At 40.0% G+C, this 72089-nt stretch overlaps 1 protein-coding gene across 6 annotated transcripts; it reads left to right on the top strand.

The window, feature by feature from the left end:
• The first annotated feature begins 13106 nt into the window (after positions 1-13106).
• Positions 13107-42324, top strand: FAS (Fas cell surface death receptor). 6 transcript variants are annotated; one of them, XR_009053919.1, is made up of 10 exons: positions 13107-13327; positions 28093-28255; positions 33938-34075; positions 35149-35257; positions 37038-37096; positions 37252-37323; positions 38416-38477; positions 39837-39861; positions 40594-41253; positions 41622-42324. XR_009053919.1 is itself a non-coding variant. In XM_057736447.1 (10 exons), the coding sequence occupies exons 3-10, from the start codon at positions 28141-28143 to the stop codon at positions 40923-40925; spliced, it is 912 nt and encodes a 303-aa protein (XP_057592430.1). In that variant the 5' UTR covers positions 13107-13327; positions 21155-21312; positions 28093-28140; the 3' UTR covers positions 40926-42324. The 6 variants fall into 6 exon arrangements, 5 of the variants coding, with proteins under 5 accessions (XP_057592430.1, XP_057592427.1, XP_057592431.1 ...); XM_057736447.1 differs by adding an exon at positions 21155-21312 and having other exon boundaries at positions 40594-42324; XM_057736444.1 differs by having other exon boundaries at positions 40594-42324.
• Positions 42325-72089: the final 29765 nt, after the last annotated feature.

Genomic DNA, 72089 nt, shown 5'->3' with positions numbered 1-72089 from the left:
TTTGGGTACAGAATTGCAAGTAAAAAAGTTTTCTTCATATACCTTCAGAATTATAAAAGAAGTGAAAGCCAAACCGTGGTTGATTGTCAGGGTAATCTAGAAAGTTCCTCATCTCCCTCACCCTGTATAATAAATGATATCTGTTTTCGTTTGGCTGCCCCACTGTATACCCAGAATTCTACTATCTTCCATAAGACAACAGCAGAGCAAGACCCTTTAATACAAGGGAGCCTTTGAAGGCAGCTGAGTATGGGAAAATGTGGTTTGTATGGACAAAAGTTTCAGTCTTAAGAGGATGCCGGCACCCAAAAGTCTCCCACAGCAGACCTGAGGGCACAGCATTTTCCCTGTCCTCATGTACATCCACATGAAGCCAGTTGTCCTTCTGTCTCTTCTGCTTATTGGAGGAAAAAGGACGATGACCAGAAGCAGAGAAGGATAAAATGTGCGTCAAAAAAATGGGCACGAGTGAGACAAAAAAAAAAAAACATGCTATTTTATGTTTAGGAACATGGTCCACTGTCTGAAACACTGGAAAACAGAAAAACAAGCACAATTCAAAGCATAGATTCTTTAGCTGCTATTAAGCCAGTGCTAATGGTCTGCCCTGGTGGGGGAGACAGAGAGGGAAGGGAGAGCTGAGATAAAGGGAAGAAAAAATGGGGTCAGTGAGTTTCCAGGCACTGCAGCAGGGAGGTTTGGCAGCCCCAGCCGCTAAGGAAGCCAGGCCTTGTGATTCATCACAGACCAGATTCCTGCTGACTTCAAAGAGAGAGATTCATGAGAAGATGCCAGCATCCAGGAGGGAGGAAAGTCTGGCCAAGTAATTGTCATGAACCCTTAAAGTGTAGGCTATTCATCTTGAGATGATATGAAACTCTGGTTAGGGTAGTAGCCATAACCCTAGCAAAGAATGGGAAAGAGAACGTGATGGTCTTAAGCTGAGGCATCTCCCTCCTTCTCTCCTTGTCTCTCTGCTTTTCTATTGTTGATGATGACATTGTTTATCTTAACATGTCTGCAAACTCTGAGTTTTGGGGAAGGACAGCATGGATGTAATTAGTTTGATATTTTTGTCAAAAATCAGGACATAATTAAAACCTCAGTCAATCAGAAAAGGTTAAATGTGCTTGACCTTATAATTTGCTAGCCATCTGGTCCTGACTCCACAATCAAATGCCAGGTGAGTCCCTACAGAAACAGCAAAAGCCTCTTCAAGTGTCTTTGTCCTCATCACACACCTCCTCATACAATAGAAAGTGCCTGGGAGACTTTGGGGTAGATCCTGACAACACAAAATAGTAAAAATTACACTTCTTACTTTTAAAGAGCTTCCAGTCTAGTTATGGAGGTTGACAGACACAGAAGCAGCAAAGCACAGTTGCAAAGTCTTGTGGGTTCTGAAGGTAGACAGATGGGCCCAAAGACTAGAGTGGGCTTCTTTCCACTTGAAATTTTATTTTATTTTATTATTTTGTTCGTTGCTTCCCATTTCCTCACCCTTACGGTTTAGATGAAAATTGCAGAGCTCGGCTTTAGATACATGAAGAGTTAGAGAGTGATGAGTGAAAGATGAGAAGGAATTAAAGTAGTGCACTGAGAACATAAACCTAAGACAGAGCCTGAGGTAGAGATTTGAAAGTCATCTGGAAGGAGGTGATGGTCAAAGCTTTAGGGCATCTTTGAGAAAGTAAGGGGAACAGAGGGCTGAGGAAAGCACCTATGCAAGCAGGAGGAGGCCAAGCATAACCAATGTGAAGACAGCAGGGAAGGGAGAGGACCAGAACAGTGGTGTCTGGTGAACCAAAGGAGATAAGCATGTTTCAGGCAAGGGGAGGTCAGGGCTGGCTATTATAATCATTCTGTAAAATCCGTGAGGGCAGGGACCTCGCCTGTCTGGCTCACTGCTATGCCCAGGGCCTAGTACAGTCCATGCCCACAAAGTGGATACTCATAGATATTCACTTAATTAAGGAGATTGTTGGGATCCAGTCTTAAGCTCAAAGTCTCCAATCAAAGACAGTAAAAAAGGATGCCCTTCTCTCAAGCAACTTGTTTTCTGATTAGCTGTGTCTGGTGGTGTCAGATAAAGTCAAGTCCATTTATAAGGCAAAGATAAGTAAGACTGGGGTAGTTCAGTTCCAGGTTGATATGGATTTATCCAAAGTTTTAATGCGATAATTTTCACAGACTCCAAATATGAAACTCAGTCTCACTCACTCTTCCAAAGTGCTGAGAAAATTCTATGTTTGGAAAGGTCGCAATGGGGTGAAGCAAGTCGGGGAAGGCTATGAGTTTTCAGTTTTGCCTTATGTGAGAAATGAAGAGAGGAATTGTCAAAGTGAAGGGAGAAAGTCCTTCCAAAGGGGCAGTTTGGACGACTGGGTGGGGACAGGACGTGGGGAGGCTGACTGCCAGGAAGTCAGCATAAGCAAAGGGCAAAGACAATACACCATCAAAGAGCAAGTGGGGTCCGTTGACAGAGGGGTAGATTAGGAGCCGGAGAGTGGAGTTCCAACCCAGCTCTACCATGTACTGGTGAGTGTAACTCAGGCAAGTTACTTAAATTCACCATGCCTAAGGTTCTTAATCTGTAAAATGAGGATAATCTTTTTTTTTTAAGCACTTTTATTGAGATACATTTAACATACAATAAACTGCGTATATTTAAAGTGTACAATTTGGTATCCCAATCTCCCAATTCATTTCCCCCCCAACCGTCCCTGCTTTTCCCACTTGGTGTCCATATGTTTGTTCAAATGAGGATAATCTTAAATATTAAGATAATGTTGGGATCAAATGAGATGGTGCATAACGCACTTTCTAGTGCAGTTAAACTCTTGATAAATGTTAGTAATGTGTTAATCATTGGGCTGAGAGGGGAAATGCTTTTTTTGAAGAAATTGGCCAATGCTTTATCCTTCGTCATTGTGGTTTTATGAACTTTCGCTATATTCAAAACATGAAAAGAAGATAGGAAATTCTACTTTGCATGAGGGCTAGACTAGCAACTAAGGGAAAAAAAGCAAAACGAAGAGATGCAATCCCAGGAAGCCCCAAGGGAAGGCAAGGGAGGGACATTTTCCAATTCCATCCAGTGTTTATTAATAAGGCCACAAAGAGGGAAATGGACAGGGATGGGAGACGTGAGGTCATCGGAAGAGGGGACTGTGAGAAAGGTAGGGAAGGCCAAGTGGGGAAAAGGGTGGACGAAAGTTAGGCAAGGTATTTTAGACCCTTTCAGAAAAAGCGCCCAAAGCAGATAATATATGTTCTAGTCTGTGCTCTGGTATATGCAAAGTTTTCGGATTGGCCCTATATTTAAAACAAACAAACAAAGAAACAAAAACCAAGAGGCAAACTCTCATTCACCAAAAAGATGATAGATATCAAGATATTATGCAAAGAACCCAGGCTTTAGAGTCAGACAGAGCTGGGTCCCTTACTTCCCTTGAGAATTTGGTCAAGGTACCTTCTTATGTGAATACGAAAAGAATGAACATATGTATATGTATAACTGAGTCCCTTTGCTGCACACCTGAAACGAACACAACACTGTAAATACTCCAATAAAATAAAAATAAAAATAAATAATTTTTTTTTTTAAAGTTAGTTTTTCCTCGAAGATGTGGGTAGGAGAATTAAATGAGATAATATGTATAGTGAATGCTCAGTTAACGAGTATGTTCTGGCTCAGGAGGAGGGCAGTGCACTGTTAAATGCAAGAAGCAATTGTTTGGTTCATATCCCAGCTCCACAACTTACTCACTGTGTAACAAGTGCAAGATCCTTAACCACTTGGGGCCTCACCTTATTGCATCTATGTAATGGGTATAAGAAGACCTATCTCTCAGTATTTTTACAAGCATTAAATAACATAATATTTATAAAGCCCTTAGAATAGTACCTGGCTCATATTAAATGCTCTAAATGTGTTAGATATTATCATTAAAAGGTAATCAAAGATTGCATGTGTGCTAAGTTTAACATGAAAAAGTTTTTACATGGGAGATCCACTGTGGGTTTTGTGGGTTTATTTTATTTTATTTTATTTTGAGAAGGGGAAAGTACGACATAAAAGGCAGAGTATGTGGCACAGAACTGTAAGATACATGTCCCCACAGCAGAAATAAAGACAACAGAGATTCACCGAGGGGGGAATTTATGGACATTTATGGTCACATTATTCTGATTGGCTGAGGGGATCAGCAGGCTTCTGGCCAGTTTTCTTTCTGTTCGCGGAAATAAAAGCTCAGTGTGTTTGAAAATGAACTAAGTTTTTTTTTCCTCCTTCTTTTTCTTGTAGGAAGGATTTATTTATGTAGTCAAGGCAAACTTGTTTCTGCTAAGTGAAAATTTGGCCTAAGGAATATAATAATAAGCTAAATGGAAACTGGATAAAAATATGTTTATTATGACATTATTTGGCTTGTTGACTTCCCTACATTCCCTACCTAATACCATAAAAGAAATCCTCAAATAATAATACAGCTGGTCAAACTGTTAAAAGTGGAGTCTGCTTGTTTGTATGAGATCAGACAACTGGACTGATGGCTGATTTCCCTGAGCTGGTTACCTCGCCAACCCAAGGGTGCTCTCCAGATGTCCCATCCACATCACGTGGGAGCTTGTGAGAAATGCAGAATCTCATGCTCCTCTTCAGACTTACTACATCAGAATATGAATTTTAATAAAATCACCGGGTATATTACCTCCATATTAAGGTTTGGAAAGCATTGAGTTAGCGTGTGGAATTAGGGCCATGCAATCTTAATCATTCCAGTCCTCATTTCAATCCAATTAACATGGACAAGACCTATGATTCTTAGAAGGGGTGAATGGATATAAACACAGCAAAGTTTCTCACTTGATAGAACTGCTCAGCCCAATAAAGAGTTCCCTTAGCTCATGAAATCTTAGGAAATAAAGCCTGAAATTTAAGAAAATAAAATGATAAAAATATGACATTTCATCAATGGGAAACCTTGTGTTCAACAGAACAACAAAACAATCGGGTTCTGCACTTCCTTAGAGACTTTATGTCTTGATCATAAGGCCATTGTTGTAACTTGTTCAAAGAGGAAGTAGATACTGCAAGGACTTCAGAACTTCACCTTGGCCACCTCATAACCACGTGACTTCGGGTATGTTGCTACAACAAGTTTCTTATCTATGAAATGGGATGGTAACAGGACCTACTTCATGGGGTAGTTGTGAGGCTTAGATGAGTTAATAGCAATGCAAAGAATACACAAATGTCTGTGTCAAGGTTAGTTATTAAGCATTAGACATTATTATTAATATCCAATTAATATTATTGGATATTATTATGAATAATACCTTAGTTTTGCTGGATTTCACAATTCCTTTCCCCTTAAACAATTCTTCCCAAATATTTTCCTAGTTTAAATAAAAATAAATTTGAAGAAAAATTTTAAAGAATACTGATAATCCCCTTGGATGACTTGGAAATTCCAAGATTTCAAAGGCAGGTGAGTGGGGGTGCCTGCTTCATGTCTTTGCTCAGTCCCTGCCTCTCCAAACCTGGCAGACTCATACCCACTACAACACTTGGAAGAGTCTCGTAGAAGGTGGTGTGTATGTGGGAGGAGACGATGCTTAGAAAGTTAAAACAATTTTAAATCATATATCCATGACACCCTCCTTTTTTGGGCACTTCTCATTATAGGTTTGAACAACTTTATAATAATAATTGAGGCACATCACGAAGCAAGTTATTAAGATCTTTGTTCTTTGTCAATATCCATTTGGTGGACTTGAACCAGCAAATGAACCACAGACATAACACAAACTGAGCATGCAATTTGCATTTACTTCTTCCTGAAACCTCTGGGCCTGTCTAAACGGTCCAGTCACGTATGAAGAGAGAGACCTGATCAGAGTCAACAGATCATCACGGGAACAAAGAGCCTGAGCCAAGGAGTTCTTTTTAGTTCTTTTCCAGAAAGTTTAAAATATACTGTTTCCTTTTTGGAGAAGCCACGATGAGGGGCTGCAACCAAGGCTTATGCTCTCTAACCTGGTGAGGAAGGAAAAGCAGTACAGGTAATTAAAAGGGCACCGATGTTGGTAACTTTGGGCTGAGCCCACATAAGTTGTCACTTATAAAAGGCACTGGTGATCCACGTAGTCTTGAGGGGACATTTGCACCCTGCAAAATGTAAAATAAAATTTCAAACTACAAGACCAACTCCCAGGAAATCATTATCACTGAAAGCACTTGGGTTTGCCAGGTAAGAAAATTGAGGCTGAACAAGGTTAACTATCATGCAAAGCTTCTCACAGCTAGTGAAGTAACTAAACTAGGATTTTAAATCCACGGGTCTATCCTTCGCACTCTTCTGTAGTAGTTGACTAAGGCCATCTTCTGCAGAAAATCATCTACTTCTTCCTTCTCTCCATGTGCTCTGTGCTCTAAATTAGCCTCCTGTTCCCCTCCCTCTCACCTCTAACCTCCTACTCTTCATTCCCTCTCTGGCTTTACAGGACTCACTGTACCCTCCCCCCTCTTCCCCATCCACCATCTCCCTTGGGCTGTCATTCAGCCTGTTCTAGTAGGGAAAGCCTTGTGCCTTGGTGGAAGGTTCTCCCCAATCACACTCCTCCAGCACTAGATGGGGCTTAACAGGCAATGACTGTCCCTAACCCCATGCTGCTCTGACATCTCTTGCTGTTGACATCATCTAGAGATGGGCCCGAGGCCCAGGTTTGCTGGTCTTTTTTCTGGCGGTCATTTTGGAGGCAGAGAGGAAGGATAAAGCAGAGATTTTCATGCCTTAAGTCAGCCTTTCCAAAAGTGCAGTACCCTTACCACTGGTGGTTTGGGAAACATTTGTAGTGGTATGCAGGCAAATATTTTGTTTCAATAGTTGTGTATTTTTATAGATACCTCCTATCTTTGGTAAGGAATGTTGATTTTCCGTCTATGGTTACAATGTAATGCTTTATTTAAAAAATAAATTACTTAAGAAACAAAGCAGCTGAGGTGAGGGGGGAATGAATTGGGAGAGTGGGATTGCCATATATACATTACTAATAAGAAAAAAATGAAATTTTACACTTTAAATATATGCAGTTTATTGTATGTCAAGTGTATCTCAATAAAAGTTCTTAAAAAAAAAACAAAGCAAGTTGACTTAAAGATACATATTAGTTAAATGAAAGTACAAGTGGACCACAGAAATGGCAAAAGGTAGACTGAGGCTTAAGAAATATCACCTGAAGATAAGCCTTAAATCTCATCTGCCCTACATTAGCACGTCTTGAAAAGTGGTCCCTATCTTTTCACCGTGCTGGTTCTGAACACCTTGGGTGGGCCCACTTTTCGTGTGTGGATTCATGGAAAATCTGTGCTTTCAGGGCACTCATTCATGGGAGGAGTGCCCAACTGGTTTACAAAACCAGGGCCAACTACTTGCTGCTCAGAGTGCGCTCTGAGTCCTAGCCACTACAGTCTAAATACTCTTTAATCCACTGTCTTTTTCAGGTTCTTGTTCAAAAGATGTGTTACTATACCAGTTTTCATGGTAGAAGACATCGGGAGATTGAATAACTTGCTCCACATCCCAGTGGCCAAGCTTTCCAGCCTCTGTCAGCCAGGTTCCGAGCACTTTTCCTTGGGCTGTACCTTCAGGCCCGTAAACACACCCATACAGGAAACAGTACAGGAAAGTGGTTATAAACTACTAAACTTGTCTTTCCACCTGAACTGTGACCCCAATTAGCAACCTCTCCTGTGAAGGCACCTCACTCAGGAAGAGCAGTGCCATAGCAGTAAGCAGCATTTATTGAGTGTGCTAAGTGCTTTGCAGACATCATTTCTTTAACCCTGAGAGAAATAAGATGTTCTCAGGGAGATGCAAATGTCTATATAATCAGGTTCACAGATTACCTATCCAAATCAAAGCCCTCCCTCTTCTTTCTTCCATTTCCCAAGAACTCAGATACATTTCTGTTGGTGGATGGAAACAGTATTTCATTTTCTTCGTCCCTTGGCTGATGTGATATCTGGTGCCCTCTCATGGTAGAAAAACTCTTTGGTAGAAGTGATGTCCCTAGATCTTCAGCCATCTCTAAAAGCTTGTTTAGGCCTTTATCCTTACTTGAGCCTGAAACTGTAACAGTCCGCTTGAAACAACTAATTTTTATAACACAGAATTTCTTATGCTGATTATAAGCTCTGCTGACATGTTAGTTAAGATTCTTTTAGCTGTAAGAATCTGGTTTAAGCAAACATTGAGAAGGTATTGAGCTGGGTAACTGCAGTTAGTCTACGTTTCGATTTCAGGCCTAAATCAATCCAGGACTCAGGCGACACGACTAGGCTCGGCCTCTCAAAGTGGTTTCCTCTCAGTGTGGGTTGACTCTGCCTTAAGCTCTGGCAGGAACAACCTCACCAGTTCCACACTTCAGATATTCCCACTTCCACTGCAGTGGAGAGAAAAAAAAAGTTTATGTCCCACCATTTCCAGGAAAGCTTACAGCAGAATGTGATATGCTGGTTGCCTTAACCAAGTGGGATTCCCTGTCCTCCTCTCCCCCCACTACATACACACACAGGCCCTGGGAATGGTGTCAATGCCACTGCAATGGTTAATCCTATGTGTCACTTTGACTAGGCCACAGTATCCAAACATTTGGTACTATTCGAGGTGTTTCTAGGTGTATTTCTTGAATGGGATTAAATTTAAATCAGTAGAACTTGAGTAAAGCAGCTCTACAGTGTGGGTGGGCCTCATCCAATCAGTTGAAGGTCTTAAGAAAAGGACTGATGTCTCTTGAGGGAGAGGGAATTCTGCCAGCAGAGGGTCTTTGGATGAGAATTGCAATTCTTCCCTGGGTCTCCAGCCCGCTAGCTTACCCTGCACATTATGGACTTGCCAACCTACATAATCACATAAAACAATCCCTTACAATACATCTTTCTCTCTCTCTCTATAGAGGTCTTTCTGTCTATCTATCTACAGGTAGATAGATAGATCTAGCTATACAGATCTCGATATCTATGGCTATATATATATATCCTACTGGTTATATATATATATATATATCCTACTGGTTTTGTTTTTCTAGAGAACTCTGACTAATACAGCCACACACATCCAATAGCTAAGAAGAGGGAAGAGGAAAAATGGAAGCTTGGAGATGCTGTTACCAGGAAGAAGGGGGAAAGATTTAAGATAAACAATCATGAATGTGCACAAGTGGGGATTATTAAAATCAATTTGTTGCTATTTAGTAAGAGCAATTTGGTTGACAACAATTTTCAAAACATTAGGGGAGAAGAAATAAAAGCAGTTTTGGTGGTAAAAGGGTATTGGAGGTTTTCTTCCTCCCAGCTTTTTAAAATGTGTTTAAATGTTATTCAGAATGAAATGTTCAATGGCAAGGATATCTTTAGAGTAGAAAAAGCAGGCTTTAACGTGTATGGTGTGATTTGAGCAAAATTAGGATGGTTGTCCAAAGTATCTCCCACATCTGGTAGAGGGCCTGAAATTCTATTATTTTAATTAATTAATTAATTAATTAATTTATTGCCTGTGTTGAGTCCTTGTTGCTGCGTGCAGGCTTTCTCTAGTTGCGGCACGTGGGGGCTGCTCTTCGTGGTGCCTGGGCTTCTCATTGCAGTGGCTTCTCTTGTTGCAGAGCACAGGCTCTACGAGCACGGGCTTCAGTAGTTGTGGCACATGGTCTCAATATTTTTGGCTCCTGGGCTCTAGTGCACAGGTTCAGTAGTTGTGGCACACAGGAGTAGTTGCTCTGCGGCATGTAGAGCGGCATGTAGAATCTTCCCTGCCCAGGGATCGAACCGAAGTCCCCTGCACTAGCAGGCAGATTCTTAACCACTGTGCCACTAGGGAAGTCCTGAAATTTTATTATTAAAATTGTATTTCTTTGCCCTTGGAAGCCCATAGGAATGTTGTGGGAAGACATTCGGGAGCCTTTCTGAAACCTTGAGAATGTTAAAGTATGTGGGCCGAGCGATGGGATTCAGAATGTCCTGCTTGAGCAGTGGAGGAGCTGAAGGTACGGGGCGTGGAGACTATTATCACCCTGTTTGGCCCTGAAGGATGGCTGGTTAGCCAGAGACGGGTAAGATTCCTCAAGGGAGGAACAACCTAAGACAGGCAGAGTTGCAGAGGGGCCAACAGGGGTGGGGCACAGACCCCGAATATCTGAGCGAGGTCTCCTGCCCCTAGGACTGTTTTGCTCTCCATGCCCAGCTCAAATCCACGCCCAGCTCAAATCCACGCCTGCTCAACTCGGCCCTAGGAAGCAAACAAAGATAATTGCCTCAGTCATGTGAGGCCTTTGATTGTTTATGGGTGTAACCTGAGACTGTTAGCGGAAGAACTCAATAAAAGCAACGTGGGATGAGTCAGCAGGGCTCTTGATCCGAGAGGTCTTGAGCCCCGCCCCCCTTTTCTCTTCAGTCTGTGTCTGTGTTTTCTTCAAGCTTGCGGCACCCATCACTCACCTCGAGTCGCGGAGCTGGTCTTGGCAGAATGTGTTGTTAAAAATAACCGTTAGAGGTGTCTGAACTGTTTCTCCCAGAACACCAGCATTCATAAGGTGTTCTTCAGTAGGTGCCCTTCAAAGGACTCCATAAAGAAGACAAAGAAGCCTGGAGCACAGTATATATCCCAGCTCCCTCTTAGACAGTCACAATGCATATTAGCATATTGAAGGTTCTGAGAAGTCTTGGATTAAGAGACCTGTTTAAATTAACCCAGAATTTTCTAAAATCATTTGATCATGAAACACATTAGTCCCCACAAAGCACCGATTACTATTTCATTGAATTTGGGGGTAATTAGGTGTATGTGTGGGAAAGGGGTGGTTAGAAAGAGCAGGGCCTCAGGAGCAAGAGTAGCTAAGTTTAATTCCTGGATCTGCTACTTATCAACTAACCAAATTGCCAATGTTGCTTAAACGTTTTTGGCTACAATTCTTTATTTATAAAGTGAGTTTAATAATCACCCACCTTGGGAATGTAAATTGGTACAGCCACTATGGAGGATAGTATGGAGGGTCCTTGAAAAACTAAAAATAGAACTACCATATGACCCAGCAATTCCACTACTGGGCATATACCCAGAGAACACCATAATGCAAAAAGATACATGCACTCCAATGTTCACTGCAGCACTGTTTACAATAGCCAGGACATGGAAGCAACCTAAATGTTCATCAACAGATGAATGGATAAAGATGTGGTACACATATACAATGGAATATTACTTAGCTATGAAAAGGAATGAAACTGGGACATTTGTAGAGACATGGATAGACCTATATAGACTGTCATACAGAGTGAAGTGAATCAGAAAGAGAAAAACAAATATTGTATATTAACACATATATGCAGAATATAGAAGAATGGTACAAATCAACCGGTTTGCAAGGCAGAAATAGAGACACAGATGTAGAGAACAAACATATGGACACCAAGTGGGGAAAGCAGGGAGGGTTGGTGGGGAATGAATTGGGAGACTAGGATTGCCATATACACATTACTAATAACAAAAAAAAAATATCAAAGTGTACACTTTAAATATATGCATTTTATTGTATGTGAACTGTATCTCAATAAAAGTTCTTAAAGAAAAAAAATATCACCCACCTCACAGGCTGAAATGAGAGGAAGAAACATCTGTAAAAGTTGCTGGCTCATGATTCACTCTCATGAGATGCTGATTTCTGTCAACTGTTCTCTTTCTCCTCCCTTCCTACCCCCTTTCTTCCCTTCCTTCCTTTTATGATTTTATTTCAATAAACTTTTAAATTTCAGAATAGTTTCAGATTTTCAAAAAGTTGCAAAGATAATACACAGGGTGTCCATATACCATCCCCCTCTACCCTCCCTCCAGCGCCCCACCATTCACTTCTTTTTGTTTCCTTTTGGGCTGGAAACTGCAGGAACAGCACTGGCCAGCCAGGGTCTTCTTCACAGCACTGACAATCTGCCAGGAGGTGAAGCAAAGACAGGCAAATCCACACCTCCAAGACTGGGCCATGAGAGCAGTGCAAAACACAAGGTGAGTGAAAGCATTTAGGAGGGTGACCTAACCCAGACTTGGGAGCCTGGAAAGGCTGCCAGAAGAAGATGTCCACAAAGAGAGAGCCTGATGGGTGAGGAATGAGCCAGGCAAAGGGAGGGAAAGGAGAGTGTTCCTAATGGGATACAGCCAACTGTAGGAAGGAAGAGGGGCACCAGAGTGAGGGTGCAGAGCTTAGTGGAAGATGTCAAAGAAATACCACTTCACTGGCGCCCAGCGTAGGAACTACTTTCAGAATCATACTCACCAACGATGTCATTATAAAAACTTTCTTCTGTAAAATTCTTGCAGAACTAGCTAAACAGACAGATCAACTCTTCCAAAGCAATAGCGACTTTGAGCTGCTAAGCAGAGCAGTAAGGTATTACTCTTTTCTTTCTTTCTCTTTCTTTCTTTTCTTTTTTCTTTTTTTTTTAAAGAAAATTGGCCAGGAAACAATGAATAACAAAGGAGAGGAAGTAATTGTGAACTGTTAATATAGCTGGAGCTGTGTGATTTGTCTGAGTCAGCTTTGTACTCCTCCGGAGAAATAAAAGGCAAGGGGTCCTCCCTCTTCGGAATCCTCATAGCACAATATCTGAACCCTGGTCCGGGGCTCCTGTGAGCCTCTCACGTCGCCACCACAACACGCGGAGCGTCTTCTCTGAGAATCACAGCAGTTAGCACAGGCTCCTGCCCGTAGGCAGGACATCTGCGCTCTGTACCCCAGTCCTCCGCAGCCTTCCCAGTTTAAACTGCGGAAGAGTTTATGAAGGACATCAAGCCGGCTCTCAAGATCCTCACCTGAACCAGGCGGGCCAGCCGACTGCGGAAACGCCCCCAACGGGGAATGCCCATTCGTGCAACAAACCCTGACTCTTCCCCCGCTCCCCATCACCCCGCCCCTCCCCGCCGCGCGCGCTGGGTGAGTTGCAGAATCAAAGGCGCCCTCCCCCGCCCGGGCGTTCCGGACCAAAACTTCCTCCTCCAACCCCTGCCCCACCCCCCACCCCACCCCTGGCGGGACATTTCTGTGAGTCTTTTCAGATCACTCAGAAGAGCCACACGCGGGCGCTCAGAGACGCTGCTGGAGAAAGAAAAAAGCGCTCCTGGAGTCACTGTGCGTGAGCGCCCGCGGCGGGGAGGGGCCAGGCTGGGCTGTCACTTCGCGCGGGGTGTGTGACCCGCTCTGGTGCCAGTTGGGGAGGCTCCTTCACTTTAGCGATTGCTCCACAGCCATGTCCGAGATCTGGGTTCTCTTGCCACTGGTGAGTGTTCTCCTGCCCCGGCGGGGGCCTCTCCCAGCTCAGCCACTGGGCCGGCGCGGTGCGGCGGGCGCTGGACGCGCTCCGGGGGCGACAGGGGGATGCGCGCGTGGGCGGCGGGCTTGCCAGGCCTCTGACGGGCTGGCTCCCATGGACCGCTAGGACTTTCCCTGAGGGCCGGCTCTCAGGAAACCGGGGAACTTGTTTTTGGCGGGGCTGGATATGAAGCGGCGAGCCCGCGGGGCAGGCAGAACAGCTCCGGGTCCTCCCTGGGACGCTGTCCCAGGCGCAGAAGGGGTGGGCCTGGGGGGCGGGCCGGGGCCTGGGAGGTGTGGGGGTCGCTGGAGGGAGAGCCCAGGCCGAGGCAGGAGGGACCTTCTGGAGAAGTCCTTACATGTCACGCCACAGGTTCGCTGCTGTGTGGGTGGATGTGTGCGCTGCGGGACGGTGAGAACCTGTACTCTCTGAACCTTTAATACAAGTCTTCCGACAGGTCCCAGCTCTAAGGAATAAATCAGCCCCGAGGCAGTGGTTAAACCTGAGGCTTTGGATTGCATCGTTTCTTTCTTGAAAAAGTTATCTTGGGGCTGAATGCGCCTTAAGAGACTTGTTTACCTTCTTATCACTACACAGAAAAAGAAACTGTTTTGTTTCCCTTCCGGGAATTCCTCTCCTTAAGACCGTGAGTCACTACGTCAGGTTTAGCTCCCCCCCCCCTCTTTATTTCTTTTTTGTAGTCTTTCATTGCTTGCTGAACACCGGAGCGGGAGGGAACCTTGGCCTCGTTGCTCAGGCTGTGGTACCTGCTGCCACCGCGCACGCGCTGGGGAGCCTGTACTTGGCCTAGAAGCCTAAGCCCCAACCACTTCTTTTGGAGAGTCCGTACCTCAGAAATGCCAGCTCGGTGATAGCTGATCGAAGACACTTGGCCTCGAGGGGTTCATTTGAGTTCCGAATTCTCCGAAAGCCAATGGATTCTTATTTTGTTGGGGCGCATCAAAGTGCCGGGCAGTGCGATAGGAATGTTTATGCATGTGATCTCAGTCAATTAGCAGCTGCGCAGTAATGAAGATGTCCTCATCTTCATTTTACAGATGGCAAAATGGGGTTCAGAAAGCTTAAGTAATTCGACCGAGTCCAAACAGTAAGTGGCAGGGCTGGGATTTAATTTAGATCCAATTCCAAACCCCGGGTGGTTTGTTTTTTTTTTTAATTTTATTTATTTATTTATTATTTTTTGGGGGGTACACCAAGTTCAATCATCTGTTTTTATACACATATCCCCGTATTCTCTCCCTCTCTTGACTCCCCCGCCCCGGGTGGTTTGTTGATTGCACCTGATGTCCAGATGACACCCAGATTGAAAGGAAAAAAAACATTGATGTCTGGAACCATTTTATGATTGGAAAAAAAAAATATTCTCCCTGGTCCTTTCAGAAATAATGTACAATATTTGGGCTCCTTTGGAAATTTTCTTGGAGAAAACTGAAGATTCAAAATTGAGAAACCATTTATACAACCTCAGATCACACTCTTCCTTGTCATTAACCACTACCTTATTGCAGTGTTAGTTGCTTTGACAATCTCTTTGTTCTTGGAACAACAATACTAAGTGTAGCAAAATTATCAAAGCCCAGAGCCGCGCTTAACTTTTATATTATAGCATATTTACCAGAGGTGCATGTTTAAAGCACCAAGGAAACTGCTTTTTCTGAAAGAATGCACACACATTCATACACACAAATGTGTGCATGTATGTACATACGTTTATTCATATATACATATTATAATATCTATAATATTATGTATTAAACACAATTTATTATTGTTACATGATATATGACCTGAGAAATTAACATTTATCAAATAAAATTTATCAATACAGATGTGTAAAAAGAAAAAAATCCGACATAACCTTATCACCTAATCATTGTTTACATTTTGTAGTGTATCCTCCATTTCTCTTTTCTAATATGACTCTTAAATTTAGTTACACAGAATCCTGCCCTGCACCAGTCACTGTTGCAATATCACACCTCTGTTCTTAAAAGAAGTTTCCACACCATTATGTCACCTTGTGTGTCTCCAGAAAATGCTTGCTTTTATGACCTTGCACTTAGTAGGTCTTACTTACTAGTCACAAATTAAATGGGGGTGCGAGTGGTAATTACACGGAACACGGAACACAGAAGCAAATTTGCTTTAATCATGTCAGTGGGCTGGAAGTGGATAGGAGGAAGCAGCCATATTTTTTCTTTTTCTCTTTCTTCTTATAGTCGTCTTGTCTCTAGTGTGATCTATGGTCAGCAAATATCCCATCCTTTACCTCTTTGGTTCTCTTCCCTTCTTTCTTCCCTCTTGGAGTTCGTTTTCTCTCCCCTAGTTTCTGGGTGTCCATTCCATGGCATCTATGATAAATGTTTGGAAGTCCCAAACAATTCACACATGTCTAAAGAATGCAGGAAAAGAGGCAAACTTACTTAAGAAATTTGTGTGAGAAATAGCTGTGAGCCCTGCTGCTTCTTTTAATAGCATATAGTCCTGATAGGTTTTGTCTTGTACTATTTAGGTCTGTGGTTAGGCAATTACTAGATAGCCATTTTCTTCTCCTTTATTTCTTAAAGCAGTTCTCAGAATTATGGTTGAGGGCAAGGAGAGGGCAACTGAAAAAGAACCCGGTGTATTTATAAGTAATAATACAGAAGAGTTTTGGGGACAAAACAAAGGACAATTGTTTAGTTTATAATTTAAAAATTTTCCTTAAACCAGCCGAAGAAATGTTTTCCTTATATCATAAAAAACTTGAGAGTTCTTATGAATAAAATAAATTACGAAATGTAATTTTAAAACATTAACAACCGGGATGGAAAAGCACAAATTTATAAAAGATGGCAAGATTGGGAGGCAAAAATGAAATTGATATATGACTAGCTGCAATTAGAAGAATGAAAAATCTTCTATTGTCTGTCTCCACCCGTTAGTGGCAAAATTAGAATATAATTTAGAAAAAGAAATTTTGCACTGATTTTATAGAAGGAAAAAGGTGAAATAGAGGCAGAGAGGACTCAGGCTTTAGATGTTGTCTCTAAGTATGTTTCTTTGGGACACTAAAAAAATTACCTCTAAATAGTTCTTAACTGTGGAAGTGTCAGTATTTCAAAGGAATCTCTCTGAAGGCTACTAGCACTTATACCACAACTGTCAAGGACAGAGCAATCATTTTCTAAGAGATGATCAAAAACCTGAATAAGGAAATCCCCCACTTGAAAACCCCTAGTGAGTTAAGTGCCAGTTTGGTAAATTATCTTGGGTTCCAAAAGTCCCTTAAATGAGCACATGTTCTGTAATAGGTACTAAAGACTTATTGACTTAGGTTGAAAAATAATAATATAAGTAATAATGTAAAGATAATAACATATATAGCTTATAACCAAAAAATTATTTGTAGAATCATTATAAGCACCTTAATGGATAGTATTTTATTCTTTTTGCTATGTGTGTGTATCTATTCACAAAAGTGAGAAAACAGCATTTAACTACCTAATAACTACCTGGAAGACCCTTGCTTTAAAATGAAAGGAATTGAATAAATAAATAAACAAAATGAAATAAAATAACATTTTTAGCTTTTTATGTAGTTGGACTCCTAACACCAATTAAGTATCTTCCACTCAGTCTTAAACAGGAAAAAATAATTCAAATGTACTAGCATACTTTTATAATATTTTCTTTGAAGTGAGAGTATGTGTAGTAAGGCCCAAATTAGAAAGTTGATCATTGTAACATTAACTTCACCGTCCTCGGAAGGAAATGGGCTAGTTCTCCTCTTTGATCACAACTCCCTTTTCGATTTGGAGTGACCTTTTGTACAACAAAGGCAACCCCAACTATGGGCAGTTAGAAACAGCAGCAATTGCTCTGTTGGACACTTGGCCGGAGATCCAAGTGGGAGAGGATGATGGATCTAAGTAGGGGATGGTAGTGACTTTTGTATTAAATTATGCATTTTGAGTAAGCAGTCTTGTAAATTAGCAAATCTGACTACAAATTCAACTGGCAGATGTACTCAGCCAAGCAAGGCAAGCAGGCCTACTGTATGTAGGGTTTGTTAAGCCATGAACTGGGATAAACTTGGAAAATTAGAATAAACCGCATTGGAGTCATTAATGTCAGGCTGTCCTATAGTCGAGTGATGTAGCATTATGGATTTAGTCACCTCTGTGTTCTGGGAGGCCATAAAAATATAAGGTGTGAGAAATGTCAACACTTTTGATTTCTGAGGTCAGAGATATTGGAAAAAAAGAGGGGAGAGAGAGAGAGAAAATGAACTCAGAACATGTGGTGTAAAGCTCTTGCCCCTTGCCGAAGATTGACCTATGGTTTTTAGCCATCCTCACAAAAGCATCCTTGTTCCTAATGGACTGTTTTTTCACAGGAACGTCTGTATGGATTTAGGCCTGATTTCAAAAATTGGGCTTACCCTGCCCAGACTATGTTTTGTCTACCCAACACAGTATCGACACGTACAGTATGTATGTATGCAGCTATATATTTTTAATACTAGTTGCCACCACTTATATGTTGGAGGATTTTGGTTTCTCTTGAAAAATGGAAGATCTGGACCCATGTGCCACCTGGCCGCCACTCCCCTGGATCAAATGGCTGCCTCTTTGGTCCAGGTGCACCTCTCCATTTTGACCAGCTCTTCCTACAGATTGGTGTCTGTTCCACCTGGGTGCTTTACTCCTGTGAGACCTCTGTGACCCTCCCCAGGCATTCAGGAACCCTAGGGCTCTAGGATTTGGTAGCCCTCCCATTACCATTTCCTCCACCAGAGATGACTTCTTATCTTTTCAGATGCTGTTAGTCTATAACACAGTTACCTTCTCCATGTAATTGTAGTCACTCGCTAACCTCAAGTAGTTGTGGCTTGGGGGCTCTGGAGCACAGGCTCAGTAGTTGTGGCACACAGGCTTAGTTGCTCCGAGGCACGTGGGATCTTCCTGGAGCAGGGATCAAACCCGTGTCCTCTGCATTGGCAGGCGGATTCTTAACCACTGCGCCACCTAGGAAGTCCCCTCTTTTGGGGTTTTGAGGACAATTTTTCTAAGTCTAGCACTAAACTAAAAATCTAATCCCAGGTGGAATTCTTTGGGTTTCCTCATTTTATTTTATTTATGGCTTGATTCAATCAGTGGTCTAACCAGTCACTTAACTCCCATTGTCTCAACTGTCTCTCTCCTGGTCTGCCCAAGAAACTAGCCTTAAGAAAGAATGAAAACATTACTGGAATAAGATTACCTTGTGTATTTTTATTTACACATTTTGAAAAAAAATAAGAATGAATGGAATCTTCACTTATCTTTTTAATATAGAAAATTTTCTTTTATTTGTTTTTATTTCAGTTTTTCAATAATACGCCTACTACCAAATGTCATTACTATTTCCTTACCCTCTGTACAGATATATTAGAGATGAATTATACAATCGGAAATGGTGGACTATTAATGGTCTTTTTAGAATTCCTTTTTCCTAAAGTATCGGTAAGTAACTAAAAGTCTAAAAAGCAAACTACCAGAACTAGTCTGTTGTTTCAGTTGTGTCCTGAGCAGTAGGGGACAGTGAGATTTCAACCCCCTAGTGTGGCCTATAAGACTGGGAAGAAGTTCACATTCCTGTTGGCCCCTGATGATTCTGGTTCTGAAGACTATTTGCAGTCTCTTGTCTGTTTGGTTCAGTGATAGTTCAAGATGGGAAATCCTAGTGCTCAGCTATGAGGGATTCCCAAGCATGTGTGCACCACCTACCTCCCTCAAATCCAGAATCTGAGGGAATTAAGAGAGGTGGTTTGGGCCTCTACTCATTTCCTGTGGCTGCTGTAACACAGCACCACAGACTGGGTGGCTTAAACAACGGAAATTTATTTTCTCTCAACTCTGGAGGCTAGACCCTGAGGTAATGATCTGTTCCATGCCTCTCTTCTTGGCTTGTCCATGGCCTTCTCCCTGTCTTCACATCGTCTTTTCCTTGTCTGTGCCTGTGTCCAAATTTCCTCTTCTTATAGGGACATCAGTCATATCCGATTAAGGTGCACTCAAGGATCTCACTGTAACTCATTTCCTCTTTAAAGACCCTGTCTCCAAGTATGGTGACATTCTGGGGTACCTGGGGTTAAGACTTCAACATAGGAATTTGGAGGTGAGGGAGGTACAGTTCAGCCCATAAGAGCCTGAATCTCTTGAGCTAGCTGTGTGACATGGACCAGTCCCTCCTCCACCAGTTTGGGGCGTAGCTTCTTCTATCAGATGACGGGCTTGGGTTAGGTCATCTCTAAAACTCTTCCCTGTGATTACTGGAAAGCTTGTAGTCAGCTTGAACACTTGTAGTCAGTCTGAAGTATGTGCTTGGTACTGAAAAATCTCACTGACAGTTCCAGGCATCTGTGTACTTACTCTTGCCATTTGAAAGGCTGGCATTTTTCACTGCCCGACACCTTTTTTTTTTCCCTCTGTTTTTTAAAATTCTTTTCCTGTTTGCTTTGAAGTTCACTAAGAACAGAAAAAAAAAAAGGTGATTTTTTTTTTTTTAAACTTCCTTTTCAAACCCTAGCTCATCTCTTAGGGCCAATTGGCACACTGCTTCTTTGAAGTAATCCTAATGGGATTCTCAGTTTCTTCCAGTAGTTTGTTTCAGTCCCTGTGATGTTATTCTATTTGTAATTTCTGTATTAGATCTTGAGTGTTTATGATTTCTGAGAAAGTGTGGAGAGCTTGTCAGAGCAGAGTGGCATGCCTGAAGGGTGGTCATCAATTTCTGGCTCTGGCCGTCTCTGCTTTGCTTCTTCTGTGTAGTAACCAGGTTGGCTATGAAAAGTGATTCATCACTGATGGAGATAGTTAATAATAATCCAGACTGTTCTCTCAGTTTCTCATCGTCTGTTACAAGGGACAAACTCTTATGTCATCCTGTTTCTGAGCGTTTTAAAGGGAGCGAGCACAAAGATTGTAGGATAGGAAGACTTCTGGTTCCTATTTTTGCATTGCAGATCCCAACCCCTGCAACAGACTCACAGTGGTGGCTGTTCGCAGAAACTCAGCACCCAGATGGGAGGAGGGGAAACCTCAACTACCCTTCTTTTCAAGCTGCAGACCAAGGCTGGGAAGTTTCACCTCCCCTGCCAGCCAGAACCCCAGCCCGAACCCTCCTGCTACAGTTTTCCCCACCTAGAGGGCAGGGGACTGACTTCTGGTTTTCAGGAAGCTCCTGCTGGACTCTCCAGTTTCAGCATGCATTTGTTTTGAAGGTTCATTGTGTAATTCACACACAGGCATCTTGCCAACCATTGTCTGAAAACAAATTGAGTTGTTTGCTTACCTAAGTGACGAAAGCAGCTAGGAAACTAACTTATAAACCAGAAACAGCCCAGAGGTGTTTGGGCCAGAGGTGCCAAGTCCTCCCTTAGCCAGTCCTAACCGTGGGTTATCAGATGAGTCATTTCACATTCTCTGTGCTTAGCTTCCTCAGCTATGCAATTAGACAGTAATAATTCCTCATGTGTAGGTTTATTGTGACGACCACAAGCTGATGTATGTGAGTGAACTTTGTAAGAAGCCAGGCTAATGTCAAGGGAGTATGGGTAACAGACTCTAGGGTATGGTTTCCTGACTTAACATTTTCATGAATGATTCAGAGAGAGAAAAGCAAATTTTCTGATTTGCAGAATATATTAAAATCCTGTAGATAATGAAAGACTCAAGGAGATCCATTTTTAAAATGTATATTGAAGCTAAGCAGATGCTTATATGGTCCCTTTCTGCTTTGACGTTCCAGGATTCTGCAAGATTGCGTCATCTGTGGTTATGATGGGCTGTGTGATCCCACGGTGGCTTCCGTAGTCAACATGTTAATTACCTGTGTGGTTCAGGAGACATCGATGTTTCTCTGTCTCGGTAGCTAGCTGCTAATAATGTTTTTGCTGAGGACCTCAGGTATGTCCCCATTTGGGCTAAGCCAAGTTCCTCTGGGTGTGACCTTCCAGGAAAGCCCTTCCCGGCTAGTCATCCACTTGCAACAGGTCACTACCCAAATGTCTTCTTATTTGGTGGCCTTCCTAGACCGCTCTTCCTGAAACAGCACTGCTTTACCCCTCAAACTCTCCGTGCTGCCCAGGCTTGCTTTATTCCTTTAAATAGCACTTATTTCTCCTTGACATTTTGCCTACTGTGTTTCTTCATCATTTCCCTCCACGTGGTGCTTAATAATGTGTCAACGTGACTGGACCGTGGCACCCAGATAGTTGGTCAAACATTATTCCGGATGTTTCTGTGAAGGTTTTGTTTGTTTTGGATGATTTGTACATTTAAATTGGTAAACTCTGAGTAAATTAGGGACCCTCTGTAATGTGCGTGGCCCTGATTCAATCAGTTGAAGGCCTTAAGAGAACGAAGACTGAGATCCCCTAAGGAAGAAGGAATTCTGCCAGGCTGCCTTTGGACTTGGGCTGCAACTCTTCCCTGACTCCCCAGCATACTGGCCTACCTCATCAGCAGAACTTGGACTTGCCAAGCCTTTACAGTTGTGTGAGCCAATTCCTTAAAATAAATCAATCTCTCTCTCTTCATACACACACACACGCACACACACTGTCACTCACTCACTCACTCACTATTGGTCCTGTTTCTCTTGAGAACCCTGCTAACACACTTCAGTTACATATAAACTCTATGAGAGCTGAGTCTTTATCTGTTTACTGCTGTGTTCCTGGTTGTGTGTCCAGCACATAGTAGGTACTCAACAAAGTATTTGCTCATTTAAATAATTGATTAATGTGTTAGCTAATACTATTCCCAGCAGAATATAAACTTGAAGTCTCTCTGACTTTTTAATCTTTGTTATGATGGAGATTTTAAATTAATTTTAAATTAATTTTATTCCTTTTTTTTTTCTATTTGGTTATCATTTGCCTTAGTTTATCCACTTTTCAACTCTTTAATTCATTTTCTGGCCTTTTCAGCTTTTTTGAAAAACAACTTCTTGAGCATTCTGATCATTTAGTTCTTTGTGGGTTTCCTGCCTTGTCACAGTCAAAAACACCCCAGTTTCTGCCTGAAAAGTTTGGGTTAAATCTTTGCATACTGCAAACTTGAGCTAATGCAAAAACTTTAAAAAATACAAGCTGTGTGGAACACTGCTTATATAATAATCATGTAACAGTTAGAACACGCTCTTTAGACCCACCTTTCTTTCTTTATACTTGACATAATTCTTTGATGCTGAACTAAGTAAGAAATGTTTCCAGAAATTCTGCTCTGTGAAGCAGGTGTGATCAAATATGAGATATTTTGTGCTGGTTTCTGCTCCATGGCCAGTGATATTTATATCTTTCACTGTTCTACTCCAAGAATCACATTTCTTAAATTCTGAATGTATTTTGGACAGTGGGTTTTGATTTCCAGTCAAAAACTTCAAAACGAAAAGAAAATTAGAACATACATTCCTTTTAGACAGCTCCAGAAAGTTGACTATATGCACAGCTTTTTGTAGAAATAGCACTAATGTAACAATTGATAAATGTCAAATGTGCTGCTCCTCTGAGCACTTGATCATTTAAACCAGAAATTGTGGACCTGCTTGTAATATTGTCACAAGACTGCTGGATGAAATTAGCATACCAAGTAGGACGGGCTCTATAGCTGTAGAGGACACACGTACACATACACACACACACACACACACACACACACACACACGCACACACACACACCTACTATCGGGTATCAACTTTGAGCACCTTTGACTTGTCAATTTTTGCTAGCCCAATTTTGACTCAAATGTCTTTGAGTTTAAATCTGTGTCATTTTCTTCGGTTTCTGGTAAGAAAGCAGAATTGAAAAAGAAGGAGAGCAAGTTATATCTCACTGTTAACTCCCTCTTCCCAGCAACGGAGGTGGCTAATAACAGAAAGGACTTGCTCCTACTCACTTGGTTGCTTAGATTCAGTGTTCCATTATCTGTTGCAAAAAGGACTTACTGATTTCTTGTAGCTACAGAGATTTTTACATTTATTTGAGAATTTTCCCGTGCTGGTGATGTCTGGAATGTTACATGGTTACTATATTTAATTCCTGATTCTCAAATAGCACAAAGTTTGTTATAGAATAAGAATCCTAAAAGGTGAATGGTTTTCATTTGAAAGCCCTTCCCATCTTAGCAGTTAACTCTTTGGTGTGATTTAAATCACAGTATTGTTTCCTAAAGTGCCCAATTCAGTTACTGTTCATTAGCTGTTGATGCTCTGATCTAGAAGAGGGACTAATATTAACAGGATGACAGGATGACCTTCTGTAGAGAAGGTAAGAAGAGAGGAACTGTCATCTTGAAAAGAGAAATCGATACTAATAAGTACCTGTTGTTCAGAGCTGCTTTAGAAAAAGATCATAGATTCAAATGTGTTTTAAAAAGTAAGAATCGTGCAAATACAACATTAAAAAATCCCCAAATAATGAATACATTACAAATAACATGCCTGTGTGCGAATCTGCCTTTGGAAACTTAACATTCATTTTCCATTATAATCAATGTTACTCATGTCTGTATTCACAGAACCTTGCACATAGTAGATTCTAGAGAAATGTCTGTTGGGTTGAAAAGCCAGTGATTTGATAGTGAAGCCAGCTTATTGAGGCTTAATTCCTCTGATCTGTTTACCAGTTCCAATTATTCTTTACATAAAATTGTTCGTATAAAGTAAGCTATATTTTATGGTGAGTTGGGTGTGGGGAAAAAACACTATAATAGGAGTGAGAAGACTTAAACAAGTCCTACCTTTCTACCTTTTGCTCATGAGTGACCCTGGATAATTAAGGTATTTTCTTGATATGTTGGTGTGATTTTCCCTCCTGAAGCCTGGATGTTAGAAATGCATTTTTTTAAGAACTTTATTGAGATACAGTTAACAGACAATAAACAGCATATATTTAGAGTGTACAATTTGGTATCCCAATCTCCCAGTTCATTCCCCCCCCAACTCTCCCCACTTTCCCCACTTGGTGTCCATGTGTTTGTTCTCTACACCTGTGTCTCTATTTCTGCTTTGCAATTCCCCTTTCATAGTTGTTAGCATTTGCCTTATGTATTGAGGTGCTCCTATATTGGGTGCATATATATTTATAATTGTTATCTCCTCTTCTTGGATGGATCCCTTGATCTTTATGTAATGTCTCTTCTTGTCTCTTGTAACATTTTTTATTGTAAAGTCTGTTTTATCTGGTATGACTCTTGCTACTCCAGCTTTCTTTTGATTTTCATTTGCATGGAGTATCTTTTTCCATCCCCTCACTTTCAGTCTGTATGTGTGTGTAGGTCTGAAGTGGGTTGTAGACAGCATATATATGGGTCTTGTTTTTGTATTCATTCAGCCAGTCTGTGTCTTTTGGTTGGTGCATTTAGTCCATTTACATTCAAGGTAATTATTGATATGTATGTTCCTATTACCATTTTCTTAATTGTTTTGTTGTTGTTGTTGTTGTAGGTCCTTTTCTTCTCTTATGTTTCCTGCTTAGAGAAGTTCCTTTAGCATTTGTTGTAGGGCTGGTTTGGTGGTGCTGAATTCTCTTAGCTGTTGCTTGTCTGGAAAGCTTTTGATTTCTCTGTCGAATCTGAATGAGATCCTTGCTGGGTAGAGTATTCTTGGCTGTAGGTTCTTCCCTTTCATCACTTGAAATATATCATGCCACTCCCTTCTGGCTTGCAGAGTTTCTGCAGAGAAATCAGCTGTTAACCTTATAGGAGTTCCCTTGTATGTTATTTGTTGTTTTTCCCTTGTTGCTTTTAATAGCATTTCTATGTCTTTCATTTTTGTCAATTTGCCTACTCTATGTCTTGGCGTATTTCTCCGTGGGTTTATCCTGCCTGGCACTCTGCACTTCCTGGACTTGGGTAGCTATTTCCTTTCCCATGTTAGGGAAGTTTTCAACTATAATCTCTTCCCATATTTTCTCAGGTCGTTTCTCTCTCTCTTCTCCTTCTGGGACCCCTATAATGCGAATGTTGGTGCGTTTAACATTGTCCCAGAGGTCTCTTAGGCTGTCTTCAGTTCTTTTCATTCTTTTTTCCTTATTCTTTTCCACATAAGTGATTATCACCATTCTGTCTTCCAGGTCACTTATTCGCCCTTCTGCCTCAGTTAATCTGCTATTGGTTCCTTCTAGTGTATTTTTCATTTCAGTTATTGTGTTGCATATTTCTCTGTTTGTTTGCTCTTTACTTCTAGGTCTTTGGTAAACTTTTTGACCTTTGCATCCAGTCTTTTTTCAAAGTCCTGGATCATCTTCACTATCATTATTCTGAATTCTTTTTCTGTAAGGGTGCCTGTCTTCTCTTCATTTAGTTGTTTTTCTGGGGTTTTATCCTGTCCCTTCATCTGGTACAAAGTCCTCTGCTTTTTCATTTTCTCTATCTTTCTGTGGCTGTGGTTTTCAGTTCCACAAGACGAAATGCTGCTGATACTGCTTGATCCTGCTGTCTGCCCTCTTGTGGAGGAAGCTATCTAGGAGCCTCCTGCGTGCTTCCTGATGGGAGGGACTGATGGTGGGTAGGGCTGGGTGGGCAGAGCTCAGTAAGGCTTTAATCTGATTTGGTGGGTGGAGCTCACTTAAACTTTAATCTGCTTGTCTGCTAATGGATAGGGCTGTGTTCACACCTTGTTGGTTGTTTGGCCTGAGACTACCTAGCACTGGTGCTTACAGGCTCTTTGGTGGGGCTCATGGCGGACTCTGGGAGGGCTCACACCAGTGAGCACGTCCCAGAACCCCTGCTGCCAGTGCCCCTGTCTCCTCAGTGAGCCACAGCTGCCCCCCACCTCTGCAGGCAAGCCTCCAACACCAGCAGGTAGGTCTGGGTCAGTCTCCTATGGGGTCACTGCTCCTTCCCCGTGGGTCCTGGTGAGCACATTTTTTTATGTGCCCTCCAAGAGTGAAGTCTCTGTTTCCCCCTGTCCTGTGGAGGTCCTGCAATCAAATCCCGCTGGCTTTCAAAGTCTGATTCTCCGGGGATTCCTCCTCCCATTGCTGGACTCCCAGGTTGGGAAGCCTGACGTGGGGCTCAGAACCCTCACTTTAGTGGGTGGACTTCTGCAATATAACTCTTCTCCAGTTTGTGAGTCCCCACTCAGCATTTATGGGATTTGATTTTAATGCAGTTGCTCCCCTCCTACCGTCTCATTGAGGCTTCTCCTTTGTCTCTGGATGTGGGGTGTCTTTTTTGGTGAGTTCCAGTGTCTTTCTGTCAATGATTGTTCAGCAGTTAATTGTAATTCCGGTGCTCTTGCAAGAGGGAGTGAGCACACGTCCTCCTACTCCTCCATCTTAATCCCGAGCTAGAAATGCATTTTTAAATACAGCCATCCTGGGAGGAAAAGATGGCAACCATATCTCCTTCATCCCTCCTTCCTTGGAGGTCCCATGGTATCTTGTGACCTAGAAGGGATGCAGGCTTTGGTAACAAGGGGGAAGGGCTAAAAGGCAAGATATGGGGACTCCTGTGGCAGTGATTTATACACAAAGAATATTTAGTTTCCTTGACACAGAAGATGCTATAAAGTAGAAAAAATAATGTGTGCCATGAAAACTATGAAAAATGACTTTGAGGAAAAAACCCTCAGAACTAGTAGTTTAAAACTTTTGATCCTTGGCAATGAAGTTACATATTCCACGTAAGATGAAAGATTATTTGAATCTGTGTTTAGAGAGAAAAACAATAAATGTTTAGAAGACCTGAGAAAGGAATCAAACAGACTCCCAAATGTTTCCATATATTTTAGGGGCTGATTTTGCTAAGGAACTCAAGCCTTTAACTGACTAAGATAAATTTGACACAATGTCACTTAGACCTATGGGTTTTTACCTCCAGAAAAAAAAGAAACCAATAACAGATTAAGGATTGGTTCTCTATTAAGAGAAGATCATTTTTCCTGAATGAAAGTGAAGAAAATCCTCTTGGATTTATTGTATAATTGGATAACCAGGAAGGATTTCATCAAAACTGTAGGTTCTGTTGTTGTATATAAAAAAGGAAGAAACAGAACAATGTTATAAGCTAAGTACTATGTTTGGGAGAAATTATTCTTTTTATCCCTACAATAACTCTTCAAGACAGAAAGTACTGTTGTCACTTACAGATCAGGAAATTGAGGGTCAGTGAGGCTATCCAGTTGGCCTAAAGTCAGCGTTGGCAGCAGAGCTGGGATTCAAACCACAGTCGCTTTGAAACTTCATGTTTTTTCCTATTCTGCTATATTGTTCCTCACTGGAACTTGGTGATGATGAAATAATAATAATAAATACTGCTTACCGGGCACGTATTTATTATGTGTCAGTAATTGCACTAAGAAACTGTAAGTGCATTATTTTATTTAATTATCACAACAAACCTATGAAGAAGAGATTATTTCCACCTTATAGATGACAAAGCAGAGACTTGGAGAATTTAAGTGACTTTCCCTGCAGTCATAGGGCTGGTAAGTGGGAGCTGTGACTTTTGAGCCCAGATCTGTGGCTCCTACCATCCGTGATGCTGCTTCTCAGGGAGTTTGGAGAACCTGAGGTCTGGACTGTCATGCAATTGATCTGCTCCTTTTTTTGGAAATGAGTCAGCAGAAGGCTGGAACCCACCGCAGATTAAAATACAGCCATTTGGGGCGATTTACACCTTTTTACCAAGTTGCTTAGTTCAGAAGTCAATAAAATGCTCTTCATGCTTTTCTTTTACAGATATTTACCTTTATTGCTGGACCGTTGTCTGCAGGTGGTAACGTCCATATGGCTGATAGCGACTCTGAGTTGCTGAAACTGACAAAGAATATTACTAACACAAAGAGCTGCGATGAAGGCATGCATCGTGAGCATGAATTTTGTTGTCAGCCATGTTCTCCTGGTATGTTGTACACAAAAATTCTCGCAATCAGAATGACAATCAGGGTGAGGAGTAGCATCTAGTAATAATAAAGGAAGTTTTCACAGCGTTTAGTTCTCTTGCATTATGGCATAACTGGGAAGAAAAAATATGACATTCTTTTCTGAAGACCAGCTTATTTTATATTTATCGCACTGGTTTCATGTGAGCATAAGTAAATATGACTTATAAATTACATGTACCTCAGAAATGAAAGGATTTATTTATTTAGCCCCATTTTTCAATAACAAGAGAAGACTAATTTGTGGATATTAAAACTTACCATATCAGAACTGGTTAGAATATATCATATAACTGTGGAGCTCTGAAAACAAGGGACTTCTACCCTTAAGAGATGTCTCAGCACATCCCTTCAACCGGAAGGTCTCTAAGAAAGCTGTTTGTCCTAGCACCGATGCCTGCAAAATACATTTGCATTTTGCAACCGAATAACTAGGTAAGCTAGAAAAGCAACAGACAAAAACCATGCATTTTTTAAACTCAGTATTTTTGAAATGGAAACCAATTTCAGATCAGAAATCCTTCAAACACTAGCAAATTACAAGCTAAGCAAAATGCAATTGTGCAGACTTTTTTTTTCCAACATGGAGTAGAGTTGACTACTATTTTATACAGATGTGGATCTCCCAGCTGCATTGTGAAGGAAAACAGGAAGATAAAAGAAAGCAAACACAGGCATATTGCTATACATGAATAGAACCATAAAGCACAGCAGTAAACTTCATGTTTGGCTTTCCAGGCCTCCAGCACTCAAACTGCTCAACAGGCATGGGCCCTGTTTATAAGAAGATTCTAACAGTCTGTCTTGGCCTTCTCGCCAGGTTTTAATAACCCTTATGGAAAATCTCTCATAAGCCAACCCATTTATATTTAAGCCTTTTACTCCTCTCCAAAAGAGAATAAAGAATGGCTTTCTGGCTTTTTTGTGACTTGCTAAACACCTTCCATTTGTCCTATGAATTAAGACCTTTACTCATATTTTTAAAACCTAAAGTACAAATTAAAATGAAGATAATATCAAACTGTTAAGGACTTTGCATTTATTATTTGTTTTGCTTTGTTTTATTTTCATTTTAGAAGTGACCTCAGTCCTGGTGAGTTTGCTTGTGAGATAAGAACTCTCATACGACACTCTTGAAATGTAAATTGTTAAAACCTTTTAAGGAGGAAATTAGGATATGTGGGTCAAAAATTTGATAATACACTGATACAGTAATAGATTTATAGAAAAATGTCTTAACAAAAGTCAAAATAAAAGAAAATATTGTATGCATGGCATTTCACTATGATACCCAATGATGTGAGATTTAAGTACATTACAGAATATTCCAAGACTAGAATATTATGTATCCATCAAAACCATGTTTTCTGGTATATTTCTGATATAAGCCTCAATGTTTATAAATTCCCTTAAGAGATTTCTAACTGATCTGCTGGCTGGATTAACTGATTCTCTCTGCTCCGTCTCTAAAACATCCTAGATGGTGTCCAATATATACTAAACACTCTTTCCACTTCTATTCCCCTCCTTTTTAAAAAAATTTTAAGCTTGTCCATATTCAGATTGCTTCCAAATTTGCTTATGCTCATTGATGTCGTGATATTAATATGCAATTTAATTAAATATTACATAAATTGATATATAAATACACAGAAAAACAGATTATTTCTATGAAAATTATTTTGAATGCTATGGAGAATTTCAGTAAAGTCGAGTTACTAAAAAATTGTCAGTGAATTAGGTGGAGGCAAAATACATGAAAAAATCACAAAAATATGAAAGGCTTTCATACAGATTATTGGTGTCTTTAAGTTTTCTTTCCATCAAAAAGAAAGGAGGAAAGAAAAGAAAGAAGAGGAAAAAAAGAAAGAAAGGGAAGGAGGGAGGGAGGAAGGAAGGAAGAAAAAGAATAGAAAGAAAGGGAGAGAAAGAAAAGGAAATCATAGGTGATGCATTTTGAATGTGATTTAAGTGAGAAAGTCTGGAATTCTGATAACTTGTTTCTATGTCACAAGAGTGGCAAATAATTATGCAGTTATACTTTATAAATGGAAATATTTACAGTATTTTTTTCAATGATCCTCTATGTGAACTGACATTTTTATGAAAAAAGCCATCTTCGCATCACCATTTCCAGTGAGAAGGATTCTGTGGTACACTGCATACATTTGGTACACTGCATGCATATATAGATACACACACACACATATATATAATGTATACACACACATGTACTCACATGTATATATGTGTGTATTTATATGCATAGAAATGCACCAAAATGATAACAGTATCTCAGAGTGATTGATATATAGGTGCTTTTTACACTTTCCTAAATTTCCCAAATTTTCTACAATAAGCATATGTACTGTTCTACTCAGAAACAAATATCAGTATATTTTAAAATATCATTTTCAAGAAAACAACTACCTTTTAAATATTTTGGTGAATTTAGGTTGTATACATTGGAGGAAAGAAAGAACTTGTGATATTATATCCCTGTCACACCATAGGCATTGTGCTAGGCACATTCTGCAAGGTAATTCATTAAAGAGGCCAATTCCTTTAAAAAAGAGGTATAATTCCACTGGCAAGTAATTAAAGTTGCGCTTTGGCTTGGTTTTCTTAAACATACTGCTGCAATGGTATAGAACCCTGGTGCACTGTATTTAAATTCGGTTCTGAGTTTCCACAATTTGTTTATTGTTTTCTATTGACTTGTCATTGCCTTTGTTTACTAAAATACTGTATGTGTTTAAATTTCATAATTTGTTTATGTAGTATTTTGTTTTATAAAAAAAAGAATGCTATAAAAATCATTAAGAAAGTCATGTTCCTAGGCAAGACAGCGTACATTATTTTTGCTGTTCAAGCAAATGGGGCAGGGCTTCCTAGGTGGGGCAGTGGTTAAGAATCCGCCTGCCAATGCAGAGGTCACAGGTTCGATCCCAGCTCCAGGAAGATCCCACATGCCGCGGAGCAACTAAGCCCGTGTGCCAACAAAACAAAACAAGCAAATGGGGCAGATTAAACTTTAGACTTAAACTGCACACCAGCTGTCTTCAGGAAATGTCCTGGAAAGTATTATTGGACATTTCTGCTAACATCCCATTGGCCAGGACTTAGTCACATGGCCATGCAAAGGAGGCTGGGAGATGTAGTCTTGACTCAGGGCAGTCATGTCCCCTGGTAAATATTCTATTCCTGTGCGGGAAGGGAAAATGGATATTGGGTGGCAATCAGGGATCTCTGCCACATTGACTAATCCTTTACAAAGTCCTAAATTAGGGAAAACGTAAAGACATTGTAATGTGTTGAACTGCGTACTAATCACCATTTGCAGTTAGGTTTTTGGCATCGAGAGTAAGCGTACCAAGTAAATAATTCCCCCGTAGAGCAATCCCAGGAAGGCAAACAGGGAAGCTTTGACTTCAGAGAGAGAGTCATGGGGCAGTGTTAAAAAGGAAAAAGCAAAGCAAGTGAAGAACCTTGTTCCAGGGCACACATTCTCCAGTGCAGCAGACAAGCCGCTGCTGAGGTGAAGGCAGAGAAATAGGACAGAGCCCCTGACCGCAGGGAGTTTCCAGTCTTGGAATGTAAACTCCTACACTTTTACCAGATGTGGTAGCACTTCAAAAGTTTTATGTTAGTTTGTAACATGGTAGCTGAAATCTTTACCAAGCAGATATTGAATAGAGTTTAATAGCTCAAGTTCTGGCACCAGACACTGCTTTCAAAGCCTCCATCTGACACTTCCAGGATGACCAACATATTCTGGTTTGCCTGCGACTTCCCCAATTTTAGTGCTAAAAGTCCCACATCCTGGGCAAACGGGGATGGTTTGTCCTCCTAGCTATTTGCAAGCTTCATGTCCTTGGGCAAATTACTTGATTTCTTTGAGTCTCGTTCTTTAACTGTAAAATGGAAATAATAATAGTTCTGACCTTTTATGATTACTGTGAACATTAAATAGAAATATGTTAACAGTGTTTAGCAGAGTGCTTGGCTCAATAAGTGTTAATATTATCATTTATTGTTACTATTGCAAGAATGCTTATGGGTCTGATGGCTGTGTGGGTTCGCATGCATTTTACCTGCATTCTTCTGGCTGGAAACTATATGCTGTACTGGAATAAGTGAAACTGAGTATTTCCGATGGTTTTTTAACATGTTCCTCATGAACGGCAAGGAGCTACTGTCACCGAGGGATTTTCTTTTCAAATTTTATATAGATCTCTAGTGTTTCTGTCACCTTCTCCGGATACTAATCTACTAATCTTTTTTTGTTGCTATCGTGGGATCTGAAATGAGAATGTTTTCTGAACAGTCATGTAAAGTAATTGTCTGAAATGTTACAGTAAATTTTCTTTTAAAAGGCAAAAAAAAAAAAGATTGCTATGAGGTTATTAAGAAAGTCACGTACCTGGGGAAAGACAGCATAAATAATTTTTGCTGTACACGCGAGAGGGGCAAATTAGATTTTGCCTATTCTTTTCAGTTAGTTATAAGATAATAATTACGGTCACTAGTCAGGCTTTTCTCTTAGATTTCCCTTTATATTTTCTGTCTCTTTCGTCTTCATTCTCTGTTCCTTTGCCTTAAACTAGCCCTCCCCACAGCACTGATCACCACTTGCCATCTTATATTTATTTATGCCTGCTTCTACCTTGAGAATGTGAAGACTTTGGAGACCAAGGCTTTGTCTTATTTCCTGCAGTATCTCCCGCTCCTAGAAAGTGCGTGGCACATGATAGGTATTTAATAAACAGTTCTTAAATAAATAAATGAATTTTCCAGAAGGCATTGTTTTATAATGTTTACTAATAGCAATCCAATGACTCATTTTATTGTTAAAGTAAATGAAAGCAAATGTGAATACGATTTAAAACTTTGCATATCAAGATAGCAAACCTAGTATTAAATTTTGTTGTAAACGCGTTCATGCCTGCACGTCATAAAGTATTCTGTCCCTCAATGGCAAAGGAATAGAGAGAAAGGGAAGTGGAAAGGGAACTGTGGGCCCTTAGTAGGCAGGTCCTGTGCAGTGCTGTTAGCCAAGCGAGCGAAGTATGATTATCTCCATCATCTGCATGAAGAAATTAGGCTTAGAGAGATTAAGCACTTTGTTAAAGATGTTATTGCTATTAAAAATTTGACCAAAGTCTTCAGAACTTCAAATGTTCTCTTCCTTAAACAACACTATCCTTGTCAGGATTTGTGGACTTTGGAAAGTAAAATGAGAAGTCAGAGCAAGGAGAATTAATTAGGTAATCTCAGTGGCCAGTGGCAGTCATCTCTACTATGAATATATACCTAGCAACCTCCTTCCCTCCTCCCCCCAGAGTTTGTAAAGGCATCTCTTCCAGGGCTTTGGTCATTCTAACCTCTTTTTTGTAAGCTCCTGATGTTAATCATCCTATTTGTATTCCTCACTTACTCTTTTAGCTTTTGTCTTGGGAGAAATTCTGTCTCTTGACACAATGTTTACAACAGCCTTCTCCCCTACTGCATTTATATTTCATTGGCTTAGCGCCCCCGCTCCTGTTGTAGCCGTGTTTTATTATTATCCCTGCAGACTCCCCTTACTATTGCATGACCGCCTTGCATTTAAACACTTGCTCCATTTTTTTTTTCTTGGGCAGGTGAACGGAAAAAAGAAGATTGTGACATCAATGGGGGCGCACCAAAATGTGAGCTCTGCTCGGAGGGGGAGGAGTACACAGACACGAACCATCATTCTTATAAATGCAGAAGATGTGGAGTTTGTGATGGAGAACATGGTACGTGTCTTAAAAAACAATCGAAGGGGACCAATCATGGTCTGCGTGTGGCACCATGTATATTATACAGTCTGAAATTGGGACCTACTCTGGCACTATGTCAGCATACAGGAGGACAGGATGGGCCTGGCTGGGGTGAAGCAGGACCAGGTAGTGAGTGAAACTGTTCTAGACATTTATGAGTCAAGTCTAGGCAGTTCTCCCAGATGTAGGAAAATAACTAAATGTGAACATGGTGAACAGGGTCCATCATTTCCAATCAAAATTGCAGGGACTTTTTTTTTTCCTGCCTTGACTTATGCGTGTATAATAGCTTCTGTTCTTAGCCAGAAAGAGCTCAGACTCCTGCAACCACAAGGACAGAGAAACCCAAGAGGTGGAGGGGCTGCTCCCCCTTGTTTGGGGATCTGGTTTGTCCTGATAATTCCAGTTGGTAACCTGAATTTTCATGGATATCCCAATCTATCCTGAGGGTTCAGATTAAAATAAAACGGAAGCACTCCCAGTTTTATTAGACATCGAGAACTCTCTGGACTTAAAGCTTTTCTTATCCCTATTCAGGCTCTAAAGCAGTGTTTGTCAATTCTGGCTGTACATTAGAATCAAATGGGAAGCTATGAAAAATGCCAACATTTAGGTCCCCTCTCAGAGCAATTAAATCAGAATCTCTAAGTGAGAATTCTGACATTGATCTGATTGAGTAGGCCTGGGGCAGGGCTGGACATTCCGCATTTCTACCAGGCTCCCGAGTGATGCTGTTGTTGCTGGTCTGTAAGCCATACTCTGAGTAGCCAGGCTCTCGACGAGAACAGGAGAGCCACTTAAGTACAGGTGGGGCTGTTCAGGTTGCTGGATTGTCTGTCTACTTGAAACTCTGCTAAATGATTTCAACTCTTTCAACCTGGGGTTGCCTATTTGGCATTTAAACACTAGTTGTGTCACTAAAGTTGTGATGGTGTGACTGTTAATATAGGCGCTGGATGTCAAAAATCCATGCAGCTCCTACTCATCCTTTTCATTGTCTATTTATAACTAGCTGCTGTAATTAATAGTCTGCAAAATTGGTTTTCTAGGCCTGGAAGTGGAAAAAACCTGTACCAGGAAACAGAATACCAAGTGCAGATGTAAACCAAACTTTTTTTGTAACGTTTCCCTGTGCGAACACTGTAACCCTTGCACCACGTAAGTTTTAGTCTTTCTCTGGTTAAAACACTAGGTGTGTCTTGAGAGAGAATGATTTTCTTGAGAGAGAAAGGGAAGCAACATTGATTGAGAGTAAAGAATTTGGATTCTGGTCTTGCTTTGCCTCCAAGAAACTAGGTAACCATTTCTTCACCAAACATCCTGTATCTAAACATTTATTGAACACCTCCTATGTGCTTTATACTGTGCTGGCTGCTCAAGCCAACGATATGAGCAGAAACGTGCCTGGCTTTGAAGGTCTAAGGCTAGAGGCAGAGAGTGTCAAGAAAAGCAATGATTATTCTCTTCACACCACATGGCAAGAAGAGACTTGTACTCAGGGCACTGAGTTATATAGGAAGACCTTTCAACTCTACCTGTGGAGGTGGGTAAAGATATGACACATGGCTTAAGTCTTGAAAGAAAGAAGGAAAGAGCCTTACCAGATGTACATGTATGGAAAGGACATTTCAGGCAGGGGAACAGCAGCTGCAAAGAGATAACAGGAAGCTCTGGAGAACAGAGGACTTGGCTGGAGTGTAGGAAAGACTGAGAAGGAGCCATGGTCAGATGATGAAGGACCTGTCTTTCATGCTAAAGAGCTTGGTTTTGACCCAAAGATAGAACACCTGATTTTAAATTTCTCGTGTCTTCTGATTAATTGGGTGATTTTGAGCAAATCACTTAACCTCTCGGAGCTTTGGTTTCCTCATTCAAAGGATGCAAATAAGATTTGTCTTAACCTAATTTCTGTGAAGATCACACTAGGTAATATGTGTTGTGAAAACAGCTTTCACTTTGTAAGATGTTGTTTTGTATAAATATAAATGTTTAGGATTATATTCATGTGCCTTTCCTTAAACTTGTAATTTACCTTGGGAAATTTTTAGGAGTTCACTTAGTAGACTTGACAAACAGGGACATGATGCCTTATGTCTCTTATTTACTAGAAAATGTTAAATTATGTGCAGTTAACCTAAACACTCCTTTCTAGCCCCAGCTGTCTGAGTGTACAGTCATGGTGACAGTATAAATAAGGATGTGGCAGGGGGAGGGGGGTGAACTAATGTAGTAAAATAATGATAATAATAATTTTAAATACTTCATAATTGCGATTTAGTTTTCTTTTCACAATAACCGTTTGAGGCAAGTAATATTATCTCCTTGTTATTGATGAGAAAACAGGCTCGTGGTGGTTAAGTCTCTTGCCCAGCCTCACCTAATTAAGTAATGGGCAGAGCCCGGTCATAATTCAGACAATTTGTCAGTGTTTGGCTGTCTGAAGAAAATCCCACAGGAACCTCTTGAATGTCGTAATCACCACTTGGTGCTAAAAGGGGAAACCTTTAAGGACCATCTAGGTAGACTCACTGAGCAGCAGCCTAGACAGTGGCTATTGTCTGGCCATTTTATTGTCCTATGGGACTGTTTGGAAATTGCTTTCGGCAATGGATGATTTTAAGAGCACTGTTTATTACCAAATTAAAGTTTATTTTTGTGTCTATTTCACCCTTTTTCTTATATGTTGATATTTTACTACCTTCTTTTACCTCAAGGTATTTTAAGCCATAGTCATTCTTTCGGATATTTTTCATCTAAACATCCAAATTATGTTATGAATTGGCACCAGTGTAGATGCTAATCTAGAAATATTTGAGGGAATATGTTTGCCAGAGATACAAACGCAAATAAAATGGCCCTGGATTTATAGTGTGTCATTGAAGATGATCACAGAGTCAGGCCACCAGGCTTTTTGAATTCCCTCTGCATTTTTTTCCAGGTGTGAACATGGAATCATTGAGAAATGCACACCAACCAGCAACACCAAGTGCAGAGAAGGTTATTATTTCTTTTTATGCTTATATTCTTCTTTCTCCCAACCCCACTGTAAAATGTGAAGAAAAGCGAATCCCTTTTGATCCCTTGAGAGTACTTAGTTTTAATCTTAAAAATGGCCTACTTTCATGTACCATGACCGGTATTCCAATCTACAGGATCCAGATCCAACTTACACAGTTTATGGGCCCTCCTGATCCTCATTCCAGTATCTGCAGTAATATACAGGGGTAAGTTCTTACTTTATTCAAACTGCAGATTGAGGTAACTTGGGAAGTAGTTGTTCACAAGAATTCCCTTCTGTCTCCTACCTATAAGAAAGCTCTTGCCAGGTTGGCAGCTCTGGTATGGTGTTAAATTTCTGCTTCTAAATGTACCCCTGAGAGCTGGTAAGAACAGGGGATGTTATCGCGCAGTGACTGTTTTTGAGCACGCACGCGGGGGCACTGACTGGGTGTTCTCATCCTCCTCATGAAGAAGGGTATTTTCGTTTAGGCAGCAGCCGCGTTGGCCAAGAATTGGAAGCAGCCCTTCAGTCTGCACTATCCTCCCATGCAGAGAGAGGACCCAGGGAGTGAAGGCATTGATAAATTCTTTCCTCTCTGTGCCTCCGCTCCCTTGTCTAGACTCCATGCTTTTTGATGATTTCTCCATCATAACTTAAAATACTGTGGCGATACCTTTTATGCAAGGGTTACTTAGTAAAGTCAGCAGGTAAACCAAAATTGGATATACTTATACTCTAGAAGAATCCCTTTAGATCATTCATGCAACACATGGTGGTGCCAACTTTCAATAACTCTGAAACATCCAGTTTTTCTTTTTCTATTGGAACAAATCTCTTTCTCCAGGTCAGCTGACGATAAAGAGATTGCCTTGCCTTTAGAGGTCGTTTAGCTAAAAATATAAACTCAGTGTTTAAACACTTAGTGCTTTACATGCCACTTCATGGCAAACTGATGTCGACTTTCCGTAGCCTATGGCTTCTGTGCCCTGCTGTAGCCATGCTACCCAGCTGCAAGCGGGTGGAGAGGGAGTCGTGATGGCCACACAGTAAGTCAAAAGCTAGCTCCAGACGAGGCCAGTGCGTGGTAAGCGGGATGGCTCCACTGAGATGTGGCATGTCTCTGGACCACTTGACCCGGTGCGATGGAACTATCAAAATCAGGGCAAATCTGCCTCTCATGGTGCTTGGTTGCTTTAAATTTCAATGAATGAATTTCTCCTTTCTTCTCACACTTCTCTTAGTATGAGAGTATGTTCTTACATGCTTCCTACAAGACTGAGACCTGAGTCTGATAGAAATTTCTTGGATCTTTCAGAGGTGAAAAGACGGCACAGGAGTAAAAAGATGGGTCACCAGAAATCTACAGCCTCAGATACTGTAAGTGTTGAAATGTGCATGAGCTTTCTTAAAAAAAATAGAGAAAGCAGTCATTCAGCTTTTTACTTGTTACTTTTTTAAAAGCTAACATTTATGGTGCTTGTGTGTGCATAGGTTAGAGGGGCATCAAAAATGAATTAAGATATGGTGCCCAGTTTATAAGAAGTGTCTATGCAAATAACATAAGAATTAATAAATTCTTATTAATAAATTCTCACTTACACGAAGGGAGTTGAGAAAAGGGTATGGCCAATCTTCCGTGTTCCATGTTGGTATTATCCCTGAAGAGAAATGCAGAGAGACATCCTTTACCAGAGTAGGGATTCAGTATCCAAGCCCAGGCACAGAGATAACTCTTAAAGCCATTATAAAGGCACAACTCAGCTCTCTCCAGACACTCGTTACCTTATCTGTCACCATATCTTTTTACAACATGGAATCAAACATTTCAAATAGCAAAAGAGGGCGTTCCCTGGTGGCCTAGTGACTTTCACTGCCGTGGCCTGGGTTCATGCAAGCTGCGCATGAAGTGGCCGAAAAAAACCCAAAACACACACACATAGCAAAAGCTACACTGGGGAGAGTGACCAGTTCACTTGATGAATAACTATTTTCTCATTTGGGGCCAGTGGGACTTAGGGTTCTTTAAATCAATATGGTACAAAATCATTGCAACTTAAACTATGTTCTCCTGTCAAAAATTCAAATAGCTATAGTAAAGAAAATTTTAGAATGATTATGTTTATTATGTTTATTTTCATGAGTCTATATAAAGAAAAGTCTCAGCACACTCCACAAATTCCTTAGGTTCCTTGCCTCTGTAAAAAATAAGCCAATATTCCTTAGTTTCTGGTTAGGCTGGAACCTTTCAGAATAAAAATTTAAATAGTGAAAGAATCCTCCTTGGTCACTTAGTGTAAATTTATTTATTCATTCATTCATTCGTTTAAGATTATTTATTTATTTATTTATTTATTTATTTATTTATTTATTTTTGGCTGCATTGGGTCTTTGTTGCTGTGCGTGGGCTTTCTCTAGTTGCGGCGAGCGGGGGCTACTCTTCATCGTGCACGGGCTTCTCACTGCAGTGGCTTCTCTTGTTGCAGAGCACGGGCTCTAGGTGCTTGGGCTTCAGTAGTTGTGGCACATGGGTTTAGTTGCTCTGTGGCATGTGGGATCTTCCTGGATCAGGGATCGAACCCATGTTCCCTACATTGGGAGGCAGGTTTTTAACCACTGCACCACCAGGAAAGTCCCTAGTCTAAATTTATACATTTGTATTATTTTATAACATTTAGAGTATTTTAAATATGTTTTTATTTATCTCTCTCCTTCCCTCCATTTTTTTTTTCTCCCCAGGAAATTATGACAGTGAATTTCTCAGGTAAGGCTTTTATCGTTTTATTTCATAGAGATGGCTTCCTTAGGAGTAACAGGCTAATTTTAGAGTTAAATAATGTTGTGAATTTCAGTGATATGTTATGGGTCTTGCTATTCCTTGAGACTACAGTTCTTCCTGCTCACCAACAAGAGTTTATTAAGCAGTTTGTTGAAATGTATAACTAATACTCATGGTTAAAAATAAATCAGGTAACATAGATGCTATATTCTGAAGGCTTAATTTTTTTTCACAAGCAATTAGGTGTAGTATAGGACTCCTTCCTGTATTGACTCAGAGGCTAATCTGAATTGCAGACTCAGTTATTATTGGTGTATCCTAGGTCCGTAACATGATTCTATTCTGTTATGTTTTTTGATCTGTGAGTCTAAGATGGTCATAAACTCTTGGCCTGCCTTTTCGATTTGTGAGTCACTGATCATCAAATCCATAGGGATATTAGAGGTGATCTTTTCCAGCCCTCTTACTTTGTAGATGAGAAAAGAAGACACAGAGATGTTATGTGTCTTGCCTAGGTCATAGAGAAAATTACTGGGGACTCGGGAGGAGTTGGGATTGGAACTCAAGGTTGTTTTTGTTTTTTCCCAATTGCCTCTTTAGATCTCTAGGACTTACCCATATTCTTAAGTGCTGTAAGAAGAGAAGTAAACATGGTTTTCAGAAGTGGGAATTTTGTGTAGAAAAACACATTTTCAGAGACTATTCTCTATTTTTCAGACATTGACTTGGGTAAACATATCATTAGTATTGCTGAACAAATGAAAATCACTGAAGTTAAAGAATTTGTTCGGAAGAATGGTATGGAGGAAACCAAGATAGATGAGATCAAGCATGACAACCCCCAAGATACGGCTGAACAGAAGGTCCAGCTGCTCCGCAATTGGTATCAAAGTCATGGGAAGAAAGACGCATACGGCACTTTGATTAAAAGTCTCAGAAGAGCCAAGCTTCATGCTCTTGCAGAGAGAATTCAGGATATAGTCCAGAAAGACATTACTAATGAACGTGAGAATGCAAACTTGCACAATGAAAATGAAAGCTTGGTTTAAAGTGAAAAACAACTAACTCAGTTCTGAGAATATACTAAAGAAAGATTAATGTTCAAATAAGTTCTGGGTAGCTGCAGGCTGTAGATATTGCTTGGCTTTTCTTTACGGGATGTGTTTTCTTTTTTCATTTATTAGATTTGTAGAGCTAATATATTTGCAGGCTTTGAGCATCTCATGATTCTGCCTCCAAGGATGTTTAAAATCTAGTTGGGAAGATGGACATGGTTAAGAGTAAATACAGTGGCACGTTAAGTGCACAGAAAAGAGTGTATGCAAAGGACAATAAATTGAGATCAAGTATCAAATATATGATTCCGCAAGTATGAAGGTAATTAATGTATGTGAATACAAATGCCCATCCACAGGTTGACCCCATTCCATCAATCATTAAATGTGATCTTTTGTTGATATGTCACAATCAATTACCTCCCCAGCTCCATTGACAATTCTAGAGATGTTACTGTATTTGTGAACTTTGTTTACAACTTTGAGAGGAGCATATTCAGGGAAAGCTTGCATATACATCTGAATGTAGAATTTAATAAGGTTCTACCTCAAAGAACTTTGCACGGATTATTGGCGTTTCGTGGTGAAATATTTCAACTTTGAATTCACGTAGAAAACGCAGACTTAAGTATAATGCTTGAATATTTTATATTTGTCACTTTGGATCAAAATAATTCACTTCATTCTCAGGTGTCAAAACATTTTGATCAGGAAAGAATTACTAGATCATTGGCACCTCTCCATTTTCTCCTTGATGTGCGTCTTGGTGGCCTGTGCACCCCCAGACTTGGAAGGACTGCCTAAGAAACACTTCATGATTCACGAAAAGGAAACACTTCCTGATTCATGAAAAGCCGGGACATCTAACTTGGTCTGGAGAGTCTAACTGCTCTTATGGAAGGTAGCTTTGTGGCATATCGTGAACCCATGTCTACCACCAAAGGTGATAAGGTAGATTCTTATTTTGCTCTGTCCCCAAAAAATGTTCAGTGACTCTGAACATGTGTTCTGTCTTGATGCCAAGGCAGCTTATACATAGCGAAAGTGAAATCATAGCAGGTTTGAAATCATAACATGTTTGAAATCGTAGCAATGTGTTATGAAGTCATAACAATTGCTCTTGTTATTTCCTGTAGCTTCTTAGACAGACAAGCCCGTCTTCCCACTACTGCTTCCGTACTTTTACATTTAAACACTTTGGAAAATTTGTATTAACTGTGAATGTTAATAAATACTATTTATAGTTATATGGTTGTAAACTAAAGACAGTTATAAGCTAAAACAGATGCTCAGAGTCCCCTAAAGAGCTTCCATTGGTGGAAGGTGTTTTTCCCTTATGTTTGGAAATAGAAAATATAGGTAGAAATATTTAATTAAAATCATGGTTTTGATATTTCTGGTTCTCTCTTTTTTTGTGGGGCCTTGCTTTTTGCTTTTGTGTCCCTTTTTTATATCTATTGCTGAAAGTAACCTGTTTACAAATCTTTCATCCTTCCTTTGGTCTCTGAGGAGGTATTTCCTTTTTAATGCACTTTAGTAGTTAAATAGTTTCCTCCATAGGCTTGTCTCAAGAATACCCCTCCTAAACAACACGTAATTATTTATTGTGTGAGGATTTACTATAACAGGATTATATATCAGGCACTGGAAGTGTGGTTAAGAAAGTAAGTATGTCAAAGGGTTGGTTTTATTGGTAAGAAAGCTGAATGGGGATTTTGAAATAATCCTTCCTGCATACTTTCCATTTCTGGCTATGTAGTGACCGCTGGACTATCCCTCTTTTTTAAAATTTAATTTTAATAATATATTTTATTTAAGCCATTATTTCCCAAATATTATCATTTCAACATGTAAGCAGTATGAAAACTATTAATGAGATAATTTACATTTTTTCATAGTAAAGACCTCAAAATCTGGTTTGTATTTTATTTATAAGCACATCTCAGTTTGGACTGGCTACATTTCAGAGGTTCAGCATCTGGTGGCTAGTGGCTACTGCATCGATAGTTCAGGTCTTTATCTTTGTTAGGGCGGGTCTGGCAACTTTAACTCTATGGCTGGCTTAGCCCCACTACTAAAGTCCAGAACTTTCTGCGTCTTTTCGGTGGGATCTCGTCAGTCTGATTGGTTGGAGTATCAACATCTCCCACCCCTATGTCAGCTTTGGGAATTGTTCTGCTTACAGCACCCATAGGTGTTCTTTGCTGGCTCTTGGAGTCTTCTCTCTGCATATGCACAGAGTATCAGCCAAAGACTCCAGAGAATCTCTGTACAGGTTTCTGAAACTCTTTTTCTGTGTAGCTTCCTTCTTTTTAGTACTCTGTTCCGAAAAGTCTGGCAACCTCAGCCTCCTAAACTCTACCTTCTGCCCTTCAACTTGAAAGATGACTGTTCTCTGCTGAGTTCCTCCTGTACTAGGATTGGGAAAAGGCTTGTGGGCAGAAAGGCTGAGTGTTCACAGGGCTCACCTCATTAGTTTCTTTTCTCTAAGGGATAGTCTGTACTCTCTGTTATCTGTTTTTCTAGTTCTAGACAGCAGGGGGGCAAATCTTATACTGTCAATCTTCATGGCCAGAAGCAGAAGTCCTACAGGCATGCCTCGTTTTATTGTGCTTCACTCTATTGCGTTTCACAGATATTGTGTTTTTTACAAACAGGTTTTGTGGCAACCCTGCATCAAGCAGGTCTATCAGCGCCATTTTTTTCCAACAGCATCTGCTCACTTCATGCACATTTTGGTAACTCTTGCAATATTTCAGACTTTATCATTATGATTATATTTATTATGGTGATCTGTGATCAGTGATCTTTGATGTTACTGTTGCAAAAAATTATGACTTGCTGAAGGTTCAAATGATGGTTAGCATTTTTAGCAATGAAGCATTTTTAAAGTAAGTTATGTACTTTTTTTTAGACATAATGCTATTGAACACTAAATAGACTGCAGTATAGTATCAACATAACTTTTATATGCACTGGGGGACCAAAAAACTTCTGTGAATCGCTTTATTGTGATATTTGCTTTATTGCGGTGGTCTAGAACAGAATCCAGAGTATCGTCACCTTGTACTCTGCGAGGTGAAGTTGAGTTACAGAACATCCTGTACCTTTGGGAGGTTCCTTTGGGAGGATAAGGGAAGTTGAGGAGGTCTTTGGACTTGGTGATACGGCTCTTTCCCTCATTAGTTTCACTTGAGTGTGACTGTTCCCAATGATCATAGCCGTGTTCCAGAGCTTGGGGTGGCCCTTGGTTCAAGATCACCTTTATTGTGGTGAAGCTGGTCTGGTCCTCTTTGTGGGGGACATCCTGGGTAAGAGTGTCAGCCATCAGCTGCAGTAAAAAGGTTATTTGTAGCAAGAGGTCATAGATCGTATGGTGAGACTTTGCTTACTCAAACATCTTGGTCTTCCTCATTCGCTTGCACGTGGAGTTCTCCCAACTCTGATTCGATCAGAAATTTTTTAGCTATTGAATCATCAAAGTTTTCCCTACCTGTTGCTTGGTATTCTGCTGTTTCACTACAATGAGCTTCGATGTAGATTTATTTTTACTTAACATTTAATAAGAGTAAATTTTTAATCAGAAAGATACAGCTATAGCTTTTGTGGTGTCTGGAAAATTCTCAGCTATTTTCTCTTTCAGAAGAGTTTCTTTTGAAACTTTTAGTATTATCTGGTGAAGCTTCTTAAAGTTATTCTTCAGGTCTCTTAGTTTTGCTTTTTTATTTTTTAATGTAATTGTCTCTATATATGGCATTTGGGGGATTTCCCCTTCATTCTCTTCAAATTAACTATTTTCTTTCTTACTGAGCAGGCTGGAGTATTCTACCCACTGAAGTGTATATATTTTGTTGTCTACATTTTTCATTCTTAACATTTCTAAGTGCTTCTTTCACATTTACATTTCTACTTGTTTCCTTTCTGCTTGTTTTTCATTGGCAATTTATTAAAGTTCAATAGATTTTATTCCACCATCTCTCTCTTTGAGGATCTCATTGTTATTTTAAAGTCTTTTTTAGAAGTGTTTTGTTAACTTGAACTGCAGTGATTTCATGCTGATTGCGTAGTGTGGTTTTTCTGGTGTGATTTTCTTCTTGTATTTTTGAGCTCTGTAGGTTCATCTTGAATAACAGATTTTTTTGGCCCCTACTTCCCTGCACTCACCTCTGTCTAGTAGTTTTGTGGCTTCTTTTACCAGGGCTTCTAGAGTCCCCAGCGCTGAGCCTGGATTTATAGATGTGTTTTGCAGCTCACAGCCCTTGGTGACACTGGGGCTATCACTTATTCAGTCATGCATCTGGGGGCAGCTTCGCTTAGTCCCATGTCATGAGGTTGTGCCTAGGTCTTCCCAGCTCCCAAGCCCCACAGCAGCATAGAAGCCATAGTCCCAGGCAGTATTTGGTAGAAGTTCTGTTTAGCTGTCTTTCACCAGTCAGAAAGTTCTGCCTCACTCCCTGATTTTAACAAGAGAGCCTGGCTCTTGTCCTCTGCCTCAGGTGGACACATTTATTCTTGGCTAAACCCAAGAGCAAACTCTGCAACTCTGCTTTCCTTCCAGGCATTGATCTCACAAGACTTTGGCTCGTGTCCAGGTCATTAATGATCTTGCAGTTGTTTTCAATTCTTCCAGCAAGGAAGGATTTCTTATTCTTTAGCCTGGCTGTGCCTTTTAGTTTTCCTTTTAAAAATGTGTTGTGTATCATTGCTATTTGTTCAGATTGGGAGAGGGTGGTCCTCAAGAAGTGCACTCACAAAGCCCCAATTTTGTCCTTAGATGATCAGAAACAATGTTTTGTTTTTGTTTGGTTGGTTGGGTTTTTTTTGTTTTGGGTTTTTTTTTTTTTTTTGGTTTGGGATTTTTTTGAGCGGGAGGGAGGGTTGCTGTGCCATGTGGCTTGTGGGATCTTAGTTCCCTGACCAGGGATCAAATCCGGGTGCTAACCACTGGATGCACCAGGGAATTCCCCAACGTTTTGTTTTGTTTTACATTTTCAAGTAACACTCAAGTTGTTTTCAGTTACATAGAGCCCTTTGATAGAAATCAAGAGAGCAGAACAGAAACTGTAGCATTTCCCAAGTGGACCTGAGTTTTACTATAGTGGTGAATCTCTAGTCCTACAGATCTGGGATTAAATATTTATTTTCTCCATAAGGGTATAAACACATATTTTAATCTCTTTGAGCCTTAGTTTCCCCATCTATAAAATGGAAAAATTGTTTCAAAATTTTGGAGTTTCTATGAGGATTAAATAAAATGTATATGAAGTATATACATGGTGCCTGACTCTATACCTTGGAAGATAGTAATAAAAAATCCAAGCCTCCAGTCATGATTCCTTGTGATTCCCTTGGATTTACCCTCTTCATATGGATCTACTTGTCAGACTGATAGTGACAGGCTGCCTGACCTACCCGTGTATCACAACATCCAGAAAGGCAACAGTTATGTAGGGGGGGTAAGATGTGCTGGTTGGCTAAATCCACATGCCTCATTCTCTGAGCCTGGGATGGGATCAGGTTCCCCTGAATTTCCACAGATGTAGTTGGGAGGAGGACTCTTGTTAAGAGGGTGAAGGGGGTTCTTGGTGGGAGTGCTAGAATGTTTTGCGTACCCAACTCAATAGAAAAATGTAGTACCTTTTAGCTCAGGCAGTCCAAAAGCAGAGCTCAACGGTACTGCGAAGCCTGCTTGTACCAGCTCACAAGAGGCAATTGTTCAGTACTCAGGAATTTTGTTAAACTGTTGGTAGCTTAATATTGGGGTGGTGGGAGTAATTAACTTACATTTTTAAAGTAGAAGAGACGAGTTTACTCTGAAACCCAGTGAATGTCAGGAAACTTTTTCAGGTTTTGCTTAAAAGTCCCTCATTTGGGGCTTCCTAGGTGGTTCAGTGGTTAACAATCCGCCTGTTAATGCAGGGGACGTGGGTTTGATTCCCTGCTCCAGGGATCCCACATGCAGCAGAGCAACTAAGCCCCGTGTGCCACAACTATTGAGCCTGCACTTTAGAGCCCGTGAGCCACAACTACTGAAGCCCATGCGCCTAGAGCCCATGCTCCATAACAAGAGAAGCCACGGCAACGAGGAGCCCGTGCACCACGACGAAGAGTAGCCCCTGCTCACCACAACTAGAGAAGGCCCGTGTGTAGCAACGAAGACCCAACACAGCCAATAAATACATTAATTAATTAATTAATTAATTAATTTTAAAAAGTCCTACGTTTAATTTCTAGCAACCAAGCTGAGCATCTGTCCGGTAACACACTGATGAAGATAAAGACCAAGCTCTATCTTCTTTTCTTCGCTAAGAATGTTTGAAGGGAGGGAATAACTTCCTGACAGTAATCAACTTTTTTTTAATGAGACGAATCTGACTGGTAATGTTAGCTGCCTTGTGAGACATCTCCAGTCATCAACTATCAGCTCCTATTGGAGCCACAAATCCAGAAACACGGAGGCTGGGTGCCAGTGGTGGCCACCGAACCAAGAAAGCAGACCTGAAATTTCCTTTCCTTCCTGCTCACCGCATGCTCTTAGCTTTCTCCTCCTCCCCCTCTTCCATAGCACCGGCGTGAAATCAGCTCTCTCTTGCCCACTCCTCTTCCCCATCTTTGTTCTTCTTTTCCTCCATCCCATGCTTTTGCTGTGTGCTTTCCCTTCTCACTCTCTCTTTCACATTGGTTTCATCAAGAAGGTTGTGTGACCATGGCAAAAAAAACCCAAAACATATATATATATATATAAATATATTTAAGCCTTATAGTCTTTTTAAAAATACATTTATTTATTTATTTATTGGCTGCATTGGGTCTTTGTTGCTGCACGGGCTTTCTCTAGTTGCGGCGAGTGGGGGCTACTCTTCATTGTGGTGTGCGGGCTCCTCATTTTCGTGGCTTCTCACTTTGCTTTCAGTTGGCCACAAGATGGCAGTGTTTCTCCTAGGACTACCTGCCCTGCTTGTATAAAAGACGTAGCCCTCCCAAAACACATCCCAGTCATCTCATATTTTGACTCATTTTTTTTTCTAGTAGTGGTGAAGTACAACATGGAGAAGTATGTCAAGGACTCAATCTGGAATCAGGCAAATCCAAGTTCAAATTCTAGCTCTGCTGCAAACTAACTTACGACCTTGAAATTAACATCTCCAGGTTTCTGTTTCCTTCTTATGATGAAGAGGAACAAGACGAAAATACATGGGCAAGTGTGATAAATTATAATGTACTATGGAACAGGTTGTTAACCATTAATGTGCATAAGAATCACATGAAGAAATTTTTAAAACGCATATTCCCCAGGTCTTGCTCCCAGAGACGGTCAGGAAACCCAGGGCTGCGCCTGGGATGTGCGTGTTGGCACTCACCCTTGGTCATCGTGAGGCTGAAGGCCCTTGGATCACAATTTAAGAAACTGCCTTATGCAAATTCATACCAGTAGAAAGAGAGAGATTAAGGCACAGAAGTTATTCTTAACTTCTTTTGTAGTGGCACTTATTTTCTATTTTGAATAAAATTTTACAAAATCCCCTCTGCTCATAGACTAATCAAAGCAGAAATGTGTATTTTGTTCATCCTTTTACATTCACAGCAAGTATTTGGAAATGTTTATTATGTGATAATCAGACCTAGGACAGTCTGTAGAGCATCTCTAAAAGTTTTACCCCATTTACAGGTATATTTGGGTAACAGAACTTGGCAGACTCAACAGAATTGTCTTGAGCTTTGGCCTTTGGACTCCCGTGGGCTTATCTTTTCTTCCAAATAAGTGCCCCAATGCCTTCTGGTAATGGCTGGATCATGTGCTTCACCCTGTAGAAAGAGGCAGTTGTGCAGGAAGTTTAGCAATGGAGTTTCAGGAATCTCCTGGAGTTCTCTGTTACTATGGCTATCGCAGACCACCAGGACTTTTTGACCAGTACTGGCGGGATTTTCACAATTTCTAAGGAAAGACTCAGCCCCCCTACTCTTCAGAGAGTGCTCCTCCATGGGGCTGTTGCCCCAACAGAGAAGGTGCCATTCAAAGGATGAACAGAGCAGGAGAGCTATGCAGTCTGGCCCCTTGGGTGAGTGGCTAGAGTGGAATAGCTCAGATGTGGCAATCCCAGCACCTGGGTGAGAGTGTTTCTACTCTCATCTTAGGTAACAGGAGACAGCAAAGTTTTCCAAAAGGGCTACAGAAAGTTGCTTCACTTGGAGTGTGTTCAGACTTCACACTGATACAGAAAGGAAGGTGCTTCAATGGAACTACAGAATTTTTAGTCTTCCGGGAAATCCTTGTTGAACAACTATTTTTGAGCCAAGCACCATTTTAAACCTTTCACTAAAATGTTAATAAAAACATCCAAAGACTCTGCTATTTGAGGAGCTGAGATTCTAGCAACAAGAGACACACAATTAACAATAAATGGACTTGATTGCCCTTGGTCTTTGTAAAGACCATTTGTTGAATTAGTGGAACCCTGAATCACTAACTTCGGGTGGGGTGGGGGGGTCTTAATGCAGCACTTTCTATACCCCATCCTGCCAAGTCCTTGTGCAGAGCACACTCTGCCCTTGGACATTTTCTTCACTCTGCCAACTTTTCTAGGGATTGACCTATGCCTCACATCTTAGTCATCTTTTCACTGAGAAAGGCCTTTCTTAAGAACATAGAATTTGGAAAGTCCCTTTCTTCACCCCTCCGTTTTTGTTTTTAATTGAGATGAAATTCACATAAGATTACCCACTTGAAAGTGTACAATTCAGTGGCATTTAGTATATTCACAGTGTTATGCAATCACCACCTCTATCTAGTTCCAAAACATTTGCATCACTCCCAAAGAAAAGCCTGTATCCATTAAGGGGTCATTTTTCCCCCTCCCCTCCCTCCAGCCCCTGGAAACCACCAATATGCTGTCTGTCTCTAAGAGTTTAACTCTTCTGGACGTTTCACATAAATGGAATCATATAATATGTGGTCTTTTATGTCTGGCTTCTTTAGTGAAAATATTTCTACAAACATTCAAGTGAAGGAGCAGATTTTAATTCTGCACAGTCAGAAAAGGAAACGTAATGCCAGCTAGTTTTTTTTTTAATGTTTATTTATTATTTTATTTATTTATTTATTTTTGGCTGTGTTGGGTCTTTGTTGCTGAGTGTGGGCTTTCTCTAGTTGTGGCGAGTGGGGGCTTCTCTTGTTGCAGAGCACAGGCTCTAGGTGCACGGGCTTCAGTAGTTGCAGCACATGGGCTCAGTAGTTATGGCTCATGGGCTCTAGAAGGCAGGCTCAGTAGTTGTGGTGCATGGGCTTAGTTGCTCCGCATCATGTGGCATCTTGCCAGACCAGGGCTCAAACCCATGTCCCCTGCATTGGTAGGCGGATTCTTAACCACTGTGCCACCAGGGAAGTCCCCAGCTAGTTTTTATCTGATAGTAACAATCAAAGGCTTTTCTGATTTCTTCAGCTTTAGAAGGTGACATATACAGTGCTTGTCAGACTTCTATTTCCTAGGGCGAGTTTTCTTTGGATAAAGATCCAGAATAACCCTAAAACTAACACAACATGGTAAATAAACTCTACTCTAATAAAAATTAAATTAAAAAAAAAATCCAGAATACAGGTGACAACAGTAATAACTTTGATAGATCATTTCATAGTCTTACCTCAATTTCTGCCCTTACTGTCAACAAGAGCAAGTGTTTCAGTAGGGAAGTTTAGTGAGATGGTTTCCTGCAGGCAGTGAGGACAGAGGGTCTCAGATGTGGAGAGGTTTGAGGTACTCTTCCATTTATGGAGAAGTATCACTGGTTCCTGCAAGAATCCTTTAAAATTTTAATTCCATCAATGCATTTTATTCCCAGACTTTGAGGTATGTATTATTACACCCATTTTAAAGATGAAGAAACTGAGGCTTTAAGAAGATAAAGCTTTGTACAAATTTATACATCTTTCTGCTGACAACTCAGACTGAGTTTTTACACTCTAGAGAAAGTTCTACAATAATGAGCAGTGTCATTTGCACGAACTCTTGTCATACCCTCACCAGAAGCCAAATGAACTTTCATTGAAAACCAACATGGGTCTGACATAAGATTTAGAGTTAAATGAGGGGGTGCCTGCCCCCACCTAGAGAAGGCTCTCAGTTGATGCTCAATAAAGATGACCAGACCAGGCTCAATTCAGTCAGGTATCCTCTATGCCTCATATAGCTTTTCACAAACTCTGTGTGTGTGTGTGCAGTGGTTCCTAATGAGAATTATAGTAGCATTCTTTTTTTTTTTTACATAAATTTGTTTATTGGCTGCATTGGGTCTTCATTGCTGCTCACGGGCTTTCTCTAGTTGTGGCAAGTGGGGGCTGTTCTTTGTTGCTGTGTGCGGGCTTCTCACTGCGGTGGCTTCTCTTGTTGCGGAGCACAGGCTCTAGGCACATGGGCTTCAGTAGCTGCAGCATGCAGGCTCAGTAGTTGTGGCACATGGGCTTAATTGTTCCACGACATATGGGATGTTCCCAGATCAGGGATTGAACTTGTGTCCCCTGCATTAGCAGGCAGATTCTTAACCACTGTGCCACCAGGGAAGTCCCTATAGTAGCCTTCTTTGTTTCCACGTGATGCTTTCATGAATGCACTTGACAAAATGTTTGAGATGGCAGCTAACTGGCTTTAGAAGCACGCGTGTGCACACACACACAGATGTTTAATATTACACTTTGTTAACTCAAGAAATATATGTTGAATATTTATCTAGCTTTACTCCTGGCACTCAGTTAAATGCTAGGGATATAGCAATAAATGAGATAGACAGTGTTGAGTTTACTTCATTGAGTTTATCTCATGGTGGAAATATATAGCAGAAAACGTGTACTAATTAACTAAATTTTTTCTCTAATAAGGGATATCAAGAAAAAGTACAGGTGCTATGAACTGGTATAAGAGGGAAACCTAATCTAGACTGAGGTTGGGGTATGAGATTAGGGAGGGGCTTCTCATGGAAATGACATCAAACTGTGTATTCTTCCATATCTAAATATATCTCCATATAGATACAGATACATATAGAACAGATATTCATGAAAAAATTAAAACCTGATTATCTCCAGGCTGTGAGCATTGGAATTACGTGGGATTATTCTTTTGTGCGTGCACACACACGCACACACACAAAACAAAAGTTATTTTTTAAGGCATTTCCTATACAGATAAGTTATATACACACTTGTTGAAAGTTTGATTTAAGCACAAACAAATCAAAAACTGGGTTAACCTCTACTGATTTTGTATCTTTGACTTTGTAACTTTTACTAAATAAGGAGCTTTTTGATGTTCACAGAGGAACTTAAGAAATCTCAGATGTTTAATTTTTCCGAGAATTGGATTGCAAAATAGTTATTACAGACTCAAATAATGACAGTGTCTGCTGGACCCTAATTAAAGCTATCACACAGGGGCTCATTTTTCTGTAACACCGGGCAGTGAACCTCCTTTGTGACACACTCACTCAAGTCAGAGCACCTTTGCTGTGTGCGTATGTGAAGGAGGCTACCGGGCAGAGTTTCCAGTACTTGGGAGCTTCCTGTCTTGTGGGAAAAGACAAACCAAGCACGTAAAAGCACATTCTGAGTGCACATGGGCTGCATTCTCTTATTCCTTCGAATAACCCAGAATGTGGGGCTGTGGTCATTTAACCTCTGCAGTAGTGGGTGCACATGAATCGCCTTGTGGGGTAAGGTTAAAACATACAAGTCTGTTTACACATGCAGATTCTAAGGCAGAGAAGCAGTGCCAACTGACTTCCTAACGTAGTTCTCCATTAGTGAATTCCACTGAAGACCCCCTGAGAAATACTAACCTAGAGGACCTGTAGATGGGCTTTGAGGAGTCTTGAATCCTCTAAAATTATGTATTAATTGAATTTGCATGTACATTTGTCCAGGAAACAGCCCATCCTGTTCATCTGCTTCTCTAAAATCCATGTTGAACATGATTACAAATCACCTCCTTGATTGTCAAGCACTTCTCAAGGGCCAGGTGCTCATTTCAACAAAAACCTGTGAAGTATTTTACAAATAAGAAACTGAGGCTCAGAGAAGTTACATATTCACTCTACCTTCTCAACACCTCTGTACAATTCACCCATTTAAAGTGTACAGTTCAGTGATTTTTAATATTCATAGAATTGTGCAGCCATCACTCTAAATTTAGAATATTTTTATCACCTCTTGCAAAAACCCTTACCCATTAGTAGTGCATACCCGTTTCTTCACCTCCAGCCCTAGGTAACCACTAATCTACTTTCTGTCTCAATATTCTAGACAATGGATATCAGTGGAATCATGCAATATGTTGCCTTTTGCTGGCAGTCCAGTGGTTAAGACTCCGGGCTTCCACTGCAGGGGGCATGGGTTCAATCCCTGGTTTGGGAACTAAGATCCTGCATGCCATGTGGCGCTGCCAAAAAAAGGGGGGGAGGAGGGTGGGGGGCGGGGGGGGAGGGGGGCGGGGGGCGGGGGGCGGGGGGCGGGGAGGAGGGCGGGGGGCGGGGGGCGGGGGGGAGGGGGAGTAGAACAATATGTTGCCTTTTGTGACTGGCTTTTTCCACTTAGTGTAATATTTTCCAGGTTCCCCCATGCTATACTCTGTGTCAGTATTTTATTCCTTTTTATGGGTGAATAATATTCTGTTGTGTAGATATATCACATTTTATTTATCAGCTGGTGAACACTTGGGTTGTTTACACTTGTTGGCTATTATATATAATGCTGCTGTGCATATTCACATACTAGTTTCTGTGTGGACACATGTCATCTCTCTTGGGTATATACCTAGGAGTAGGTAGAATTGCTGGATCATATGGTAACTCTGTGTTTTACTTGGATGAACTGTCAAACTTTCCTGCAAAGCAGCTGCACTACTTTACTTTTCCAGCAGCAATCAATCTGGATTCCAATTTCTCCACATTCTCACTAACACTTGTTACTGTCTTTTTGATTACAGCCATCCCGTGGGGATGTGAAGTGATATCTTATGGTGATTTTGATTTGCAACTCCCTGATGATTAATGCTGTCAGCTTGTGACTTATGAACCTATTGGCCATTTGTACATCTTCCATGGAGCTATGCCTATACGTAGCCATTATTCATTTTTTGGCTTATTTGTCTTTTTATTATTGAATTATTAGTGCTCTTTGTACATTCTGGATACAAGTCACTTATCAGATATATGATTTGCAATATTTCTCCTATTCTGTGGGTTTTTTCACTTTCTTAATGATATGATTTGCGATCCAAAAGTTTTAAATTTTAATATAGTTCACTTTATCTATTTTCTTCTCTTGTCACTTGTGCTTTTGGTATTATATCTAAGACCCCATTGTTTAACTCAGGTTCACAAAGATTTATTCCTGTGTTTTCGTCTAACAATTTCATAGTTTTATACCTTTAAGTTTATGTCTGTTTTGAGATAATTTTGTTATATGGTGTGAGATAGGAGCCCAACTTGATTTATTGGCATGTGGATACTCAGTTGTCCCAGAACCATTTGTTGAGGAGACTGTTCTTTCCCTCATAGAGCTGCCTTGTCACCCTTGTCAAAAATCAATTGACGAGGGACTTCGCTGGTGGCGCAGTGGTTAAGAATCCGCCTGCCAATGCAGGGGACACAGGTTCGATCCCTGGTCCAGGAAGATCCCACATGCCACGGAGCAACTGAGCCAGTGCGCCACATCTACTGAGCCTGTGCTCTAGAGCCCATGAGCCACAACTACTGAAGCCCGTGCTCCGAAGCCACTGCAATGAGAAGTACCACAACAAAGAGTAGCCCCTGTGCGCCACAACTAGAGAAAGCCCACGAGCAACAAAGACCTAATGCAGCCAATAAATAAATAAAGTTATTTAAAAAAAAATCAATTGACGATAAATGTAGAGGTTTGTGTGTGAACTCTTAATTCTATTCTATCAATTTATGTATCTGTCCTTAGGCCAGGACCACACTGTCTTGATTACAGTATGTTTTGAAACAGGAAAATGTGAGTGTTTTCACTTTTTCAAGATTTCTTTGAGTTCTCTTGAATTTCCATATAAATTTAACTATAAGTTTGTATGTTTGTGCAAAAAAGAAAGCCATGTAACTGCAAACCACTTTTTATGCTTTATCTCCCTCTTCTTTCTTGATATTAGACTCAGAACTTATGTCATGGGCAAACATATATACTATTCAAGATGCTGTGGGGTTTTTTTTTCATTTTTTTCCAAATCTTTATTGGAGTATAATTGCTTTACACTGTTGTGACAGTTTCTGCTATACAACAGAGTGAATCAGCTGTATGTATACACATATCCCCATATCCCCTCCCTCTTGAGCCTCCCTCCCTCCCTACCCCACCCCTCTAGGTCATCACCAATCATCAAATTTATCTCCCTGTGTCATGCAGCAGCTTCTCACTGAGATGCTGTGTTATCGAATAATGTTTGCATATTCATTTTTCTCCAAACTACCATCAAACAAAAACCTAATTATAGCAGTCAAAGAAGGAAAAACCAAAATATCTGTGATAAGATGAGTTTTCAAAGCTATGGGAGCTGAATAACTTACTAAGTGTTGTATTTCAAAGGCTTTTATACTGTTAATGACTGATTACTATATAGGAGTTAAGGTTGGATGCTTAGAGTCTAACATTTAAAATTAAAAAGTCAGCTGGTTTATTGTTAAAATGTTAATGATTTGTTCCTAAACAATGAGATGGGGATTCCACTTGTTCTCAGTGAGCACTTTTTCATGAGTAATATATTGCAGGTGAGAAAAGTATTCCTACCAGTGAAAACTCATGTTGTATGCATTTGAAACTCTCTTCTTTCTTTCTAAACTACATTTTTCAGTATTCAAAAGGGGCCCAGAGTCCTATGATTTTGAAAAATTACATAATAGGAAAGTTAAGGAGAAAGAATTGCAAATGTAATACTTTTTCTAGTAATGGAGTGACTTGTTTATTAAATTCATTTAAACAGTGCTAATTGAACGCATACTGCCTGTGGCAACAAAACAGACAGGGTCTCAACTTCATAATGCTGACGGTCAAGTGCAGGAGACTTTCCTCCAAGCCTGCCAATTTAGTACTGTGACCCGTAAACTCCTTCCAAATTGCTCTGCATTTCAAGCAGTGTGGCCGTGGCCAACACATGTAACCTCTCTGGACCTTTATTTCCTCACACGTAAAATGTCTACAAGGTTATAAATATTAGATGATGTGCAAAGAGCACCTAGTGTGCAGCAATGACATAGAAAAGAAGAATAGGTTATATAAGGGACACAAATCATATGCACCCTTTCAGATTCCTTCAACTCCACCTGTCTCCCAGGACCCCAACTTCTACTCCACCTGTCAAGTATGGTCCCCTAAACTCTGCTTATTCCTGTCAGTCTGCCACCTAAGGCCACCCAGCAACTTGCACTGAGTGTGTTGACTCAGTCTTGGCTGACCACCTGTGCTCTTGGCGTTTCCGGTTCTAATAATCATTTCTGGGTTTAGACAGAGCACCACATATCAGGATTTGGAGTCTAGCATCCCAAGAGGCTACTGAAAAGACTGGATGACACAATCCAAAAACACAGGGGCATTTTCTCCTTATAGGGGGGAAACTTTGACCATTGGAAAACATCCATTGGGAAGAATCTGAGCAAATAAATCCTCTCTCCCTCCTCTTGGCTCAAAGGGTAGTTTCTCTTTGCCACTCAACTGGAGAACATCCAAGTAGACAGATATGCCTGCTGAGCAACCCTCTGCGTCTTTTCCTTGCTTATCATGGAGCAGTAGACAGCATCATTTCTGTTGGCTTCATATCCTTCCTTGCCAGGAATTCTCAGACACACATTTCAGCAGAGTTCGGGTCTAAATTTTATTGCCATTACTTCCTTTCTTGGTCTAAGAATTTTTTTCATGTAGGTTTTGGGTAAGAAATATCTAGAACACAAACATTGATAGACTAGTAGAAAACTCATGCCTTGAACATAAGTTCCTGGAAGCCTCTCTTGCAGATCAGGCTCTCTGGAATGTTGGAAATGATAACACAAGAAAGGAAACATCCCAGCTGTCTTAATGAGAAATCGTTTACGCTAGAAAAGCATCCTCATCTTTTTCTCCCTCACTTCCCACGTCCTATCGATCACCCATTATGGTCAATGGAACTTATTAATATTTCCTTAACCATATCCTTGATCTTTGTCCCATTATCAACTCTACTCACCACACTTCTGGATAAACTCTTCAGAGTTGCTGGTTAGCTGGCCTCCAGTGTCACCCTACTTGAACCCATTTTCCAAATTGCCACCAGATCATTCTTTCTAAAATAGAAGGCCGATTGCTTTGCTCTTCTGCTCACAAATCCTCAGTAATTCCTCACTGTCTTTTAGAGAAAACCTTCAGGTTAAACTCAGTCTGTGACCATCTGCCCACCAGTACAGAGTAAGTATTGATAAATATTGAGGGGGGAAATGCTAAGTGCTATGAGAACAGGGAAAACAATCTTACACTCTGGTTGGGACAGTGGGCAACGTTTTAAGAGAGGTATTGATAGTCAAGCAATTTTTTTTCGGAAACTAGATTTAGAAAGTGTCCAACTCTTTACTGTTCTTTCTTGTACATAAGGATATTCACTCTGGCAGATCACAACATCGTCCAGAGTGGTCCCCACTCCTCCCTGTGGGAGGGTGGTGCATGCATGCCCCAGCGTGGCTGGTCATGCAACTTCTTTCTGCAGGAGAATCATCCTTTCCTGCCCCATGTGAAATGTTGTCAGTCTCAGCCACCTGATTTCTTTGCCCAATGAAGTGTGAGGGGAAACATGTGCCTCTTCCAAGTAGAAGCTTTAAAAGCCATAGTGTGGTTCCTTCATTTCCTTTCTGCCCTCTACTATGACATCATTATGCTGCAGATTGAGGTTGCTTTTTCATTCTGTGTCTAGAACAAAGATTATTTGGTGTAGGACTGCAGCTGACCCACAATGGACAAGTGGTATGCGTGAGAAACTTTTGCTGTTATCAAGTCTCTGGGATTTGGGGGGTTGATTGTTGTTACTGTAGTAAAACCTTGTCTAAGCTGATCCACATGTTCATGAGGTGTTACAGATTGTTGTTTAAAATCCACCCTAAAATTAGTGGCTTAAAACAGCAACAGTCATTTTGTTAGCTTACAAATCTGCAACTTAGGTGGAGCTTGCGGTTGGGGAGAGTTGAGAGTATTGTCTTTCTGTTCCTTGCTGTATACAATAGTGCAGCTCAGTGGCTGAAGGCTGGAACCGCTCGCCCCCTCCCTCCCTCCCTCATGTGTCTGGTGGTTGAGGCTGGCTGCCACCCGGGATCTCAGCTGGACTGTGGTCAGGACACCAACATGCCGCTTTCTCACCTTCTTCTGGGGTGCTGGCTCTCAACAGCCAGCACCCCAGAAGAAGCAAGCAGAAGCTCCATCGGCTTTATAACCTAGCCTTAGCAATCACGCAGAGTCACTTCTACATCCACCTCATCCTAAACAAAACAAAAAACAGAACAAAGCAAAACAAAATGTATGAGATTGCTCTCGAGACACAGAACCAACAAGATATATACAATAAAAGAGAGTTTTAAGAGAGCTTGGCTCATGCAGTCATGGGGCTGGCACGTCTGCAACCTGCAGGGAAGGTAAGCAGGACCCTATGTTGCAGTTTTAATCTAAAGGTGGTCTGGAGGCAGAATTCTTTCAGATTTAAATCAGATGTTGCAAATTCCCCAGGAGAAACACAGCTCTAACCGCAAGAGAGAGATTATCAGTTCTTTTTGTGATTCAGCCACGACACCATCCATTCATGGATACTAGTGAAAATAGGCTATTTTACAAAACATTTCGCAGGGCAGATGGGGCAGCACGTTTAATAATGCACATTCCATTTAAGATACTATGATTACAATGAAAAAAATCAAATCAGTTTAATGGGAAAGGAAAAATTCTCTCAGAATGTAGAGGTGAAAAATGATTTGAAAGAGTTAATAAAAGGAGATGACAAATATTGGTCATTTTTAAAAAATTCTGGTACATTATTTTATTTTATTTTACTTTATTTTATTTATTTATTTGGCTGTATTGGGTCGTCGGTGCTGCGTGCAGCCTTTCTCTATTTGTGGTGAGCGGTGTCTACTCTCCATTGCTGTGAGGAGGCTTCTCATTGCGGTGGCTTCTCTTGTTGAGGAGCATGGGCTCTAGGTGTGCCCGCTTCAGCAGTTGCAGCATGTGGGCTCAGTAGTTGTGGCACACGGGCTCTAGAGTGCAGGCTCAGTAGTTGTGGCCCATGGGCTTAGTTGCTTCATGACATGTGGGATCTTCCCAGACCAGAGATCGATCTCATGTCCACTGCATTGGCAGGCAGATTCTTAACCACTGTGCTACCAGGGAAGTCCTCAAATATTTGTCATTAAAATGACTTTAGAGTTGTGGTTAATATACTCAAACATTAAATAGACTTATAATTTATTTAATCCAGTTAATTAATAAAACAACCTAGGAAGGGGTTACAGAGTATCATCTAACCATATCATGTGACAAATCTGAAAGAATCCAGAGGTCAGGGTTTTAAAACTAATCTCATAAAATGAGTGTTAACTTGGAATCTCCCATTACCTTCATAAAAACTCAAAAAGAATGTTTGTGTAGGGGGTTGGGGGGAGGGTGTTACTGTTTCTATCTGTTGCTCAAGACTCATCTTGGAATCATGCAGCCTCCAGTTTTTCATACTGGTCCCAAACTTTTGACTGATACATAATTGCATTAAAGTTATCAATTGTTAACACAGAAACTGAAACCTATTGCAAATTTTGAAGTATTTAACAAGAAAATTGAATATAAAAATTATAAATGCTTTTAAAATATTTACATAGTTTAATTAAGTTTGTAAATAATTTAATATGTTTGAAATGAGGTTATCGAACATTAATCAAAAGCCTCTCCCAGAAATACTAGTACTTGTTTTATATAGCATATACTCACAAGGTAAATATACAAGACTGACAAAAGATGTATAAAGACATAGAATTAGGTTTCTAAATTTTTACTTTAATAAATTAACCATTACTCTTGGAATCAAAGTAACATCACACATGACTAAATTAAACTTATTGATAAAGTTTAATGGATAAATAGCTGAAATGTAGGACTAGCAGTGTTTAGGAGTTTCTCTTCTATTTCTACTTTATTCTCAATACTGAAAATGTGTTTCTCATACCACATTCTCCATTCCTTTAATTAGTTGGAATCCCTTATGATTTTTTGAGTATAACTTATAATAATCCTACTGGTAATAATCTATTAAGTAGCTCTGTACCAACAGTGGCTTAGTTCTATTCATAACCTCAGGTACTGACCTATATGAATTACAAAGAAGAAGCTCATAATTTTAATTGCCAAGGAACTTGCAAAATTATTGTTATGGTAAAAAAAGTTATATTGATTTGAGTCATTTATCATTCTATTCTCTTTCTTAATTGGGAAGAAACCAATAAACTAATCAGAGACGAATATTCTCTTTCATCAAGAGGTTTTCCATATTGTATTCCTTTGAGGCCCAAAGAATGTGTTAAGTAAGTTTAAATTGTCAGTAAGTTCTCTAAATATGCATATAAACATGTACGCATATAAAGCATATATATATTATTTATATGCATATAAACAATAACTGAGTATTGTAGCCTGTGTGATTAGCTTCTTATGCGTTTTGTAATTGTTAAAATTCTCTCTCATAAATACATCTTATTTTTCTAATTTGAACAAATTTTAAAAAATTTAATTGAGTATACAGTGTTCTAAATGCCAAAAAAGATAGTCACACCCACACAAAAATATATGACCAGCAGGAACCAACTGAAAGAGCTCTAAATGGCCGAAGCTGGAACAGTTTGTGCAACAAAATAACATAGTATTGGATTATAGCCCAAAGTATAAAATAAATATCCACAAGTCCATACTGATAAACAAGTGATTGAATAAATTAACAAAGAGGGGAAAAGAGACAAGCCTCCCATGCAGAAAAATTCCAAATAATTGATGTAGATACTCCCCAGTCTTTAAGTGTGAGCTGCATAGGGTGACTTCCTTCTGAAGAGTAGGATGTGGAAATGGGTGGAAAAGTAACTTTACAGTGGAGAAACTGGACAAACACCATCTCAGCCACATGATCAGGGCCTACCTCAAGGTCATTAAGGATATTGGCAGGATGTAACCTTGGTACAATGTGATAAAAATGACACTTTACCTATGTGATCTTCCTTCCCCTAACTCATAGCCCCAGTCTAATCTTGAGACAACATCAGGCAAAGCCCAATTGAGAGACATCATACTTGAGTAATAGTTGTCAAAACCATCAAGGTTATCAAAAAACAAAGAGTTTTCGAGAAAGTGCCACAGCCAAGAAGAGCCAATGGCAACAAATAACTGATAGTAATGTGGTGTTTTGGATGGGATACTGGAACAGAATAAAAACATTGGGTAAAAACTGAAGAAACCTGAATGAAAGGTGGACTTTAGTTAATAATAATGTATGAATGTCACTTCATTAACTGTAACAAATGTGCCATCTTATATAAGATGTTAATAATAGGAAAGAGAGAGAAAGAGATCAGCATCACGGTGACATGAAACACTCCCTTTGTCTCTCCTCTTCAATCTACAAGCAGTAAAACATCCTTAATTCAACAACGGTTTCTCTTTCCAACACAGCTGGACACCAGAGAGTTACACACATTTGTACATCTAAAGATGAGTAGATTGGAAGACACAGATGAGGTAAAACCAGGGGAACAGCGGGCACAGTGCCTGTGATCCTAGACCCCCAGTCGCCACGGCTGAGCCAGCAGCCCCAGAGAACCTGGCAGCAGCGGGGGAGGGAGAGTACACAACTCTGACCTCATGGCCACAGAAAACTGGGCAGCAGTGGCAGTGTGGCCTTGGACCCTCTCCCTCCAACAGTGAAAGTGACCAAGGCTCTGGCCCCCTTGCCTACAGTGGCAGTGCCTGTGACACCAACAACCCCAGACACAATAGAGGCATCCACAACCCCAGCTGCTCCTCCTCCCCCATGGTGGTGGAGCCCACAACCCAGGTGACCCTGAACATGGCAGAGACAGCTGCCATCCCTATGCCCCAGGTGGCAATGCCAACTACAGCAGCAAAACCAACATCAGCAAGGCACCAGAGACCAAGCCCAGAGGCACAAGCAGCGACAATGAGGGTATAGGTGACACCTGTGGCAGAGGTGAGGGAGGGCAGAAAGCAGTGATTTTCAAATACAGGCATACCTTGTTTATTGTGCTTTGCTTTACTATTTTATTTTTGGCTTCATTATTTGCTTTATTATTTGTTTGTGTTTTTTACAAATTGAAGGTTTGTGGTAACTCTGCGTTGTGAGATGATGGTAAACATTTTTTAGCAGCAAAGTATTTTTAAAATTAAGGTATGTACATTATGTTTTAGACATAATGCTATTACATGATTAACAGACTACAGTATAACGTAAACATAACTTTTATATGCACAGGGAAAACAAAAAATTCATGTGACTTGCTTTATTGCAATATTTGTTTTATTGCAGTGATATGGCACCGAGCCCACAGTATCTCAGAGGTCTGCCTGTAGAGCCAGAGGCAGCTCAGGTAAGAGGAACCAGAAACATGTGCTATAGCACCACCTACTGAAAAACAAAAGAAAGGCCCCTAATGACTAAACTTGAACCATTAGAATCAAGTGAAAAAAACTTCCATATAAAGATGAGTGGTGGGATCCCAATCTATGTGCTACTTCAAATGCACCAGCAGAGGAACATCTCATCAAGTACTATGAAAAACCATAGAACACAATATCACAAAAAGAAAACTATAATTTTCCAGAAACCATATTTAAAGTCATGGAATATTAAATCTAACTGATAGAGAATTCAAAATAGCTGCCATGAAGAAATTCAGTGAGCTACAAGAAAACTCAGAGGCAGCTCAATGATCTCAGAAATAAAATTAATAAACAGATGGAATACTTTACCAAAAAGACTGAAACTCTAAAAAAGAACTGAACAGAAATTCTGGAGCTAAAGAATTTAATTAATGAGATAACACATTAGAAAGCACTGGAAATAGAACAGACCATATGGAAAAGAGAATTAGTGAGCTTGAGGATAGAAATTTAGAAATGATATAAATAGAAGAGAAGAGAGAAATAAGATCTAAAATAAATGAAGAAATTCTATGAGGATTATCTGACTCTATGAGGAAAGGAAACATAAGGGTAATGGGTAGCCCAGAAAGAGAAGAGAGGGAGAAGGAAGAAGTTTATTTAAATAAATAATAGCTGGGAACTCCCCAAATCTGGGGAAGGAACATATACAAGCCCATGAAGCTAAGGGAACACCTAATTACCTCAAAACAAAAAGACTTTCTCCAAAACAAATTATGGTAAAACTATCAAAAGTCAGTGACAAAGAAAGAATTTTGAAGGCAGACAGGGAAAAAAAGGCAGTAACCTACAAAGGAAACCCCATTAGGCAATCAACAGACTTCTCAGCAGAAACTCCACAGGCCAAGAGACAGTGGAATGACATACTTAAAATACTGAAAGATAAGAACTGTCTGCCAAGAATCTCTATCCAGCAAAGTTATCATTCAGATAGAAAGGAGAAATCTTTTTTTGGATCTGTCTTCTCAGGCAAGGGAAATGAAAGCAAAAATAAACAATTGGCACTACATCAAACTCTTCTGCACAACAAAGGAAACTATCAACAAAATGAAAAGACAACCTACTGAATGGGAGAAGATATTTGCAAATCATATATCCAATAAGGGGTTAATAATCAAGTACGTAGAGAATTCAAACAACTTGACAACAAAAAAACAAACAACTCAATTGAAAATGGGCAGAGAGATAAACCCACACACATATGGTCACCTTATCTTTGACAAAGGAGGCAAGAATATACAATGGAGAAAAGATAGCCTCTTCAATAAGTGGTGCTGGGAAAATTGGACAGCTACATGTAAAAGAATGAAATTAGAGCACTTCCTAACACCATACACCAAAATAGACTAAAAATGGATTAAAGATCTAAATATAAGACACTATAAAACTCTTAGAGGAAAACATAGGCAGAACACTCTATGACTTAAATCAAAGCAAGATCCTTCCTCCCAGAATAATGGAAATAAAAACAAAAATAAACAAATGGACCTAGTGAAACTTAAAAGCTTTTTCACAGCAAAAGAAACCATAAATAAGACAAGAAAACAACCCTTGGAGTGGGAGAAGATATTCACCAATGAAGCAACTGACAAAGGATTCATCTCCAAAATATACAAGCAGCTCATGCAGCTTAATACCCAAAAAACAAACAACCCAATCCAAAAATGGGTGGAAGATCTAAATAGACATTTCTCCAAAGAAGACATACAGATGGCTAACAAACACATGAAAAGATGGTCAGCATCACTAATCATTAGAGAAATGCAAATCAAAGCCACAATGAGGTATCACCTCACACCAGTCAGAATGGCCATCATCAAAAAATCTAGACACAATAACTGCCGGAGAGGGTATGGAGACAAGGGAACTCTCCTGCACTGTTGGTGGGAATGTAAGTTGGTACAGCCACTATGGAAAACAGTATGGAGGTTCCTTAAAAAACTAAAAATAGGACTACCATATGACCCAACAATCCCACTACTGGGCATATACCCTGAGAAAACCATAATTCAAAAACATACACATACCACAATGTTCACTGCAGCACTTCACAACAGCCAGGACATGGAAGCAACCTAAATGCCCCTCAACAGATGAATGGATAAAGAGGATGTGGCACATATATACAATGGAATATTACTCAGCCATGAAAAGGAATAAAATTGAGTTACTTGTAGTGAAGTGGATGGACCTGGAGTCTGTCATCCAGAGCAAAGTAAGCCAGAAAGAGAAAAACAAATATCATATGCTAATGCATATATATGAAATCTAAAAAATGGTACTGATGGACCCAGTGGCAGGGCAAGAATAAAGATGCAGATGTAGAGAATGGACTTGAGGACATCGGGGGGTGGGGGGAAGGGGAAGCTAGGATGAAGTGAGAGAGTAGCACTGACATATATACACTACCAAATGTAAAACAGATAGCTAGTGGGAAGCTGCTGCATAACAGCGAGATCAGCTTGACGATTGGTAATGACCTAGAGGGGTGGGATAGGGAGGGTCGAGGGAGACTCAGGAGGGAGGGGATATGAGGATACATGTATAAATACAGCTGATTCACTTTGTTGTACAGCAGAAACTGTCACAACAGTGTAAAGCAATTATACTCCAATAAAGATCTGAAAATAAATAAATAAATAAATAAAAACAGGCAGAATATCTGAATAGATATTTCTCTAAAGAAGACATACAGATGGCCAACAGGTACATGAAAAATTTTTCAACACTACTGTATTAAGGAACTGCAAATCAAAACTATAGTTAGAATTATAGAGGCTATTATCAAAAAGGATGGAAATAAATGTTGGAGAGAATGTGGAGGAAAAAGAACACATACACTGTTGCTGGGGTTGTAAATTTGTACACTCACTGTGGAAAGCAGTATGAAGATTCCTCAAAAAGTTTAGAATAGAACAACCACATGATCCAGCCAATTAATATCCACCTTTGGGTATTTATCTGAAGAATACAAAAACACTAGCTCAAAACAACTTACACACCCCTATGTTCACTGCAGCATTGTTTACAATAGCCGAGAGACGGAAACAACCTAAGTGTCCATGGGTAAATGAATACAGAAGATGTGGTTGGTACACACACACACACACACACACACACACACACACACACAGTGGAATACTACTCAGTGATAAAAAATAAAATCTTGCCATTTGCAAAAACATGGATGGATCTTGAGAATATTATGCAAAGCGAAATAAATCAGGTGGAGAAAGACAGATACCATATGATTTCATTCATATGTGGAATACAAAACAAACAAATAAATGGATGAACAAACAAAAACTAACACAAAGACACAGAGAACAGAGTAGTGGTTACCAGGGTGGGAGAGGTGGGAAAGGGAGGGCAAAATGGGAAAAGGAAGTCAACTGCAAGGTGCTGAAAATGTATACAGAAGTTGAAATATAATGTTATACGCATGAAGCTTATATAATGTTATAAACCAGTCACCTCAATAAAAAATAGGAGAAATGGAATGCTAGGTATACGAAAACGTACTGTATTATCATCTCAGTTCTTCTATAAATCTCTAACTCTGTTCTAGAAAACGAAGTCCATTAAGAAAAAAATCATTGTCTTCCAAACACAAAACTTTCAAGAATGGAAACATTTCCGTCAACTATTCTGATAGAAGTCCAGGTTCAACTGGAAAACTTTTGTGCTGCAATTGGAGAGTGACTCCCAAGGAAGGCTGTGCCCCTTAACAGTTATGCAATGAGCCAGTCACTTCATTTCTTGAGTTCCTACTGCCCTTCTGAGCTGGAGATATAAATGCCTTGTGTGTTCGGAAGCCTTAGAGGGAGGTAGAGAAGAGGGATAGTGAAAAATATGAAATTATACCATTTCTCGTTTTTGATCTCTGGGTGGTGCATTTTACCTCTATCACAACTTGATTTTGTTAAACTGAAGTTAGAGCTTTGCCTTCCCCTTTATATTAAAACAGTTTTGTAACTGTCATCCCAAGCTAATCTTTTTCACCTTCCTCCTTCTTGTTGTGTTGGATTTAAGTTATCCTGGGGTTTGCCTTATTTGTGGATGCTAGATATTGGGTTGTAGCTGTGAGCTGTATTCCTAGTGCCAAGAATTTGCGAGTACTGTAACTGGGCAAAAAGTTTGTTTCTATTTTGAAAAATTTAAATGTAATACAATATAAGTGTGGTACATATAAATATAATACAATATTACACAGTATGATACAATAAAAGACTCATGTACTCACTACTCAAGTGTCACAAATACCAACAGTTGTTATGTGTTTCAAATAGTTTAATAAAAGAAAAAAATTTAAAAATATATGCCCAGCAAAAACTTTACAAATACACAAAAATTCCATTCTAAGAATTCTTTATTGTATCTTGACTCTAGTAGGAAGTTAAGATGTACAGCCTCAGCAAAAGAAAAATGAAAAGTACAATACAAAGCTCTGAGAAGTAGGAAATTAATATAAATCTGTACCCTTAAGTGGAGAAGGGAAATATCACATGAGTTTCCTCTTCTAGCGTCAGAAGTAATTTACTTCAAAAGGATATAGACGGAAAAAGAAAAAGGATACAGAAAGACTAAAAGACAGCCTTGAGTCTATCTTTCCTGGAAAAATACAATCATACACACACACGCACGCACACACACACACACACACACACACTAATTTGCCTCAGGGTTTTTTCTTTCTGGAACTTCCAAAATCACCGAGAGTTCAAATTTATTTTTATTTTCTTTGGCTCTTACTGTCTAAACCACCACTGCCTTATCATTTATTATCATATTCCTTGATTTAGACAGTTGAGTGATCTATTACATCAACTCCATAGTGCTGTTAGTTCTTATCAGTAATCATTTTATAATTTTATATCTTATCTCCCCAGCTGGGCTGTAAATTCTTTAATAAGAGCTTGGTGTTATGATTTTGGAGTCCCAGAGCTCAGTGACTTGAGAATTTTTGCACCTTGTTAATCTTCAATAAGCACATGTTGTTTGCTTGGGTGAACTGGTACTTTTAATTGTATAATTAGTGGTTTGTTTGCAATTTTCAGCTTCCTGTATAAGCTCAGCAAATACCCTCTATTCCTGAGACCATCACTATATCCTATTAATATGGAAAAGCCCATCTCAAGTCTATACTTCTGTAAGAAGCCTTTTCAAGCCCTCCAAACCACAGGCATGGACATTTTTAATCCATAAAGTTCTTATAGGGGGATAACTCTTATATTTTAGTTTATATAGTACATTATACTTACATTTAAGTTATATTGTAACTTGCATTTTCACATTTATGCTTGTCACGACCATGCTATGAACAAGTTGACCAGAGATTGCAGAAAGTCTGCATCCTGAAGTCAGAGGCCAGCCACTGACTGGTTACAGGACTTTAATCATGAAGGTTGTATGATGCCACGCCTGGAGGATGCTCATAAACATTCCGGGAATAAATTCCACAACTTTAACCCTCCTGCTCTCAGCTTTTTCATCTAGTAAACAGGTGTAATAGGATCTAACCTAGGAGAATTATTGTAAGGACTAAAAGACATAATGTGTCAAATGTAATCACATCTAATAGAAAATGTTTATTTCAGGACACATCATTGGCATTTGCCTCCCTTTTGGTTTCCCATAGATTCAGTGTGTTTTCTTTACATGTTTCTTTGCCTTTGAAGGAAAATAAACCCAATTCATCTTTTAGTCCTTCTCTTACTGTACTCCCCTTATTTCATTCACGGCCCTTATTGTGATGCATGTTTTTTGGTGTGCCCCCATCTTATTTGTAGTATCTTTCTCTAGACGTGCAAGCACACCGTGTATTGTTCACCTCTATGACCTATGTGTGCCTTACACTGAGCCTGAAAACCCATTTGCACCGTTTTCTGAGAATTATCACATCTGAACAACAACACAGGGTGCCCTCCTGGGTCACTCGCATGAGTCACCGTCAGGACAAAAGGAAACAATCTCTGCTCCCACTCCGCCCCTAATAATGAGATAAGGAGAATAAACTCTCCTTTCCTCTGAGGGATGTTGGAGACACAAGGGCAGGAATAGGTGGGAATTCCTCCATTGGGCTGGGAAGTGCGTTGGCTCCTGAGGGAGGTCTATTCACTCCTTCAGGACAAAATGACTCATTTCTTAAGGAACTTCTCAAGCAGGAATATTCTAATATTCGAGTGCATAAAAATATTCGAGTGTATAAAAATATTTGAGTGAGTAAAAATCGCCAAAGGAGTTTGTTAAAAATGCAGATTTCCCAAGTCCCAGCTGCTGGGAGATGAATTTGTTAGGGGTAGTGCCTGGGAATCTGCATTAATCACCCATGACTCCCTCCCCCCCCCCCCCCTTTATATTGATGCAGATGGTCCTCTGGCCTCAAATCAGGAAGGATTGCTGGGCTACCAAAAATTCTCTTCTCCAGATTAGTCAGCACCTTCTTTGGCAGGACCAGGTTAGTCCAAAAGCCCCATAGAATACTAATTGGGCTGGTAGGATGGTACCTTTACTGCTCAGTTGGTTGCTTTGGCAACATTAATTCTAGTAGAATCAGAAGCAATCAATGCAGTTAGTCACTGAGCTCCTCAGCAGTTTAAAAGATGGACTCGGGACCCCAAAATTCTGTCCAGTTCCAGACGATACACTCTTAGAGTGTCCTGGGATATGTCCAAAAAAATATTAAGTTGGGAAAGAGTTTAAAAACCATGACATATGCAGAGTGGCTGAAAGACCTGAGAACCCTGAAGGCCTTGAAAAAGGAGTTGTCTTCAGATAGCTGTAGTGCAGCTGTCATAGTGTGGGGTGAGTGGAGGGGCATTTATTCTGTGCGGCTCCGAAAGGCAAAACACATTTATCCCAGCAGATTGTATCCTGATCTGTACCCTACCCTTCAGTGCATTCAACTCAATGATTTGTCTCACAAACATCCCTGAGATCATGATGACATCAATTTATAGCAAAAATAAGTTTAAATAATAATCAAATTTAATCCAAATTTGATTAAATCTTTGAAGCTGAGAAAAATACTTTAGTCTCTAGTCATTGGAAATTGTCCTGGTACTTTCTTCATCCCATGTCCAGGTCTTTGCTCACTCAATTTCCACTACAACCCTTTGGCTCACCCACTTCTTTTGCTTTCCCCACTACTTTTTCCTCTTTAAAGGAGGAGAGGCAGAAAGAAGAGAATAGCAGTGGGGGAAATTTCCTATAACATGAGAAACACACCAGGGGAAAACTCTCTGTGAAGCAATGTCTTCTAAATGCCCTCTGGGGCACAGTACATGCCACTTCTAGAGCTTCTGAGGGCATTGGGGAAATGCACCAGATATCTCTGGGGAAAACTCCAAATGTGGTTTACTACCATTTGGTGTTGGTGAAGATAAAAGTGGGAGAGTTGGGTTGCCTGCCACGTGTCCTCAGCGGCCTCCCACATCACGTGTTCCTGCCCATCAGCACCACAGCCTTCCCATGGGGAGCCGGTGGTTTGGCTATGTCTGCTTGGAGCCCACATTTTCTGCTCCCACAATGAAGCATTTGGATAATCATCTAATACTTGGATGATCTTAAGGAAGAAGTTGGAGTCCCAGGTCATGCTGTCTTCCCTAGGCAACCTGGTGGTGCATCAGAGATTGTCATGTTGGGTTTAAAGATGACTTTATTCTCAGGAGGACGGCTGGCAAGAGAGGCCCCAACAGTTTCACAGGATCTTGATGGTCAAGCATAAAACCAAATATTTATTTACAAGTATGTTATATTTGTTCCACTATGATTCAGAATAGAAGAAGAATCTGAAGAAACCTGAAATTACCAATAATAAGGGTTCTGTTAAATAGTTTATTTGATGCCAATATGTTGGAAAAGTACTATTTAAGTACTTTTAAAATCATATTTAAATAGAAATTTATTCAAATAAGAAAATATCTGTGAAATATGTTAGGAGACAAAGATACAGAAAACTGTGTATAGTATGGTACTCATTTTGTGGTATATATGGAAGATATTTACACGAAAATATTCATGGTGATTTTACCAGAAGGTAGAAATCAGGAATGAATTATTGATTTTCTCTCCCCTTTTTTGTAGTTGAAAAATCTTTGTACATTGAATAATTATTATGTATGTAATCAGAAAAATTATATGTTAATAGAATAGTGATAAAGAAGAAAATCTGCTGAGGATGGTGTGGTCTTTTTGAGAAATATAAGTAAGTTTGAGAGAAAACTGAAAGCCTAAGAAACAGGTACTGAAATTATATTAATGGATAAAACGACTCAGTATTGTAAAAATGTCCCTTCTCCTCAAAGTGATCTATAAGTTTAATGCAAATACAAATTCCAAGCAAGTTTGTGCCTGTGTGTACATGTAGAAATTAATAAGATGCCGCTATGATTTTATGTGAGAAATGAAAAAATCCAAGAATAACTAAGTCAGTATTGCAGAAGAAACATAAACCTGAAGGTCTTAAACTGCTAGATACAAAGACTTGCTATAGAGCAGTTAATCAGTTTCAGTGGGGCACTGGTGCAAGAACAGACAAATAGACCAATGGAACAGAAAGGAGAGTCCAGAAACAAACCCCATATGGTCACTTGATTACTGCAGTGCAGGGAGGGGGATGATTTGTCTTAATAAATGACACTGTGTTGAGTGGATATCCATACGAACAAAACTTCACCCCTACTTTTCACTGTAAACAAAATTAATTCCAGATAGACGTTATGACAGATAAAATAAAAAAGCTTCAAGCTTAAAGTATAGAAGAATGTCTTTATGACTTTAAAGTAGGCAAAGATTTCCTAATTAAAACATATTAGAAAGCACTAACTATTAAAAAAAAGACACATTGGACTATGTTATAATTTAAAATATCAGTTCATCAAAAGACGTCATTAATGAAAAGAGCTTCAGAATGGGAGAAGATATCTGCAAAACAGGTATCCCAAAAAGGTTCATATACAGAATACATATATTTTTAAAACTCATAGAAACAAAAAAAAAAATCAAATAAAGCAATCGGAAAAAGTGGACAAAAGACTTGAAAAAAAGCTTTTCAAAAGGAAATACTTGAATGGACAATCAACATAAGAAAAGGTGCTCAACTTTACAGGTTATTAGGGAAATGCTAATTAAAAACAATTTAAATACCAATTCACAATTACATGAATGGCTAAAATGAAAAAGACAAGGAAACCAACTCAAATGTACATTGAGTAAATTTTCGTATAACAACAGTAAGACAATGCTACATGCAATAATGTGTGATCTTCACACATATAATATTGAACCAAAAAAGCCTGTATATGCTGCACAATTCCAGTTATATATAAATTAGAAAATAAGAAAAAGTCATCTATGTGTTATATAAGGATAGTGGTTAACCTTAGGAGGATAAAGCCTGCAAAGTCCATGAAGGTGTTAGTAATGTTTTATTTTTTGATTTG

The sequence above is a fragment of the Hippopotamus amphibius genome, chromosome 5, assembly GCF_030028045.1.
Source record: "Hippopotamus amphibius kiboko isolate mHipAmp2 chromosome 5, mHipAmp2.hap2, whole genome shotgun sequence".
Lineage (NCBI taxonomy): Eukaryota > Metazoa > Chordata > Mammalia > Artiodactyla > Hippopotamidae > Hippopotamus > Hippopotamus amphibius.
The sequence above is the reverse complement of the archived record's forward strand: the minus strand, read 5'-3'. Positions and strand labels throughout refer to the sequence as shown.

Bases quoted from the DNA above. Each gene is read 5' to 3' on its own strand.
- FAS (XM_057736444.1), top strand. From the start codon at position 13,298: ATGTCCGAGATCTGGGTTCTCTTGCCACTG. The intron at 35,258-37,037 runs GTAAGTTTTAGT...ATTTTTTTCCAG, and splicing joins CACTGTAACCCTTGCACCAC to GTGTGAACATGGAATCATTG. The intron at 37,324-38,415 runs GTAAGTTCTTAC...TGGATCTTTCAG, and splicing joins ATCTGCAGTAATATACAGGG to AGGTGAAAAGACGGCACAGG.